This window comes from Vicia villosa, linkage group LG1 (genome assembly GCF_029867415.1).
Source record: "Vicia villosa cultivar HV-30 ecotype Madison, WI linkage group LG1, Vvil1.0, whole genome shotgun sequence".
NCBI classification, from domain to species: Eukaryota; Viridiplantae; Streptophyta; class Magnoliopsida; order Fabales; family Fabaceae; genus Vicia; species Vicia villosa.
The window spans coordinates 5,907,356-5,979,444 of record NC_081180.1 but is presented as its reverse complement, the minus strand read 5'-3'; the positions used below and the strand labels follow the sequence as shown (position 1 = coordinate 5,979,444).

The window sequence follows — 72,089 nt, the reverse complement described above, 5'->3', positions numbered from 1 at the left end:
TGCTCTGACTTTCTCAACATCCCTTTGAGAATACGTAGGCACAAGGTCGATCCTTGGCGAGCAAAAATAAAACAAAAAACATTCAAACCTCAGCACCCGTAGACCCCGAGCTACAGATGCTCTGATTCCCTCTAAGGGATATGTATGCAGAGGATCGCGATGATCTTTGCGAGCATAATCAAACAAACACCTTAGGTCCCACCTATTTCACAAGAACCTCCACCCTAACAAGAATGGAATAAATAAAGCAAAGAAACCTATAGAGTACTATAGATACGTTGGGTGCTAATACCTTCCCTTCGTATAACCAACCCTCTTACCCAAGATCTCTCCCCCACTTTTAAGGTTATTGCAACTTTTTTCCTTTTCCTCTTTTGGAAACAATAAAAAGTTTGGTCCGTACAAAAGAAAAATCATTTTTTGAGCACTCGAGCCCAAAGAAGGCATCAGGTGTCTCATCCCGAAAAAACAACGATTTTTCCCCGCGACATTCCCAACAACAAAACAATTGTAACTGCCATCTAACTGACTTTTTAAACCAAGGGGCAAAGAGATATAACAGAAAATCGGGGGAAAATATCAATAACAGAAAGTTGTAACAAACTTTGAGAGAAAAAGGAAACTCACTGAAGGAGATGTGATGTAACAAAACTTCCTCTGATTCTCCCTCCATCGATTATTCAAACCCTTCAATCTTCATCACCCCTATATAACCTCATTCACCATTCTTTATTCAGCTCTCAGCCATTCTTCATCATCAATCTATCTGCACTCCACCATAATCTTCATCTTCATCTTCAATTCACCACCATATCAGAAAAAAACTTCACTCCTCATCGCCTTCATCTCAGAACCTCCCTCTCAGAAATCTTCATCGCCTTCATCATATCCATCTTCTTGACCTTGCACTTTCATGCCAAATTCAACCATCATCATCGCCTCAGTCTTTCTTCAAATATAACAATCCAATATTCTTCATCAGGAATTCTGCAACGCAATCACCATCACTCCGCTGCGAAACGCAACAGCAACATCATCATCGCAAGTATCAGTACATGGCAACGGTAGCAAGAAGGAGAAGAAGAATGGAAGTAGAAGAAGTTACCTGAGGTTGAAGTTCTCCACTGCTCGATCCAACGATTCATCCGCACAACTTCGCCAATCGCAACTTCACGACCTTCGAGCATCGCTCAACCTATATCATCGCTATCGCAAGATCATTATTCCTTTGATTTCTGAGGCAACAAGATCGGAGGACCGATCGGAGTTCGTAATCGGAGTCTGAGAACAAAATCGAAGAAGAGAGAAAGCGACATTGTGAGAACGAGTGAGGGAGTTGTTTCGTCGTTTGTTATCACGGCGGAGATGAGAGAGGCGATCTCGATTCATCGTGCGGCCAGATGATAGTGGCACCACCGCGTTTTCGCCGGAGAGTTGAGTCTCGGCCGTCGTTCGCGAGTGAAAGAGGAAGAAGATCCATTTCAGAATCCCAATGGCCATAACACGTAACCCTAATCCCTCTTCTTATTTCATTCTTATTTTATTTTCATTTTTTAGTTTTAATTTAATTTATTTTATTTTTCTCAAATTGAAGAAAATCTGAAAATAATTGTCCATGGATAATCTTGTCTTGGGGCCTTGACCGAAATCCGTTCCTCACTCCATTTAGGCCCATTCGCTCAGTGTTTGGTTGCTGAATCTGAAACAAAAAACCTGTTGGGCTATTGATTGGGTCCAGCGCCAACAATTACTCATGCACCACCATTTTCAGACTTAAACCCCCCTGTTTCCATGTTTTGTAATTAGATTTAATTTTCCTTTTAGTATTTTCTTTCTAGTTTTTTTAGATAGTAAAAGACAATAAAATCAATAAAAATTTCCTTGTTAGATTGTTTAGATCACTTTTGGGTTTATTTTTAGTCTTAGAATTTTCTCATTAAAAAGCTCATAAAAACAGTAGATCCTTTAGGTTAATCTTGACATTTGAGTTCTTTTATAAAAAGTCCATAAAAATAGTAGTTTTAGAGTTTCATTTCGCATTAATGCTTGAATTGTTTTTGCTATTTCCATGATATTTTTGTATGATGCTTGTGTGATTTTATTGCTTGTATTTTAGGCCTTATTTTAGGCCTATTTCGTTAGTACCATTTTAGATTCCTTTTGTACATAAGTAGGAATTAGAACAACTTAGATTAGAATTTAGATATAGTTCCCTATTGCATTCTTTTCCTTTTCAACTTTTAAAATACTTAATAAATACTGATAAGGATCATACCGTTACTATATTTCATAGTAGGAAAGAAATGATTGGGGCGTAGGCCCCGATGTATGTTCTTTTCTACTTAGCGGAGAAGAAATGATTGAGGTGTGAAGCCTCGGTGTATTTCTTAACCGTTATTTAGAGAAACGATTGTGGCGTAGGCCTCGATGTGCATTCTCTAAATATTCATAAAAAACTTCTTTTTGTATCTCTTTTACTTAGCGGAAAAGAAATGATTGAGGTGTGAGGCCTCGATGTATTTCTTAACCGCTATTTAGAGAAACGATTGTGGCGCAGGCCTCGATGTGCATTCTCTAAATACTCAAAAAAAACAAAATCCTTTTGGTATGATCTAAGTCACAAACAAAATTCCCTTTAAAAGACACCAACCAAAAACACTCAAAGCACTAATAAATGGTCAGATTTAAAACAAAGTAAGGAAGTGATGCGAAGCCTTGTAGTGGGTCTTCGTCATCATGGAATTACCCTTAAAAGATACAAACCAATTCTCTCTCTTCCCTCTTTTCTTAAGGGCATTGTTATCTCCGCTCCATTGCATCCTAGGCTGTCCCCTTGTGCAAGAGCGCGAGCGTTAATGCCGCCCAACTAAAAAACACAAAAACAAACAGAAAATCGTGAGCCGAGCTACGGTAACTCTGATTCCTGAAAAGGATACGTAGGCAGCGGGGTAGGGCCCGTGCGAGTACAATTCTTTCTTTTCCCTACATTTTGCATTCATTTCTCATTTAGATTTTAGACATAGTTATACACCCTTTAGATAGAAACAAACATAGGTGGATACCATCGAGTACGATGGGCGTGAGGGGTGCTAACACCTTCCCCTTGCGTAACCGACTCCCGTACCTTGATTCTCTGGTCGCAAGACTTTGTTCTTACCCTTTGTTAGGTTTCCTGGTATTCCTTTCCCTTATGGGATAAATATATTGGTGGCGACTCTGTTCATTTTTCGCGAGCGTGCGACATATGGGTCCTAATGTTGTCACTAATCCTTTGCCAGATCAAAGTGGCTGAAGATAAGTCAAAGCCCAATTTTCCTAAAGCCAAGTGTTTCAGACAAGATAGCTCATCTTTGTTGCTGATTAGTCACTAGGCCTTGTTTCTATACTGTTTGTATTTCCTTTATTGTGCTGTTTACTTTTAGACTTTGTTTGTTTCTGAATGGTAATTGTAATGAAATGAACATTGCATATTTTGAATTCATTAACATCCACTATGTTTATGTTTATGCCTTATTTTACAAAAGTTTTTCTTCCATTTGCTTTCTCTATCAAACTTGTGTTTTATGCAAAGATTGGAGGGAGGATGATGACAACGAAATGCCTAAGTTGTTGAACTGTATGCTTTCAAATAAAAACTTTGCTGATGATGTACAGGCATTGTTTCAATTTCCAAACACTGGAGAAATAAGGAAGTTAATCCCTTGTCAACCCCTCTGAGCCTTCGAAGTAGGAGTTTCTTTCTGTACGAAAAAACCCACATTTTAACCTGGGGCAGGGTAGTTCTCAGTTAATTTGGTTGTGCATTCTATTTTAAGAGAATCATTCAGTACACCTTTCAACAAGTGCTTCAATCGCAAGCTTTGCTCCGCATACATCAAAGAACTGTTGGAGATGTCAATCAAAAGCCAATGATGGTTCATCAATCATTAAGCAAGGCAGTCACTATCTTTCAAAAAAAAAAAGTATCAAAAAATGTATACAAAGAAAAGCCTGCTAAGTCAAAACCAAAAACGACTTAGGCAAAAATAAAGGCATCCCGCTGACTGTAAGTTCAAAAATAAACAGTTCAGGCAAAATTTAGGGATATATAAAAAGAAAAGATGAAAAAAGAAAAGTCAATAAATTCCCCAAACAACAAAATGTTGTGATATCAAAAGGAAGAAGTGATCGTCATCTCAAAATTTCTCTTTGCTTGTGAACTATCATCATTATCAAAGGTGCGATTTCAGAAGTCTCTTGGAACCTGAATGCATAAGTTGAATTAACTGAGTTTTAGGACTGGAGATCATCACGAAGGGGGTGGGTACAATCAAATTTTGAGCCTTATATCCTTTGTTTCTGAAACCGTGAACCTGGCCACGTTACAACCTATGAAAGACCTAATTGAAGCAAGGTTTGTTTGAAAGCATACTACAACAAGGTTGCGTAAGCTGACTCCCATGAGATTTGCCAATCATTTGCTTTGATATCATGCCTTTGCTTTATCTTTCACTTTGAATGTCTTAACCTTTATGTTTTGACCAGTGATTCCATTTGCTTTACATCAATAACATCTTTCCAAAAATGATTTTGATTTCAAAAATATTCTTTGAGCATTGCATTAAAATTACCATTCTTGAATGAACATTTTATCTGCAAGTAAGCACTCACCTTTCAGGAAGTTCAAACAGTCGAGAAACTTGGTCAGTGATCCTATCAGGGGCACGTTATTTCAAGATCCTGTTGTTCATTCAAGATTTGTTGATCAGAATATCATTTCAATACTCGTACTGGGGCAAGCCATCCCAACATGTATTTCAAGAACTGAAGCCATGATCAGTTAACTTGCAACAATCACTCAATCAGGGGCAATCTTCTTCAGCAATCCCCAAGCAGTTTTATCAGCCCTTCTCAAAGGATCATCGTTTTGATACAGTTACCAGTGTAATAGAAGTGTGTTTAAGCATCTTCTTCGTAAGCAGAATGGGCAGAGTTCCCGTGTTGAGGAATTAGAGTTCCTATCGTGCCTCACAAAAGAGTCTCCCTCAGTTGTAACAAACAATTGCATTGCATTGATCATATATCATGCATAGAAAAATTCAACATCATGCATTGAAACAAATTTCATACTCATTTGCATTTTTCGAGGTTCTGTTGCTATCAACATCTTCACCTTGAGATCAAAGTCCAACTTACTTGGCACCTATCCAAAACAGATACTTGTTTGTCTTGTCCGTCTAGTGTTGTTCCTAGATGTATCTTTTCTTCTTTTAGTGTCATTCCTGAAAGATTTACACCATGCTTTATCTTGGTTCCCTTCAATCATGTTTTATCTTGATTGTCTCTAATCATGCTTTATCCTGATCACTTTCGACCGTGTTTTATCTTGGTTACCTTCAATCATGTTTTATCTTGATTGTCATTTGATGTTGCTTCGTCCATGCTTTATCTTGAACGTCTCTGATACATTCTTCCCAAAGTTCAAATCATGCTTTACCTTGATTGACCTTGGTGCTACCTAATCATGTTTTACCTTGATTGTTATTTGGTATTTTTCAATCATGTTTTACCTTGATTGTCATTTGATGTTATCCAATCATGTTTTACCTTGATTATCCCTTAATGACATCCAATCATGTTTTACCTTGATGGACCTGTGATGATTATCTAATCATGTTTTACCTTGATGGACCTGTGATGATTATCTAATCATGTTTTACCTTGATGGACCTGTGATGATTATCCAATCATGTTTTACCTTGATTGTCCGTTGATGATTATCCAATCATGTTTTACCTTGATTATCCTTTGACGATATCCAATCATGTTGTACCTTGGTTGTCATTTGATGTCGTCCAATCATGTTTTACCTTGATATTCATTTTGATGTAGCCACATTCATGTAGGCCTCAGATATTCTCTTCTCGAAGTTCAATCATGTTTTATCTTGAAAGCTTCTGTCGAGAGTTTCATTCTTTTGTGAAGTCCGATTCTATTCCTAGATGACGTGTACCTTTTCCCTCAGTGGAATCCTTTCTTATCTCCCCAGTGGTGTTATACTCCTCTCTATTCCATAATCATACTTGATGCATCCATTAGCATCGCATTATACCTTAGGTTCAAAAATTGTGTGTTTTATATTTAAGTCTCTTCAATTACGTCGAGCTGAGGATTTTAACCCTCACATCTCCGGATAGAAGAAACTTAAATAGGGGCATCTGTCATACCCCAATTTTTGACCCTAAGATCATACATCATTTGCATTCAAGAGCACCATTGTGAAGCTTTATCTTTGATACTGTGATTATCTCTGAGGGGAATTATCGAGCATTTATAGCCTTTTTATTTGTTTATACTAACCAAAAATCAAAAATATATGTTTTGTCTCTTTTGTTTATATTTTACAGGTGAAAGATCGGGCAAAAAATCAAAACAGTGCAAGAAAACAATATTTGAAAATTTGAAGGTGGAAATCGATTTACCCCTGTGGGAAATCGATTTCCTGTGCGCAAAATTCAAAAAAATATAAGGAGGGAAGCTTGACATCATTTTGGCACCTTTTTATTTGATCATTTTATCAATTTTCCACCTCATCAAAATTAACTCATTCATTAAACCCTCTTTAACCTCATTTTACCATTTTTACCATTTAATTGCCACTTTAATCACCAATTAAACACAAGTTAATCACCAAACACAAAAAGACCAATTTGCCACTACTCTTGCTCCAATCCTATAAATAGAGCCCTCTACTCTCTCATTTCTCAAGCTTTGATAGCCAAAAAAGTTCTTGCAAATTCATTTCTCAAGCTTGGAGAGCAAAAAAATTGCTTGCAAATTCATTTCTCACCATTTCCAAAACCCTCACCCAAAGTTCATTTTCATAAGATTAGTAAGGTTCACATTGAATCTTGCTAATTTTGAACTAAGCCTCCTACATTTCACTCTTTTCTTTGATTGTTCATCTCCATACTTGAAGGATCTACACTTTGTGCTTGTTCTTGAAGCTACTTCAACACTTTAATTCAAGAATTGGTAAATTCCTCAATTCTAAGATGTAGATCTTTGTTGCTTGTGTTCAATGCATCTTTGATGCTATATTGGTGCTATTTGATGGTGATTTGATGGAAAATTCATGCTCCTATGGATATGTGATCATAAGGTGTTTGTATGTTTGCTTAAGTCAAGTTTTATGCCTCCTAATGCTGATTTTTTGAATGCTGCGTGCAGGAAATCGATTTCCCTCTGTAGGAAATCGATTTCCACCTTATTTTTTTTCAAAATTTGAACTCTGCACTCAGGAAATCGATTTCCTACAGAGGTAAATCGATTTCCTGCTGGCAGAATGTGTTTTTTTGCCTTTTTTATGCTTGTTTTGGCTTCCTACTTCCTCCACTTCATTAATATCATTGGATCTAGGATGTTGATAGGTTTGAAATGACCTAATCCATAATATTAGATGAATGATATTAATGATAGTGTGAGTTGATTATCTTTTGTGAATTTTATTCTTCTTCCTCCATTTCATTAATATCATTGGATTTAGGATGTTGATAGGTTTGAAAGAACCAAATCCATAATATTAGATGAATGATATTAATGATAGTGTGAGTTGATTATCTTTATGCATTTTATCTTCTCCTTCTCCTTTTTTTCTTTTGATCGATGAAAGTCTTAATACTTTGAGAATTCTTATGGATTCTTAGTAAAGACTAGATCGTTACCTATTTTCTTTTCGTGCGGTATTGCTTTCGGAAGGCGATCTACATATCGTTCTTCTCGCATGCATTAGCACATAAAGTTTTGACCGGCCTCGTTGTAGGGTGATTTCTACATAAATCACTTGGCGATCTGCTTAACATAGCGCAATATTTCGTGTCCCGAATAAAAAAGATCAAATATGGAAGAGAATTGTATGCGGTTGATTTAAGAGTTGTGGAGGTTTTTATCGTGTAGTCGCTATGATTTTATCAAGCTTCTGATAAACCCCATTGAATTTAAATCCGAGTACATCATTCACTCACCATCGATCTCCTACTAACTTTGATAACATACTTGACAAGTTTCAAGATGGTTATCTTTAACACTTAACAACTAACTTTAATTTCCGCACCTTTACTATACCGCTCTTTATATTACCGCTCTTTATATTTCTCGCTTTATCGCTTTACTTTATCATTTCATCATATTTACCTTCCGTCATTTTCTCTTTGTCCACTTGGACATATGTTTATGTTTCCGTTATTTTTTCTTTTGTCCACTTGGACCATACTTTACTTTTCGCTAAAACACTAATAAATAACCAAAATCTAAAAAATACATAAGGTTCTCTTTGGACTATCGGTTACTATCCCTAGCACTTTGGAGATTCGGACTTATGGACCTAGTACCTCTGGACTTATTCTATTACTATCCTGTGATTATTCTGTCTGTCTGGCATTGTTCTGTTGTATGTTTATGTGTGCAGGTATTTCCTTGAAAGCCCTTGATGGTTAATTCCAAGGCATTGATATAAGGATTTTACCCGAAAACAGCCGTTACTCTGCCCAATTTTCGTCAGAATCTTAATGAAAAATGGTGCTAAGACAATAAGTTCATATGGATCCCCAAGTGTTAATGTGTTGGTATTGATAAATCCAAAGGATGGGAAAACTACATTGACTCTTAATGTCAAGTGTTGGCTTCTTATTTGGTTAGACCGTTCCTTTCCTTAGCTTTTATTTTATCTACTAGGTTAGCCTCTTCATCTTCTCCCATTCTTAAATTTTCAAAATCTTCTCCCTTTTTTCAAAATATTCTTATGTTTGCAATCTTTTCAAAACCTTTTCTCTTAAAATATCTTTTGCCCTTAGTGGCCTTTTTCTTCAAAAGTTTAGACACCGTTAATTGTCGAAACGAGTGGTTATACCCCACGATTTTGAAATTGATTGATAATAACGAGATCTTTTCCGCGTGAGAGAGCTAGTGGCATACTCGTTGATTTTATCCGAGTTGGCGCCCTTCTTTCATTTGCGATGCAAAGAACTTGTTTGTTCTCATGCTCAAGATCAATGGCTGAGTATTTCTCTCTAACGACAACAAAGTGTTTATTCGTTTTAAATTGTTTTTCCCTTAAAGCGGAACTACATTAGCTCTGACTTCTCCATTGCACCGAGGAGGTATGTAGGCCCAAAGCTTAACGCTTTGCCGAGCTTATTTTAAAAATAAAACAAACCCTTTTTAGCACACACACACAGATTTTCAAAAAGGTTCCTGTGGAGTACCACAGATATGAGGGGTGCTTAAAACCTTCCCCTCATATAATCAACACCCGTACCTGAGATCTCTTTCTTGTTTTAAAAACAAAACTTTGGTTTTTACGTTCTTTTCCCTTTTCCTTTGGAAAAAATAAAGCGCGGTGGCGATTTCAAACGGAATATTGATTCGAGTCAATCTAATGGCTTCGATATCAGATTTTCCCCGCTACAATGTGGATGATATTCTCATAGCAAGCAACAATGTTGAAGATGTGACGAGGGTGAAGGCTGAACTCAATAAGGAGTTCGATATGAAGGATCTGGGAGATGCTTCCAAGATTCTTTGAATTGACATTCGAAGAGATAGAAAGAAGTCAAAGTTATGCTTATCTCAAGAGGCATATCTACGGAAGATTCTCGAAAAGTTTGGTATGTCGAATTCGAAGCCAGTTGTGACTCCAACAAACCCTCAATTCAAGCTGAGTATTGATCAGTGTCCCAGTACTGATGTCGAAAGAGCCTATATGAATAGCATCCCATATGCTAATATAGTTGGTTCTTTGATTTATGAGCACGATTCAGATAGTGACTCCCCAAGGCACTCCATGTGAGAAGATATATCAAATGCATGCATTTTGAAATTGAAAGGACACCATAACAAAAGGTTGAACAAGTATTATATTGGTCTCTAAATAGTAGGAGTATTAAGTTTTCTTAGAATAATTATTTATTTTTGCTATAAGAATTTATTTTTCAAATTTTAAATATATTAGTTAATTCATTTGTCTCACAATAAATAATCTTTTTTGTAAAAGAAAATGTCTGAAATTATTTGTCAATTTTTATTAAAATAAAATAATATTAATAATAAAGAGTAAGAATTTCAACAAAGTACAACTATGTTAACGATTGACACAAGGAATATTAAAAACTACACAAGAAAACATGAGACAATAAACAAATAAATGAAAAACTAAATTGCCTAAAATGAACAAGTCACAAAAAAATAAACTCCAAAACAAGCACCGCCCTTTAGAGACTATAGAGGAACATGTTAGATTTCAAGCCAATAGAACCACCACCGTTTGATCAGAAATCATCAAGAAAAGAAGAAATGGTCACAACCGCTCTAAATCAGACAAACATCTCGATCCGCTATTGGTTAATTCAAAATATAGAGTTTTGAAGTCATTCTGTGAAAATGCAAGATGTGAGATATTGGATCGAACTCTAGTATGGCCGAAGGGTAGCTTCTTGGTTCGACAGGGTTAAGCATGAAGTCGAAGGCTGTTCGCATGCTTGTGTCGAAGATGCTAGGGTTGTTAGCATGTTAAATTAGGTTTTAGTGTTTAAACCCTAATTTGTTAAGTTAGCTTGTTTATTAAGTTGGCTTGTGTAATGGGCCTTGTGGAAAAAGCCCATTAGTTAGTATGTTAGGTTTTATTATAAATAGCATACTAGTCTCTCATCATTGCTAAGCTGCAAATCCTAATTTAGGGTGAGAGAGGTTATTTGTTATTCTTGTAAACTTGTAATCTTGTTTTAAGAGAAAGTAAAAGAATAGCAGTTATAACCAATATTTGTGTTCTCCTCTTCTTCCTTGTCCTTTATTCATCCCTTATTTTATACTTTGTTCGTGGCATTGAATTCACAACACAAGAGTTTCACATTGATCTTTCCAAGAGCCATTTTCAAGCCAAGAAAAATACTATTTTCCTCCATTTATTTTACGTTTGTCATAGTACTCTAAAATACACTCTCATTTCCGAACCTCGAAATGGTCTAGAGCAAAGTATGTCAGATCATTGAAAAAAACTCTCATAGAATTTGCCATACCTCTTAAAGAAAAGAAACTCTCAAAAAGAAGACTAAGATCCATATATGGGACTATATGCAACCCCAACCATCTCAAAGTCCTACACCAAACACTACTGACTAAATCACAAGTAACAAACAAGCGAGAAGTCGACTCAGGCAAATTCCCACAAAAAGGATAGGCGGTAAGAATATGTCGAGAATCAATTTTCTCTCGAATAAGTTCTCTCTCCAGAAGGAAATCTATCCAAGAGAAGTTAGAAAGAGAAAACAACCACCTTAGAAGGTGCCTAGTTGTCCCAAATATGAAAAAGAGACAAAATCCAATGGAGGAGGAAAGATTTGGAGCATCAGTAAAAGCCAAAAGATAGTAATAAGCGGAGGAAAGTGAGAAATTGTCACCCCTATAAAAACTTCCAAATCAACTTATCTTTGTCCAAAGAAAAAATATGACATTGATATGACTGAAAAGAGCTTGTCAACAATAGGTTCTTCGTGAACAAATAAAGGTCTCCTCCACCTAAAATTCCAAATGAGGCTCCCGTCAAACCACCAAGTTCTCCCATAACCACCCACCCCTTCCAAGATAATCGGTGATCCTGAACAACCTAGGGAACCTATCCTTGAGGAGGATACTACCAGCCCAAGGATCGGTCCAAAAAGATGTATGGAACCGTGAACCAACTCTCCTAGAACTACCACCTACAAACTGATCAAAAGGGTCTTCCTTTTTAGAACCAAATAGGGAAACTCCTTTCCACCAAGAAGAGGAATTTTGACAACCCGAGTCTCTGTCACCCCATAAAGTAGAGATGACAAAGCCTTCATATATGACAATAAGGATATCTCTTTAAGCACCCGAGATAAGCCTCCACCTCCACTTAGCCAAAAGATATAAATTAACCATGTGGAGATATTTAAACCCCAAGCCACATTTGCTCTTAAGTTTACAAACATCGTCTCAGCTAACCCAAGAGATTTTAGGGACTTCTCACCACCCACGAAAACCTCCTTTAGATATGAACTATTTTCCTTTAAACCTTTACATGCATTTTTCAAAAAGACAAGAAAAATATATGAATATCATTACATAGGATTGAGTAAAACCACCCGTCCCCAAGCTAACATACCAATGCAGTAATTATTAAATTTTATCCTTAATTTACTCTTAATTTTTGTTTATTTATTTAACTACTCCAATAACTATTATGGATAAGAATATTTTGATAAATGACACTCACTTTTTCATTTAAATCAATACTTCTAATCATTATCTTAGAATTTTGTAACACCCTAAAAGGATATGTGACTAATGGAGTAATTTTTTTGTCGACATCCTCTTAATTACTTCTAGTATCTTATAACTTTTTTAATATATAATAAATATTTAGGTTTAATATGTTTGTGGTCTCTTAAATATATAAAAAATATTTTTAGTTTCTCTATTTTATTTTATTTTAATATTGACTCTTTAAAATTTTATGTCCATATTAATTCCTCTAATTAACTTTCACTAACAAAAGTTGATGTGGAGCGCCAGCCGTCTATTTTTTTTTCAAAGTTAGAAGATGATTAGGATTAGGAGTAGGCCCGGTCTGTCGGGCATGGCCATTTTGCCCGCATTTTTTGTGTGGGATAGATAAGGTTTTAGACTCGCATCCTCTAATATGTCCGTTCACTCCGTCCCGTTTTTCTGTGGGTTTTTCCGAGTGCTGGCATTAACATTGAAATTTATAATTTTTAAGCTTAAAAGTTGCAATGTCTACGGGCACGCCCCACCCCACACTAAATTTTTTGCGAAGCAGGATAAGATTTTAGGCTCGTATCCTTAACAAAGTTTGTCCCACTCCGCCCTATTTTTTAATGACATTTGTGGGACGAGTCTAAACAGGACGAGCATACCTGTTTGCCACCCCTAAGTAGGATACGAGTTGGACTCCACCATATATTAAGTTTAATTTCATATGATAATTTCAAATAATACCTTCATGTAGATTAAGAAATCCCCAACACCCAATTCATTCACCTGCAATTACACGAGGAACCTAAACTGAAATCACCATTGACACACAACTTATTTTTCAATCAGGAATAGTCAAAAAAATTTGAACCAGTGTTTTAAAATTCTGATCGAACTGCCCGATCAGACCATTTAAATCAAGAATCGGAGGGGTGTTGATTGTAATTTTGACGCTCTAGAAGGTGTGAAATGTCCAAGTAAAACTTAAAGAAATATTTAGGCAAAATATCCTTTTTGGTTCCGTATATTAACATCGGGGTTCATTTTGGTCCTTTAACTTCAAAAAGTTCAATGTTGGTCCCTTAATTCTTCAATAGGTGTCATTTTAGTCCTTTTTACCATATTAGCGACGAAAAAACTCAAAAATTGGTCGCTAAATTAGTCGCTAATATAGCAAAAAGGATTAAAATGACACATTTTGATGAGTTAAGGGACCAATATGAAACTTTTTGAAGTTTATGGACCAAAATGAATCCTGAGGTGAACATACGGGACCAAAAAGGATATTTTGCCAAATATTTAAGATAAACAAGCTGACTTCAACGAAAAATTAGATTAGTTCGACTAAGACCTGGGGAAAAGGTGGTTATATTGGCGAATTTGTGTTATGCTAAGACCTATAAGGTTTTTGAAGTAACTCGAATGTGAGTTCGACGAAGATAATTTGAAAAAAGCTAATAACCATATTTTGGCCTTATCTGTTCCTCAAATAGGACACGTGGAGACCTATGAAAAATGAAGCGTATGCAAACGAGAACGTGTCATCCCTTGAAGAAGAGACTCTTTGCTACTGTTATTGTTGAAATTGAACCAGTGAGAACCAGTCAAAACCGGTGAACTGGCAGGTCAAATGCATGTTTTTTTTTTAACAAAACGACGCCGTTTTGATAATTGTTTTTAAAAAAATATAATCAAAATATAATTAGACTTTATTTCAAACTTATTTAAAACAACTTTCCCTTGTTTCCTTTTAAACATGGTTCAAAATTCATTTAGATTTGTATTTTGTATTACTTGGTTGTGTGTGATGATTATATTTAAAATGAAAATTTCTTCACCCACCTCCTAACCTTCTTGCCCACTCCTGGTGAATTTACCACACTACCCCTTGTTTCGGAAGTTCATTTCCGAAAAGGTATTCTTTTTGTTAAAAAAGGTGTTTTCGGAAATGTATATCCGAAAACGTGTTTTTTTTAATATAAAATATTGATTTCGGAGATGCATCTCCGAAATAAAGTTACTTTTCAGAAAATGTGGTGTTTTCGGAAGTTCATCTCCGAACGCACCCCCTTGAGGAATTCGGAAATGAACTTCCGAAATATTCCAAGACCAAATTGGTCTTGGAATGTTTCGGATATACACTTCCGAAATAATTAATAATTATTAAAAAAATTAAAATCAAGGTGAATCAATACAATTAATAGGTATAAAATCAAGGTGAATCAATAAAATGAAGGTGAATCAATAAAATCAAGGTGAATCAAAACATCTTAAACTATTTGAAAGTTAAAAATTATTTTAATAACTTATATAAATCAAAAACATTTTAATTCCATAAGTAAATTTTGAATTATATAGAATTAAATATAAAATTTATTCATTAAATAAAATTAAGACAAAATCTTTTTTTAATTTTTTTAAACTAAATAAAAAATTATCTCATTTTTAATTATGAATCAGAATAGAAATATATAAATATATAATAATAATTATTAATTTTGTAAGTGAAATATATAAATATATAATATATAAATATATAATAATTAATATATAAATATATAAATATATAATAATTATTATAAATTAAAACACTCATTTTTTAATTTTTATAATTATTATATAAATATATAAATATATTTATAATTAATATATAATAATTATTATATAAATATATAATAATTTTTATAAATATATAATAATTATTATAATTATTATATAAATATATAAATTAAAACACTCATTTTTTTAATTTTTTTTGTAAATACATAATGATTATTATAAATATATAAATATATAAATAAAAAATTATAACTCATTTTGTAAGTGAAATTATTTTAATTTTTTTAATTAAAATTATTTTAAATTTTAAAATATGAATCAGAATAGAAATATATAATAATTATTATTCATAACTAATAAATTATATCAAAATATATAATTATTATTATTTATTACTCATAAATTATATCAAATTTATAATATATAAATTAATTCATATCCTAAAATTAATTTTTGGAATTTTTAGATTTTTTTTGTTTTTTCAGAGATGCATCTCCGAATTAATCAAAATCCCAATTTTTGGGATTTTTTCGAAAATGCACTTCTGAAGTCTGAAAAATTTAGAAAAAAAAATATTTCAAAATGCATTTCCGAAGCAGGGGTAAAATGGGATTTTCGCTGGGGGTGACCCCCATAGGGAGGTGGGTAAAGAAAAAACCATTTACAATTTGAATTTAAAGAATGAACATGTGAAATTATGATATTTTGATATTTTCAAGTGTTGCGATATTATTTTAGAGATTGAGTCATTCGGTTCAAAAGATTTAATAAATATATAATTTTGTTATAGAGACCGATATATTCAACCGCGTTAATCAATTTAGTCATACGATTTAATCAGTCATCCAGTGAAGTCCAATGATTAATCAAAGACGAATCGTTGTTGTAGTGAAAGAGGTGATTGTCAATATTTTATTAGAATTTGTTTTTTTTTACTATAAGTATGTTTGAATATATATTAATTTTCTTATTGTTTCTCACTTGTTTATTCATAATAGATTTCTTACCGATTATAAAATTAAGCATAAAATACAAAGGAAGATCACCGTATTTTTATCAGTTTTCTGTGTTGATTTAACATTTCTAATAATAACGCCATAAACGAGTAGTATTACTTTAATATTAAAATTCTGGCACCATATAAAAATACATTCAACACAGTTGTTGATACGATTAAAAGAAAATATAAACAAAAATAAATATAAATACGTATATTTATAAACTGGCCGGTCATAAAATTATTATCAAAATTTTATTTTAACATAAGATGTAGAGTCGAATATGTGACATTCAACTTATTCACCTATAAAATAATCATAAGCACTTGAATAATATCACAATGAAAAATAAAATTACAATGAAAATAAGACGTATAAATATAGCGATTTTCGGTTTTGGTCCCTACAAAATTTTTCTTCAAATAATGGTCCTCGCAATATTTTCCGTCCCTATTTTTGGTCCCTCCCGTTAGATTCCACTAACGGGGACTTACGTGGCACGCTATGCGTGACACCACGTCAGTTAAAGTCAATACTGATAAAAAAGAGACATATTGCGGGGGTTTTAAACCCCCTTTAAATAACTTATAAAACAATAATTTTTCACAAGTAATTAATCAAACAATTGGTAGAGAAATATTTGTTACCCTCATTCTTCATTATAAGTATTGACAAATCATGCATGTTAAATAACCAATTTCCTAACTAAGATGATATTGCATTTATACTTAATTTTGTTGACAAATCGTGCATACTAATTAAGAAAACAAATGTATATTGAATATTAAACAACCAATTTCTTAACCAAGAAGATATTGTATTTATACTTAATCTTGTTGATTTCTTTTATACTATTTTTGAACATGACTATTGAAGGCTAAGAGTTATCTGCTATAATTCTTACATATTATTCTATTTCCTTTTTTAGGTATATCTTATGTATAATTTATAGAGCCAAATCTCCAAACAACACATATAAAAATCAGTAACAAGTTTAATTCATTCAGTGGTGATATAATATGCAAAATACATTTATTATATACTAATGTTTCACTCATGAAGTCATAATATTATTCTTGTCCTTTTGCCGTGAGGTAAAAAACGATCATATCTTTTTCGAGCAAACAGTTTTCTACTTTTATTTTCTTTCTTAATCTCTTTTATTGTGTGGAAGCATATGTGCTGGTATATATGTCTGTTAAAAGAAGTGTCAAGTTTTTTTAAAAAAAGTTTAACAAATATTTGAACACTTGTACGTAATAATAGAGGATGCTGTTTAAAAAAAGTTTAACAAATATTTGAACACTTGTACGTAATAATAGAGGATGCTGTTTAAAAAAAGTTTAACAAATATTTGAACACTTGTCCAAATGAAATATTTTAATTTTTTAAAATATATTTGTTGTCTTGGTAAACTCTAGAATTCATGTGCTTTGTGAGGTGCTATGAGAAATAATAAGGAAAATTGCAGCATCATATGCACGTCGCTCACTCTCCAATAGAAAATCACATTTCCACTTTTTGTCGTATATTCATTTTCCAATAGAAAATCACAAATATTATACACAGTATATGAAAATATTAAAACATTATATACAATTTAAACTTTTCAAAAAAAACTCTAATTAAGCAAATTAAAATATATAATCTTACATATATTTATGCTTACTCTTGTGTGTTCCTGTGTGTACATACATGAATATATTAGGATACAATGAATATATCTTCTTTACATTATAATGTATGGCTTCTTAATATTGCAATACAGTGCCACAATCATATTAATTAATAGACAAATATTACTGTTAAATCAAGGTTCAAATTCATGATACATTAACAGGCAATGATTCAAATAAAAATCAACGATTTATAATGAAAATTTTTCAATTCTTGCATAATTATTTTATATGTACAGGAACGGAATATTAAAATATATAGAGGGCATATTCATTCCAGTGCATTACGCCAATTGTAATTTATGCATGACATATATATTTTGATTATTGTTGAAATTTGAAAATGATAATATTGATAATCATGTTCTTATATCAACCATTAGTTATCTTTAAATTGGATTCACCTTTTGTCGTATACGTTCTACTGTATGAACACATCTCCACTTTCCCTCTTTTTTTACAAAAATGCATTTTATAATTGTGTTTAAACTATGATGATTTATGTTATTTCAATGAATTTTTATTTTCTTATATGTATTATATTTTCTTATATGTATTGCATTTTATAATGGTATTAATGTGTATAAAAATAGTGAAGCCAAAACAAACATGTAGAAATATTAAGAAATGTAAAAAGGTGTAGAACGGTCTGTTTCACCATGTTTAAATGTTTCTGCTAAATAGTTATATCATATTTTTTTTTTTAATAAGCAAGATTCATATACTAAACGAGTACTAGGGGTACTCGAACCCGCTTACAAAAAAACCGAGTCTAACTCGGAAAAAGGAAGATTTCCTACCAACTGAAACTTACCCAAGATTTCCCACCGGATTTTTGCAAAAATCATAAAAGTTACATTTGGTTAAGGAAATATTACCTACACTTAGCCACTTCCACAGCTTTAGCTTAATATACCAAACTAAATCAGTAAGAATAGGAGAAGCACCGTTAAAAACAATGTCGTTACGGTGCCTCCATATGCACCAAACTATTGTTAACCAGATCCCAGAGGCACTATTCTTACCAACTCCTTCTTTTCTACACTCCCTGACCCAAGACAACAAACCTTCTTGAACTGGACCCTCAAGAGTCACTGTTATGCCCAGCCATGAAGAAATTTCCCTCCAAATCTGTTTAGAAAAAGAGCAATACAAGAAAAGATGGCTAGCGTCCTCATCCCCTCCGCAGCATAATACACAGCAAGGTTCCACACTAACCCCTCTACGAATTAACGGAATCTTCAGCGGCAACCTGTCAATTAGGCATCTCCATCCGAAAGCTTTGATACGAAACGGGACCAACGCCTTCCAATTTACCGATAAGCTGTTCCTAACATTGTCCACCACTGTCGGGATCTCCTGCATACTGCATAAATTTATATAACCAGACTTGGTGGTATAACCACTATCTTCTCCCTTACCCCACTCCAAAGAATCTCTTACAGAGCTATTGGGGGTAATATTAGCGATTAAGTTACGTAAATCTGAAATATCCTGCATCAAAATCACATCAGAAGCATCTAAACCGAAACTCCCCCATTCCCACCTAGTTCCTGTCCACTTTCCCATTGAAAAGACCGTTCCATCTTTGGCTGAGCTGTTCAAAAACAGAACCGGAAATAAATCCGATAACCTCCCCACGTTCAGCCACACAACATTCCAAAACGGAATTAAAGTTCCTTCGCCCAAGCTGTAAACACAGTTGTCTAAAAGAATAGGAGAAGGAAAACTAGACTCTAATTCCATTAAATCATTCCACCATGCTGACCTGGTTTTGTGATCCCTCCGTGTCGTGGCCGAAAATAGATTGTTCCTCAGATCACCATATCTAGCCGTCAAAACTTTTGCCCAAAGCGCTTCTGAACCTTGAAGCATACGTCATTTCCATTTAAACAAAAGAGCAGTGTTGAACTCATTGAACTTCTTAAAACCCAAACCACCGTTTTCCTTCGACAAACAAAGCGTTTCCCATTTAACCCATGTAATCTTCCTCTTGACATCGCTGCAGCCCCATAAGAAATTGTTCTGAATTCTCTCAAATTCTTTGATCACTCTTCGCGGCGCTACAAAAAAGGACAGCTGGAATATGGCCAGACTAGATAGCACAGATTTGATCAACGTGATTCGGCCACCCAAAGATAACATTCTACCTTTCCACGATCCTAACCTGCTTCTCAATTTCTTCAAGGTTGGCTCCCACCAAGAAAGAACCCTATGGCTTCCTCCCAGACTAAAACCCAAGAACTCAAAAGTATTATCCTGAATCCTGCAACTCAAAAAATTAGCAGCAGCATGAATAAAGTGTTGATTCAATATATCATATAAAGCAAGCAAAAAATGACTTAAAAGAGTTAATTGTGTAAATCATTTTATCGTTAAAATTTATTTAAGTGAAAAATTATTATTTTTTAAGTTATTTAAAGGGGGTTTAAAACCCCCGCAATCAGACTCTTTTTAATTAGTATTGATTTTAATTGACGTGGCATGACACATGGCATGCCACGTAAGCTTCCGTTAGTGGAATCTAACGGGAGGGACGGAAAATATTGCGAGGACCATTATTTGAAGAAAATTTTTGTAAGGACTAAAACTGGAAGTTGACTTATTTATAGGGACTAAAAACATATTTAACCCATTAAAAAATTTGAGTTCAAATTTAATCTTAAGCAGAAACAATTTCATCGGAGAGACTAGTGTATGCACTTACACGTAGAGATATTTAATATATAAAATATTAAGTAGACAAATAGGGTGTATCCTAGTTTTGTATTTTACTGGGGAAAAATGTCCCTTATTCTTCCTTCTTGCTTTAATAATTCATTTGCTAGCTAGTCAAGTTGGCCATGTTATATAATTTTATATTTTAAACTTAATAGTTAATTTATATTCATATATTATTAATTAATTATTTTGTTTTTATTGAAACTCGCATTATTTTGCTACTGTATTTAGATTATCTTTATTTTTTAAAAGAAAATAGAAGTTCTATAATTTTACATGGTTATAATAATGAAATTTTTTATTTCTTTTAAGAAAAAGAGATTTAAAATATTTTTCATTTTAAAATAAATTGTGATACATGAGATATAAAATTACAACGAAGTCATAAACATATATCTTCAACCAATTTGGTCGACAAACATTTTCATAAATCTTAATTTAATTTCTTTTTAAAATACATTACCCTTTTTAATAATCTAAAATATAGTTATTTATTTACTATAATTTAGTAGCTTAGTTTTGTATTTTAGTTGTTTAAAAACACCTTTACTTTTTTTCATTTTCTTTCCTACTCTTTACTTTTTTTTTTTTTTAATTTGCTAGGCAATCGGTCACGTCTAATAGGTATGGGATTTATATTTTGAAAGTAAACCAATAATTTATATTCATAATTTATTAATTTTTATCTTTTTAATAGATTCAAAATATCTTAATACCGAATATGAGTTGTCTCTATTTCTCAAAAAGAAAAAACTATCCTATAATCAAAACTTTGGATATATTAAAGCCCACATTTCAAAAAGTAATGATATAATGGAGCATTTGTATTTGTAGAGGCGGGATGACATAGCTAGTATGGTTACTCTGTTTTTTAGATAAAAGGACAATATATATATAAAAAAATGATACACAAAAAGGTGGGGACTAGGCCAAAACCCACTCAAAAGTATCTAAACCTGTAAATAGGCAAACCAAACCTATTTTTTACATAGCCAATTCTAATATCAACAGGTAAGGAGTCAAAAAGAGTGAAGGAATTAGATGTGCGGCCTAAATTAGCAAAAAAATACGCACAGCTATTACCTTCTCTACAGATGTGAGAAATAATGAAGTTAGAATCTAACACGAACTTAATGCAGTTGAGCCATCTGTTTCTGAGCTGCCAAGAAACATGATCAAAGTTCTCCTGAGAGAAGGCCTTTACCACCACAGAAGAGTCGAACTCCATCCAAAGATTAGTCCAACCTCTATCTTTAGCCAATTCAATACCACACAAGACTCCACAAAATTCTGCCAAAAGAGAGGAATTCCAACTAAGTGGCTCAGTAAAAGCCAAACAAAAATCTCCCGAGCAATTTCGGAAAATGCCACCACAACCCGAGGACGGAGTATTATGAACAAAAGAACCATCCACATTGCATTTCATCCAATTAACAGGAGGAGGATTCCAAAAAATTTCCCTGAGTAAAGGAGCTTTAGGAGGATTAATTCTGATTTGAAACGCTTTTAGGATATCAAAATCAAACATATTATGCCTAAAGCAATAACCAGACTTCTCACAGCAAAATTTAACCTGAGCAACAATAGAGGCTTTAATGTTACTCAAGATAGGAGAAATGTTAGAGAACCGAGAAGCATTTCGGGCACTCTAAATGGTATTAAAGACCATGATACAGGCGACTTTTACCGTGAAAGCTTCTTAAGGAGAATTGGCTTTAAGGAAAATGTTCCAAAAATTGGAATAAGAAAATTGCACCTGCAAATTTAAGCAATTAGCCAGCCAAATCCAAAGATCAGAAGCCCGAGCACAGGAGAAGAAAAGATGTTCGGTGGTCTCCGCATGAACCAAACATAACAAACACCTTGAAGTAGCGAAGAAACCGCGCCGACATTGTGATCATCTGTGGGAATTTTATCATGAAGCACACGCCAAATAAGAAGCGATTTCGACGGAGGGATGTGAGAATTCCAAATGGCCGCCACCCACAGAGGAGGAGGAAGAACTTTCAATTTGTAGCAGTAAGCATCTTTAAGAGATAAAGAACCATTAATAGAATGCTTCCAACATAAAACATCCTCAAACTGCGCATCCGAAATAACCGCACCTGAAAGTCGCACTTCTACGAAGGGGAAATGGTCCAACCAAGCTGCAAGAACATTGCTGCCAAAATTTGAAAAAATATCTGCCACAGTAGCTTGTGTATTAACGCCCAAAGCAGAAAGAGAAGCAGCATCGTAATCGTTAATAAAAGGAGTACCTGACCACGAATCTAACCAGAACTTAATCCTTCTACCATTACCCGACGACCAAGAAGTGTTATCCAACACAGAATGGTATTCCTCTTTAATCCCTTTCCAAATAGAAGATTGTATGTGATGCCTCACAATACCGTAATCTCTACTACCCCGATTTCGGAGAATGCGAGCCCACGCTTCTGTGGAGGACATAAACTCCCAGCAGGATTTCAAATTATAAGCTTGATTAAGACAGACAAGCGATCTAAGATCTAAACCTCCATTAGATTTGGGCTGACAAACAAATTTCCACGCCACTGTTACAACTTTTTTCTTCGAAATGCTGCCACTCCAAATGAAATTACGAGACGCCTTTTCAATAATACGAAGCAGCTTGACAGGCCAAGAATAAACCTGCATTGAATGAGTAAGCATCGATTGAATAACCGATTAAACCAGAACAACTCTCCCTGCAATAGAAAGAAGAGATCCTTTCCACGCCGCAAATTTGGCCAAGATACGATCCGCAATAGGCTGTAAATGATGCTTTCTAACGCTGCCTTTAAAAGTAGGAGTGCCAAGATAATTAAAGGGCATATTACCAATGGTGAAACCAGTGAGACGGAGAAGAGCATTGATCCTAGAGGCACTTAAACCCCTCGCAAACAAAGACGATTTCACAGTACTGAAAACTTGGCCAGAGGCATTAGCATAGGTAGCAAAAAAAGAGAACAAAGCCTTAATGTTTCTGGAAGTACCTTTGCAAAAAACTAAAATGTCGTCCGCGTAAAGAGTGTGAGAAGGAAAGCTAACATTAACACTCTTCATAAGAGAAACTTTGCCCAAATTGACCAAATTGGATATACCACGGCTAATCACCTCTTCCGCCAGACAAAACCAAAGCGGAGATAAGGGGTCTCCTTGACGAACACCCCGGGCACAAGAGAAGTAACCAAACATATTACCATTGACACTAACTGTAATGTGTGCAGAAGAGAGAATAGCCTCAATCCAGTCCACGAAAGTTTTTGAGAAGCCGAAACTAGAGAGAACCTGAAGAAGAAATTTCCAATTTATAGTGTCGAAAGCTTTAATAACATCCACCTTAATTGCCACATTCCCACCGAAGCTTTTTTTATCCAGAATATTGAAAGCCTCCGATGCTAAACGGATACCATCATGAATAGATCTACCTTTGACAAAGCCCTTCTGTTCATTGGAGATGAGGATTGGCATGATAGACGCTAAACGATCAACAAGAATCTTTGAGATTATCTTGAATTTAAAATTCGCCATAGCTATTGGTCTGAATTTATCAAGGGAACTAGCACCATTAACCTTTGGAATGAGAACAAGAGTACTGACATTAAAAATTTTCATAATCCAGCCCTTGGTGTAGAATTGAAGAACCACATTGATCACGTCATCTTTAATCACCTCCCAGTAAGTTTGATAGAAAAAACCACCGAAACCATCCGAACCGGGAGAACTATTAGGACTAAGATTGAAAACTACAGCTTTAATTTCCTCGACAGAAGGACAAACAGTGAGCATATTGTTCATGTCCTCATTCACGAGCGAAGGAATAACCTCATTCATCAAAGGGAAGTCAGAACCTACAGCTGAAACACCAAACAAGTTAGAAAAATAATTTGTCACATGCTCTGCAATATCACAAGGATCATGCAGAACCGAATCTCCATCCTTCAAAACGGTGATAGCACTACGAGACATTTTTATCTTCGCCATACGATGAAAGAAGGCAGTATTTCTGTTCCGTCCATAGTCCAATGAATTCTAGCCTTATCTTTCCAGAAAATCTCCTCAACATCCAGTGCCTTTTCCAGAGAAATCATAGCTTTCTTCTCAAGAGCAATTAGATCATCCGAAACACCATTCAGCTGAATCTGATTATGCACTTTGCCCAACTCAGTAGAAGCCAATTTGACTTGAAGATGAATGTCCCCGAAAGTATCTTTGTTCCGAATCTTGAGCTTTCTTTTAAGAAGCTGAAGCTTTTTGTTCAAAATGAACATAAGGCAGCCCACAGGATTCAACTGCCAGCAATCTTTAATAAGAGACAAACAGGTATCATTAAAGGACCACATGCGATGAAATTTGAAATGGGAAGCAAACTTGAGATGACTGAAGTTAAACTCGAAAAGAAGCGGGAAGTGATCCGATCTAAGGTGGGGCAGGGTAGAGACAGACCAACTGACACAGAGGGAAAGCCAAAGCTGATTGCAAAGAACCCTATCTAATCTCCTATCAATATGATGCGTACCAAGACGACCATTGCACCAGGTGAAAAAAGAGCCAGGAGTAACCAAGTCAGCAAGCAAATTAGTATCAATCCAACACTTAAAATCCTCCATAGAACTCCGAGAAGGAGAAGAACTACCACGATGCTCATGGGAGCCAACTATAGCATTATAATCACCAATTAAGGACCATGGAAGAGGATGAGCCGAAATAAGAGAAGAAAGATTGGTCCAAAGCTCCCTTCAATTATACATGGAAGTAGAGGCATAAATCACTGTAGCACAAAAACAAACAGGCCCAACAGTAGCAGAGAAGGAAACCATTTGATCAGAAATCTCCGAGATACGAGGACAAATGGAATATTTACAAAAACACCAAATATTAGGCTTATGAAGACCCCTAGAATTGAAGGCAAAAGGTTTATAACCTAAACTATCAAAGAACCTTCTAGGAAAATTTTCAAAATCCATCCAAGGTTCAGATATAAAACATAAATCCGGATTATGCAGAATAAGATACGACTTGTGGACTAATCTAGTAGGGTTGTTAGCCAAACCCCTAGCATTCCAAAAGATTGACTTCATAAGGAAAGCTTGGAAGGACCAGCTTTTGCTCTGGTTGAAAATCTGATCTTACTAGCAAGCTTCCTTTTCTTTTTCTGAGATTTAGAGATGACTAATTGAAAGGTAGGATCAACCTGTTCTTGTTCATCATCTGTATTGCTATCTTCTATATGCAACTGAGAATCCCCTGCAGGCGAAGAATGACCCTGTAACGAATTCCAAGCTTTGTCCAGGAATAAATTATTGGCTGAGTCTCCTTTAGGAGAAAACTGTTGCTCCTCGACGGAATCCTCCACAAACGAACCATCAGAATTGCCCGAGAGAACAGCATCCGAAATATCAAGATTGCAGTCCTCAAACGGTTCCTCCGGAGAGGAATAGTCTTCTTCCACAGGGATAGGAAATAGAGATATAACTAGTCGAACACCCATGCGATCACGATTATATTTGTTTGAATGTTAATGATAATTATTATAATATAAAAAATAATTTAAAATATATTAATATAAATATTTTTGATATAAGTTGTATGTAATTTAAAAAATTAGTTGTTTTGATGTTTTATATTATACTTTAAGTATTTAAAATAAATTAACATAAAATAAATAAATAAATAGATCTATTTATAACAACAATTTAATAATTAAAATATAAAATAAATAGAGTTGTGAAATTAAAATTAAAAAAAAAACACAAATTTTATATATGTATATGGTATATATGGTAGAAGATCAATAAATTTATTTGTAAAGTTCAATACGATAAATTTAATTATGTCACTTTTTAATTTATTGAGTATTTGTATTTAGCATCACTTTTGAAGTTTCTTCAAAGATTTTATGATTGTTCAAAATTTATATTAAAAAAGAATCCCATAATTAGGAGCGTTCTCCTATTTCTTTAAATATTTTTATGAAAAAAAATAGAAAATAAAGATATGAATATCTTATTCTATCCAACTTTCTCAATAATATTTTAATTCAAAAAATAATTAAAACAAATTTAGAGTTTTTTTTTAAATATTTAAATGAGAAATAAAAGTCATAAAATAAGGGAGAAAAATTACCACTACATGAGCTAATGGTCTCTAATTTATTTTCTAACCTAGTCCTATCTTTTAACTTCTAAAAATCTTGTGATACTTCAAATCCACATCTTTAAAAAAAAGAGTATATAACTAAAAATTAGTACACAATAATAAAATTTAAACAAATGAAGAGAAAATAAAAAACATAAATTTAAATAAGGATATATTTCTTCTTACTTGAGGAAGATGTTTCTTCTAACCCGTGATCTCCTACATTCTAGCTTTTAAATTTTTTTTTTGTGATGCTTCAAATTCACATCTAAAGCTAAGAGGGAGATAAATATATTTGAAGTTAAAGATAAGAAAATAGAAATCATAGATTTAAAGATAAATATATTTCTTCTAACCTGATGGAGATGTTGATGGAGATGTTCCTGCAATCTCCTACCTTCCTACTTCTAAAAATCTTTTTTTGTGATGCTTTAAATCTCAAAATTAGTTTTGATTTAAAGAAGGGAGTAATCTCTTAAATTTTTAAATTGCCCATTAAGTGAGGGAGTGGTAGTGGTAGTAGGCAGTGGCTACCTCGTGTATACTATTTTTATTATTACAATTAGCAAGAAAAAAGATAAACTATTGTAAGAAAAAAGACAATTAAAAATGAATAGTTGGCATGTATAGCAATGTATAGCAGTTACAAACTAATTAGATGAATGATAATTGAAGAAGTGAGTGAATTTAAAATAACTAGCTAAATTACCCTGCGTTGCACGGGTTTTTTCAGACTATATAGTTTACGTTTTTTTAATTATATAAAAATGATAATTTTAATAAATTAAATTAAATTATTAAATAATTTTTTAAATATTGTAATGTACATGTATTTAATATTAAACTTTATAAAAAATATAATAAATTATTTAAAATTCGAGAGTGCATCTAAATATAGATTGTAAATTTTATAAATATTTTAAAGTTAATTAAGATAATTTTTGTTAACTATAAAATGTTCAATAAATTTAAATAATATATTATATTTAATTATAATATTGCACACATAAACACTTTAAGTATATTTTAGTTGTTGTAATTGTTTTTATATTTTATCTATTTATTATTATTTAAATTTTTAATAGTAACTCATTTGTGTTACAATTTTTTAGGAGACATTTAGTGTGCAGTGCATTACTTTTAACCTCCTATGATAAATATTAACGAAATAAATTACAATGTTTATTATTGATTAAATGATATGAAATAATATTATAAAATAATAAAATAACAAATAGAAGATAATTTTTAGGATTCCATATAAATAAAAGGCGGGAGTGATATATTTAATTTTTTTAAAGATTAAATTAATTTCTTTTAGTATAATAAACTTATTTGAACTTTTTTATTATCACTTCTCAAATGTTATATTGATCAATACAAATAAATTTAATTAATGTTACTATTAAATTTTGTTAATAATCATTAAACTTTATTAATACTCATTAACTTTTATAAATTTTATTACCATTTATATATTTCAGAAAGTGAATATTTCTACTCATTAAATTATGCGTTAAAATCCCAAAATTTTTACTTACATCATTATAAACATTTTTTAATGCAATTTAACATTTTTTTCTTATTTTAAAAAAGGTAAGAAAAAATATTTAAGAAATTTTATTTCACTATTATAAGCCTCGATTATTAGAAATTTACAAACTTAAAAATTATAAATTTATAAATATAGGTTGCAATAAAATTAATAATCAAAATCCTTCACTTTAATCGTAAGACGAAATCAAGAATTGAGCCTCATGATTAGAATATTTTATTACTGTGTCAAATTTTTTTATTATGTTATTCTATTTTTCTTACATATCCTTCTATAATATTGTTTCTATTCGTTATTTGATATGAACTCTTCATATTTTAAACTCTTAAATACTCTATCAAAATTGTATTTTTTTTATTAATAATGTTATTATTATTAAATTTTTATTTTTCAAATTATTATTAACTTTTAATTTTAATTATTATTAAAATATTTACGACCCACTCTCTTTACTCTAAGATCTTATTATCACAATTAATTATTAAAATACACACCAACTATACATTTTTATGCCAAATAATATATTTTGTAAATTAAAAGTTAAAAATATCATACATTACATGACTCTTACAATGATAATAGAAGTTACAAAGAACAATTTATTACTAAAATATGGACCAATTATACCTTTGTATGCAAAATAATAAATATTAATAAGACAATAAATTTTATTAAAAATTATAACTCACAATTTTATTAATTAAAATTTATTATTAATTAATATCATTTTAAGTGATTGATTTAATATTTAAGGAATAGAATTGAAAAATATTTAAAAATTAGTGTAATTAACAAGTATTATTACTAAGATTTTCTTATTAATCATATAATAAAACACCAAATAGCGTTACATATATACCTGTAACAAAGTAACCACATATTTTTAAAAATTGATATGTATGTATAAAATCAATGGAGAGAAAAAATAGTATACAAAAGATGGAATATGTTAGCAACCAAAAGAAATAATGAATGTGTTATTTGATGATTAAAAAATAATATATTCTCACTTACCCAATTTACACTCATGTCAATTAAAAACAATTATTTTGTGATGTGATTCAATTCATTTATGTTGATAAATATGTAATTCAAATATGAAAAGTTAAAAATAATTAAATTATAGTGTATTAAGCAATGTTTTAAAAACCAAACCGGAGACAGAACCGTTAAAACATGTGGGTCATGGTTCAATCGGTTCAACCGGTTCAACCGTGATTGAACCGTATATTAAATTTAAACTAAAAAAATTAATAAATATATTATATTATTAAATATCCTAATAAAATTGATTTATATCATAATTTGTAAAATAAAATTCTCAAATAAATAAGAAGAATGCAATGTAAGACCTAATAACAAATCATAAAATTAGTTAAGGATCAATATGTATATATTTGTCCTAATTGTTTAACTCAAAGCCATAAGTTATTCATCAGTATAATTTTTTACATCTCTTTACATACCAACATCGGTTATCCTGTGTCCACATACATTACATTATTTCTTCTCTTTCTATTACATTTACAATTGTCTTGTGTCCTTCAATTTTATTCTTTGTTTTCCATCTATACAATTTTAAATGTTTGCTATAATTATTTTTTTAGATTTAAACAAAGAAATAAAATGAAGTAAAACATAAAAAATTATCTTTGATTTTTTGAACCGTCTGGTTCATCAAAACCGATCCCGATTTTACTGTTATTTTGCGCTTGAAGCAATTTTATCCTAATTTTATAGACCTAACCATTTATTGGTCCAAACCGAACCGGATTAGACAACGGTTCAAGGTTGAACCGGTTCAACCGGCCGGGTCAATTCGGGTTTTAAAACATTGCACTTATATTTAAAATTAAAAAGGTAAAGAAAGACCAAAAAGGTAAATTTCCAGAATTACGATAATATTTCTACTTTGACATGAACAGTTGTTTTTTCTTCAATTGGGTTTTATATCAATGATAAACCCAACTACATATAACTAAAAAAAATGTAATATATTTTATATATAATAAAAAAACTATTAAATATAAGGCTAAATAGTAACATAACAAACAAATTCAAAAATGTAGCAAGAGATTTTTCTATAATCGCATTCTTTATATCATTTTAAGTGATTGATTTAATATTTAAGGAATATAATTGAAAAATATTTAAAAATTAGTGTAATTAACAAATATTATTACTAAGATTTTCTTATTAATCATATAATAAAACACCAAATAGCGTTACATATATACCTGTAACAAAGTAACCACATATTTTTAAAAATTGATATGTATGTATAAAATCAATGGAGAGAAAAAATAGTATACAAAAGATGGAATATGTTAGCAACCAAAAGAAATAATGAATGTGTTATTTGATGATTAAAAAATAATATATTCTCACTTACCCAATTTACACTCATGCCAATTAAAAACAATTATTTTGTGATGTGATTCAATTCTTTTTTTTTTGATAAATATGTAATTCAAATATGAAAAGTTAAAAATAATTAAATTATAGTGTATTAAGTCATTTATATTTAAAATTAAAAAGGTAAAGAAAGACCAAAAAGGTAAATTTCCAGAATTACGATAATATTTCTATTTTTTTTTTGACTAAAAAGATATTCATTAATTCAAATTAAAAATACATCGATCATTACAAATTCAAGATCGCTAAAAACTGAAAAAGGTGAATCTGCAAACAATCTCGCAGCACCTAGGTTAATAGCATGCAACGGCAACATGAAAGTGCCTACAAATATGACAAAATAAAAGTCACCGGAATATTCATACTTCTGGATCTGCAACATTGACGCCCAAGTCTTCCTCGGATCTGCAATGATTTGAAATGAATGTGTCAATTTGAACCAACAAACACCGTACTAAGACGGGAAAACCAACAAACACCGTACTAAGACGGGAAAACCAACTAACACCGTACAAGACGATGAAAACTTAAAAACACACAAAACAAGAAGCAAATTTGTATGGATAACCACTTATTTAAACAAAAAGAGAAAGAAAAACGGTGTTGAGGGGTGATTTTTAGCCAAAAATGGCCAAAAACCACCCCTAAGATGGAAGAATGAAAAGAGAAAAAAGTTGAGAAGAGTTTTGAATTAAAAAAAAAAATTATCAAATATGACGAAAAAATGTAATATCAATGATAAACCCAACTAGATGGAAGAACAGTTGTTTTTTCTTAAATTTGGTTTTATATCAATGATAAACCCAACTAAATATAACTAAAAAAATGTAATATATTTTATATATCATAAAAAAACTATTAAATATAAGGCTAAATAGTAACATAACAAACAAATTCAAAAATGTAGCAAGAGATTTTTCTGTAATCGCATTCTTGAGTAGTCACTTTTGTAGCACCATACCATTGAAGCATTGAAGAGTTATTTTCAACCTCATATTTTGTCTTAGTTTTTAATACCTTAAAACCTTCGATAACATAAATCATCTCTTCTTCCAAAACGTATTTTTGCATGAAAACTTTCTTGGTATCATTGCATGTATGTAATTGCTAAAAAAAAAAATTTAAAAAGCAAAAGAAAATATTAACAAAAAATAATTTAATAAAGGAATAGATGAAATGAGTGTACCTTTTCATCTATTAAGATCATATATGTGCTAATTAATACTTTTCTTCTAGTAATGTTCATATTATCCCACATCTGACTGATTCTAACTTTAATCATAGTATTTGACGTAGTATTAGTAAGATTGTTGAGAAATATATTACTGGAATACGTGGTGAGAATAAATAGGATAGTTGAGAAGCAAGAAAGATGGGACAAAATATATAGAATTGAAGAATAAAATGAGAAATACATTGAATATTTAAATGAATTTTGTAACCGAAGATATGGAATAAAAGGTCATCTTAAAATGAATAAGAGTAATTGAAGAATAAAATTGAAAATTAATTGAATGTGCAAATAAATTTTATAACCGATGGAATGAAAGGTCTAATGAATGGTAGGTGGTTATGGAATAGGAAAGATGAAATAGATTAATTGAAAAAAATTAAAAATGAGAGATTTAAATAGATTAATAATACAGTTCTATTTAATATTTTGTTGAGATATTTTATTAGAGATTAAAAAATAAATAAATTATTACACAAATAGCATATCAAAATAGTAATTTTATGATATTTGTTTTTAAATAATTTGTTTTTAGTTTTATTAGAGATTAAAAAATAAATGAAATTGTTATTTTAATTATTAATATTGTGTGACTTATTAAATAATATATTATTTATTCTTTATTATTTATATTATTGTTTATATTATTATTATAATATTTATATTATTATTATTGTTATTTTAGTTATTAATATTGTGTCAATTATTAAATAATATATTCTTTATTATTTTTATTTTTATTTTTATTTTTATTATTATTGTAATAATTATTATTATATTTATAATTAGTATTTATTTTTATATAGGTTCAAATTAGTAAAATTAAAATTAGGGTTTATGCTTAGATTGAAGAGTTTTTATTATTATTATTATTATTATTATTATTATTATTATTATTATCGTTATAATTAAATATTAATGTAGGGGTTTAATAAAAAAATATTATTTAAATAAGTAATTTATTTTGTATGAATAAAAATTTGATAAATTAGATGGACAAAAAAAGTGAATATAAAATTAGGGTTGCGCAACAATTATTAAGATGATACATCACCATATCTACTTATTATTATTATTATTATTATTATTATTATTATTATTATTATTATTATTATTATTATTATTATTATTATTATTAATAACATTAATAACTATGAGTTAAAAGGTAGTGCACTGACAGTGTAAATCTATTTTACACTGTCATCCAATAGGGAGTCATGAATGTGCCGTGTCATTAAAGTTTTTTTAAATAAAAGAATGTTTTAATTGGATGCATGGTGGTGATTGGCTGACAGTGTAAAAATATTTTACACTGTCAGTGCATGACCCTTTTTCTCAATAACTATTATTAATATTATTTTTGTTACGATTAGTATTATTTTAATTATTATTATATTATTAATATTAATAATAATTATTAATATTATTTTTGTTATGATTATTATTATTTTAATTATTATTATTATTGTTGTTATTATGATTATTATTATTTTAATTATTTATATTTTGTATTTTTGTTATGATTAGTATTATTTTAATTATTATTATTATATTATTAATATTAATAATAATTATTAATATTATTTTTGTTATAATTATTATTATTTTAATTATTATTATTATTATTATTATTATTATTATTTTTATGATTATTATTATAATTATTTATATTTTGTCAATTTAAAAACTAATAGATTTAAGATTGTGGCGATAAATATATATTACTTATTATTTATTTACATTATTATTAATATTATTTTTGTTATTAATATTATGATTATTATTATTAATAATGGTATTATTATTATTGTTATTATATTTATTCTTAATGTAGGGTTAAATTAGTAAAGTTAAAATAAGGGTGTGAGGTCAAATTAGTAAATTTAGAATTAGGGTTTGGGTTTAGAGTTGCTATCAGGTTGACATGTGGCTAGGGTTGCCATCATGACAACCTTGCATTTATATATAAGATTAATTAATTTTTATTTTTATTAATTTATAAAAAGATATTTGGCGGGAAGTTTTGGTGGAAAGAAGTTATAGGATTATAATGTAGTATTAAAACAATTAATTAATTATTATTAATTTTTTATTTTTATTAATTTATGAAAAACATTTGGAAGGAAGTTTTGTTGGGAAGAAGTTATAGGATTATAATTTAGTATGATTAGATAAATTCTTTAAAGTAAAATTGAGAGAGATTGAGTAAGATCTTTTTACTTTTGATATATTGTGTTTCTTACATTTGGAGAAACTTGAGCTTCATTTTATGTATGTTAGGTTCATCAAGTTAATTGCACAATTTAACTTGAAGTTAGTTACACATCATAATTACCCTTATGAACACACTAACTATATAACCATCTTTCTAACGATGATAAATCTATCTTTGTTAATCTATTCTCTAATACTCTCTCAAGCTCATGGTGGTTTGAAATAAGTAATTTTGAGTTTGTCCCTAAAGTTAATAAACATATCAGCAATTTGTGCATGAACTAGTACATGTTGAATTTGCAGTTTGTTTGTTGCAACCCTTTCCCAGACAAAATGAATATAGAGTTCAATGAGACAATATCAGTGCACTATGGTTGTCACAAAGTAACATAGGTACCATGTAACTAGGGGTGGAAATAGGCTGGCACTAGTGCAAAATGAATAATATAATTTTAAAATTTACACCCAATATACTAAAAACGGGTGTAAATAAGAAATACGGTGGCACTTTTGTAAATAAAGTGTAAATTTATGATTGATCATGTGAAAATATACACCCGATTTTTTAAAAACGGGTGTAAATTAAAAATATTATTATATTTAAATTTCAATTACTCCCGTTAAATTAAAAATCGGGTGTAAATTTAAATTGACTTAAAAAAATATTTATTTTTATAACTCAAAATATTATTCTTAATAACTAGTTAAGTGAATATTGTGAATATTATGAATAATTCCAATACAAGATTGATTTGAGAACGTTTAGTTTGGCGCTTTCTACGCCCAAAGCAATGCCACTCTTGATCTTTGAATCATTCTTCACTCTCTCTCTAAAACCTAACTGTTCAAAATCCACTCACTCATTCCAACAATGAAAATCGAATGTGTGTAAACGCGGTTTCTGTTAGATCCAGATTCATGGGGATTTGCTTCAGCATTGTAGAAAAACACGTTTCCCATTCCGATTCTAAACCTAAACCCTAGCTTCGCCGTCGCCGTCGCCGTCGCCATCTCTCCTCCCATCTCCGGCCATCGGACCTCCATTAAAGAAACAAACTCTGTTTTCATGATCTCGTCAATCGGTCTTTCATCTGAATCATAGGGTGAGTGCCTTACTTTCATAAAATTCTGAAAATTGAAAAGAATCAATTTTGTTGAAACCATTACTTGTTCATCGATTGTTATTATTAAATTTGATTTTTCTATGTTTTGGTATGGGGACAGATTGGAGTTAAAATTGGCATCAATTCAGTTTATACATTAGCAGTTTGGTTAAGCTACTCATCTTGTAACAGTTCGGTGTTAGTGTTATCGAACCGGTGAACTGGTTCAAAGAACCACTTTGGTTAGGTTAGGGATGAAATGAACCAGAACTGGATTGGATTTGTTGAACTGTAAACCAATGTGGTAGTAGTGAGTTAAATCGATATAGGATAATATTTGATATAATTGTTGTATATGCAGAACATCAGCCTCTAGAACAAGATAAAATTTTCCCCTGAACCATTGTTCTCGGCATCATTGTTTTCCTAATAAATCAGCTTAAGATGACTTCTCCAGACACTCTTGTATTCATGGAACTTGCAATACAGCAGGTAACATTCTTAAGACCACTTTGTATTCGCCAATCATTTCCGCATGATGCATCTAGTTGGGTTGTGTTTTCATGAGTAATAAACTCAATTGATACGTTTCATAACTTAACAATATAATGTAGTGGATTATGGGGTTTCTTTAACTACTGATTTTCTTAACTATTAAATTTAAAATAATGGAAGGTGCTTATTGTGAGTGGAGAAATTGCATGGCATATTTTTGCTAAGTATTGGTTTTGCTTTCCATTTATGAACCATGTAGTCTAGGTTCTATTGTGTGTTTTCATGCCTTTTATTTGATAGAATTGAATTTCATTTATTTCATGACCATGTTACAGGAAAAGTTAGCTATGGATGCCCTTGAAGTACCTGTTGGGTAAGCTGCCTTTGCAATTTCAAAATGCTTGAATGCCACTAGAAGTATAACTTGTCATTGATTGATGTTGTTAAGATTAGAAAGTGTTAGGATAGTGTAATGACCACTAATCAACGTTGATCCCTGATGCTAGATGTTTGCATCTGGTCATGGAAATGCATTCTATATGGTAACTCAGTTTGCAATTAGATAGTTGATATCAGAAATTATTTTATCACTTAGGGATGTAGTAGTACTTTTCGTGGAAAGCGTGACACTTGTTAAACGTGTTATGTTTCATATTTGTTCTGTTTGTAAATTGAGTATTTCATTTTCCTTCATTGATACCTGTTATGTTTCATATTTGTTTTGATTGTAAATTGTGTATTTCATTTTCCTTTTGACACTGGTATTGGATGCTAATTAATTGATTAATGAGATTAGTTTAATTACACGTCTGTAGTCTAGGTTCTAGTGTGTGTTCTCATGCCTTTTATTTTATAGAATTGAATTCCATTTATTTCATGTGACAGGCAAAGTTAGCTATGGATGCCCTTGAAGTACCTGTCGGGTAAGCTACCTTTGCAATTTCAAAATGCTTGAATGCCACCGGAATTAGAACTTGTAATTGATTGCTGTTGTTAATATTAGAAAGTGTTAGATAGTGTAATGGCCAGTATAAACATTGATGCTTGATGCTAGATGTTTGCATCAAGTCATGTAAATGCATTCTATATAGCTTTAATATCTGTTGACAGCTGTGTAATTGTTGAGGATGGCATGGTTATAGCCTCAGGAAGGAATCGAACTACCGAGACACGAAATGTAATCTGATCAGGGTCACTTTTCTGTTTTTATATATGGTCATCTTCATATTTGGAAGCACCTCCTTTAATAATCAATATGCTTTCTAGAACCATGAATTACTTTTGAATTTTATACATTTCTACCTTGGAAGCTAGCTCTTATAAAATTTGGATTTTGGAAGTTTAGTGTTTTAAGATATAGAGACATTAATATTACTGAATAGTTTATTGTTATTATTACTAAATCAATATATTACAGGCTACAAGACATGCCGAAATGGAAGCTATAGACCTGCTTCTAGAACAGTGGCAGAAAAACAGACTTTCGATGACTGAAGTTGCTAAAAATTTCTCAAACTGCAGTCTTTATGTTACTTGTGAACCGTGCAGAATGTGTGCATCTGCTTTATCAAATTTATAATTTATACATTATATTTGTTCTTCTTGTGCATGAAGCTAGTGAGTAGTATATATGCAGAGGCTTACATGTATTCATTAGTCATGCAAAAATGATATACCATTCTGACAAGTATCAAACCCACCTCAACCAAAGATATGTTTCAAAAGAATTATCTTTCAATAAAATAATTTTTAATTAAAGAAAAATTCTTTTTGAATTCTATTCTTTTAATTGTTTTGCATTCACTTTAAATCATTCTATTTAACTTTCTCTTTTTCTATTCTAGTAAAGGAAGGGGGTGATGGAGGGATTAAGTGGATGTGCAGAAATGAAGAGGATGAAGATGAAAGTGATGGTAGCAATAGACGATAGTGATGGAAGCTTGTATGCTCTTAAATGGGCACTTGAAAATCTCTTCAATGTTATGACTATTATGGAAGATAATGCAACGAGTTCTGAAAATGAGGGAATGGTTTTTCTTGCTCATGTGGAACCTAATTTTCAAAACTACGTGCATGCTATTGGACCAGGAGGTGCCGGTTCGTATCCTCCTTTACTAATATTTTATTATTAAGAGTATACAAAAAAGATAAATTTCATGTTTGATTGTCTCTATTTAATGCAATTTTTTGTTCATTTTTCAACAGCTTTTTATCCAGCATCTGCAGTTGTGGATTCAGTGAAGAAAGCCCAACAAGAAAAATCTGTAACTATTCTTTCGAGAGCTTTGCAAATGTGCAAGGATAAGCTGGTAAATTTATATTCCTTTACTCGTATAAATAACTCAGGGTGGCAAATCAGGTCTGGTCCAGTCTGCGTGCTTGTTTGGCCGAACAGATCAAAATTTAGACTCGTAACCTTAACTACTAAATAATGGAATTGTAGGTAAAAGCAGAAAGTGTAATTCTAAATGGAGACGCAAGGGAAATGATTTGTCAAGCTGCAGAACAAATGCAAGTTGATCTCTTAATTATGGGTAGTCGTGGACTTGGCACACTCAAAAGGTTACACTGTTTTTGTACTACAATTTTTTTAGTATTTTCTGTCTATTTTTAGTAATAAATTGTTGATGTTGAAATTGAAGTAATTAATTTTGGTTTCAGAGCATTTCTTGGAAGTGTAAGCGACTATTGTGCACATCATGCAAAAGCACCTATTCTCATTGTGAAACCACAAGAGGAGCAACATAAAAACCACTCTTAGTTTTATGTTTAAGAATGTCTTTTAATGGATAACAGGATTTGTATCTTTTAATATCCTTTTCTTGAATAAGACTAGGTTGGTCATTTTTCAGCATTTTCTTGTTGTCATTCTTGTAAGTATCTTTGTGTTTTGACTTTTGGCAGGTCCAAGCATTTAAGAAAGTTCAAAGTAAGACTCAAAACTAACAAATCCCACTTTGTTTCATTTTGTTCTCTGCAGCAAACACTACCATAGTATTCTGTACCTTGTGAGCATTGATGGATTGCCTTGTTTCTTTCCAAGCTGATCAAACATCCACTTAGCCACATATTATTTTTAGGATACTTAGGTGATTTTCGTAATCTATACGTGTAAACGGTAATCATTAAATAAACAAACTATATCAAAGATAAGATAAAATTAGTTAGATTGGTATAAAAATAACTACTGTTTTGATGCTTTCTTGTTTCTACTGTTTTGATGACTTCATGCTTCTTTTTTGTTTATGTTCTGTTTACTAAAATTATCAATTTCCCCAAAATTGTACAATAGTGAAAGGGAGGGACGAAGGAGACATCTTTTCTGCGATGCCAGGCAGTGTCTCAGTAAAGTTAGAAATTCTTTAACATCTAACTTTTCTTTTTATTTTTTATCACCATATCCTTCATCTTCCAATCTTCTACTCGGCCGCCGTCGTTCTACCGTCGGAGACGCCACCTTCGCTCTTCCCGGCGGCCACCTCGAAAGAATGTGCGGCGAGAGAAGTGAAAGAGGAAACAGGGTTAGAATTAGGTCAAAATGTAATAGAGTATTTGACGGTTACGAATAATGTGTTTTTGGAGCAGCCGAAGAAATGTCATTACGTTACTGTTTTCATGAGAGTAGTGTTGGATGTAGAAGAGGAGCATGTGGTGAAGAATATGGAACCTGATAAGTGTTATGGATGGGATTGGTATGAATTGGAGAATTTGCCTAATCCGTTGTTTTGGCCGTTGGAAAAGATGCTCAAAGGAGGGTTTGATCCTTTTGCTATTTGATTTTATGTGTGTTAGGAATTTATGTAGCATATAATTGGTGCTTAGAATAAAAGTGATTAAGTGTGACAATATGCTCTAGTGTTTAGTATGATATGCGACGAGCACCAAATATACCTTTAATTTGAAATGTTAGGGCTATGTGATTTAGAAGAGAGATGAAGTCATTTTGTAGGATGTAGTCGAGTCTTGATGGACCGGTTTGTGGCTATGCTTTGATGTGTTTGTAATCTATTGAGTTTATTTGACTATTGAATATATAGCAACGATTAGTCGGTTATATTTTTGTTGTAGTAGCTTGTTATTTTGATGAAATGAGAATCAGTATGTATCTAGTATTAAAAACATCCTCAAGTTAACTATCAATGGACTAAATTGACTGAAGAAAGATACATATGAGAATCAAATTAACTATCAAAAGTCATATTTGAGGACCAAATCATTTTTTACTCGAATACTAAATGGTAATTGTTTAGCACTGGTATCAACTGTCTAGTTCTTAAGACTTGAGACTTCTCATGTTATGGCTTTGTCTCAGAGTTTGTTACAACCTTTAAGATATTAAACTCTTGCAGATATGTGTTGGAACTCAACATATTAGAAATCTGGGTTGTGCTTGTTTGAAAGGAATTTCATTTTGATTTTTCAGCTAGTTTTTTAGAATGTAGATATTTTGCCGTTATTATTCTAAATTGTTACTGTGTGTGTCAGCTGAGTATATAGTGGCATGTGATACTTTTTACTGTGGCATTTTTTTGCAGGAAAGGCAGTGCGATCAATCCATTCTGTTAAGCAACCAATGTCAAGTAATACAGTTTTAAGTTTGCATGAATTTGAAGCAATTACTTATCATGATCACTCAACAGAAATTTGGTTATCAAATATGTGTGTTTTCAGTGTTAAGTAAAGATATTTAGGGGATTAAATTTTGCACCTGATCTGTGATGGTTATGGCAGAATGTGTCTCATGATGCAGGTAGTTAATTAGCTAGCTTTCACAATCACAAGCAAGCCTCGGAAAAGTCTGGAAAAGTCTCCAACCTGTGAAGATCATGTTTCTTTTTCACTTCAAGGTAAGTCATGTTTTTTACTCATTTTACTCCCTCATGTTTCATATTGCATAATTCATAGGATCACTGAGCTTATTTTATTCCCTCATGTTATATACTCATCAACAGAATGTACCTCCCTTTCGATTACCTTAACATCCTAATAGTAGTATTGTACTCATTATATTAGCTTACATATAATATAAATGAAAAGTGTTGAATTTCTTTTATATATGTAATTGATTGATGTCACAACAATACAAGAATAGATGAAACAACGCTAAGTTGGTTGTGAGTTATCTTAAGGTGGGGTATTTTTTTTCTATTAAAAGTTGAATATGGATAGTATGTGATGTCAAGAGATTCTTTCTTTATTCTTGTTTTTCAAATATAGTGGAACCTTGATTGGCATGCTTTAAATATGTGTTTCAAGAATGGTTAAGTAATCAGTATGAGTCAAGAGTCAGCATCAACTCTGCATAGAAAGTTGCCACTTGCTTGTCTGCATTTTTCTAAGTGACACAATCAATTCCTGAATTTGTAAGTAAAGTAACATACTGGTATAGATATGTTTGACTTTTTGGGAGTAAATTTTATTGAAAGTCAAGAGAAGTGGAAATTTTACATTCTATATTTGAAGGGAGCAGTGCATTAAGCAATACTTTGTTGAGGTTGAGAGGGAGGAATGAAAGTTTGATACTCTCTGTGATCTTTATGATAGGCTTGTGGCCTTGATGTACAGAATTTTGCTTTTGTTAGTGAATCAATAGTGATCAATGAAAAGTAATGTCATGTGAATTTTGCTTTTGTTAATAGTAAAATGTAACTATCAGAATGGAATAGAACGCGAAGTGAAATTTATTCTATTATTTGAATATTTTACGAAGGAAGTGTTGTTAATTTATTTTATTCTATTGGATACATACATTCTAATTTCAATATTACAATACTCAGATTGAAGATCTTCTAATGAATTTTGGTGATCTTATATGAAAGGGCGTGCACTATGCTGGTTGGAGTGTGTTTGTCAAATTTACTATCTTGGTATGTCTTCACTTGGTATGTCTTCATTACTAGTTTATGGATCATATAAATTCTATTTGTGATACTTATATTATCCATGTGATATATCAGGGTATGATTTCACTCTGGGATGTTGACTCTGGTCTGGTACAACTTCGCAAGTGCTTTTCCATGAAAGATGTGTATGGCATGAAATAAATAAATGATTTTTTTTGGTGGATATGCAATATAAAAGTCTCTTAGAACCTGAATGTTTATCATCATTGACACTTTTGACGCTTTCCGAACTGCCCAACAAGTGGTATCAGATCATGGTTAGACTCGTCAAAACCGCGGTATGGTTACCATCGATAAATGTGGCTCTTTCTTGTAATAACACTTTCTTGTGTCTTGCTTTTTGCATACAGAAAACAATTGCTTCTCTAGGGCGTGGTATTTTGGATGAATTCAATGCTACACGCGGAAAGCGGTTGGATTCAATTGGACTAGAGAACACCGAAGCTAACCGTCAAGCATGGCGTAAAATTATATATGAAGAAAGTGTTATGACTTTGTTAAAATATAATTTTTATGTGTATGATTTTATAATACTTGAAATATTATGATTGTACATGATTTTGTATACTTTTTGGTTAATATTAAAAATATTTTGACTTAGTTAAAATATGATTTTTATGTGTATGATTTTATAGTATTTGCAATATTATAATTGAAAATGAAATATAACTAAACGGTGTATATGAAGTAGGGTGTAAATAGGTATAATTGTTCATTCATAAATGGCGTATTTACACCCGATTTTTATTAAAATAGGGTGTAATTAAAAACATATCTACACCCGATTTTTATTAAAATAGGGTGTAATTAAAAACATAATTAAGCCCAATTACACCCGATTTTTATTAAAATAGAGTGTAATTAAAACGTAATTAAATCCAATTACACCCGATTTTTATTAAAACAGGGTATAATTAAAACGTAATTAAGCCAATTTACACCCGATTTTTATTAAAACAGGGTGTAATTAAAACGTAATTACGCCCAATTACACCCGATTTTTATTAAAACAGGGTGTAATTAAAAACGTAATTACGCCCAATTACACCCGATTTTTATTAAAACATGGTGTAATTAAAAACGTAACTATGCCCAATTACACCCGATTTTTGTTAAAAATAACAGGTGTAAATTCGTTAGACATTTCTCACCCTGTGGATATACACCCGATTTTTATTAAAAATAATGGGTGTAAATTTAATAAAAAACGGGTGTAAATTAACATTTTTGTACTAGTGTGGGCCGAGCTAGGCTTTGCCAAGCCTAAGCCTGGCCTGTCAAAAAAACAGAAGCCTAAGCCTGGCCTGCGGCCTGTTGTAGGCTTATTTTTAAGGCCTGAGCCTGGCCTTTTCGAAGGCCTGGTTAGCCTGTTAGCCTATATAAAAGCCTATTTATTTTAGACATATGTATATATGCAATTAAAATAATGTTTAAATAGACTAACTAACTAAAATACCAAGAGACTAAAAATTTATTTGCATTGACTTATTTTAACTTATCTGTTAGCATAAATTTTAGAAGACTATTTGTTTAAGAGAACTTATGAAAACAATGTTCATCAGATGTTTTCATCTTATTTTCACAAGTTCTTCAAGATAACCAAATTTTATTTATGTATTTTATTCAAAGTATAAAACATAACATAATGATAATAAAAAAAGTATTCATATTTATTTAATAGGCCGGCCTGATAGGCTTAAAAGGCTTCTTTTAGGGCCTGAGGCCTAGCCTTTTTAACTAAATAGGCTTCTAAAAAAGCCTAGGCCTTTTCTATTTAAAAATAATGTGTGGCCTGGCCTGAGCCTATATAGGCTAGCCTGTAGGCCCCTGTTATTAGCCTGGCCTATTTCCACCCCTACATGTAACAAACGTGAACTTCAGAGAAGAGTGATTCCAGCCTTAGCAACTCTGAAGTCATGTGTGCCAAAGTCATATACCTTGCTTATGTGCTCAACCTTGCAACAAGTGACTATTTCATCGAGCTCTATGCTACTAGATTAGATTCAAAATAAACACAAGTCCCTAAGGTTGGACGTCTATCATTGGAGTCACTTGTCCAATTCAAGACACTATATGCTCTTAGTGAGAACTAGTGTTGGGGATTGGCTGGTGCTAGTATCAAACCATGAGTCATCGTGCCACTTAGATGTCTAAGTATTTATTTGACCATACTTTAGTATGATTCTAGTTGATTTGACATGTATTGGCATGCTTTGTTAACACAAAATGTTATGTTTTATGGTATAAGGGTAGCATATTGCAAAGCTCCCACTGTGGACCTATAAAGAGAAGGATCTGCTAGTTTGTAATCTCCACGTTTTCTTAGCTTGCAAGGCTAAACACAGGTGAGCTCACTCCATTTGCTTCAGCCATGCTGACTTTAGTTAGAAGATCATTAATGTATTTAGTTTGAGTCAACAACATGGAACCATTGGTCTGATAATATACTTCAATGCCTAAAAAGTATTGAGAAATGCCAAGTTTTTTTTAGTGCAAACTTATCATGAAGTTTGTTGATGAGAGCATAAATTAGTATGGAGGATGACCATATGAGAAGTATGCCATCAACATACACTAATTCATATAGTCTAACATTCAGATGGTTGTAAATAAAAGAGAGAGTGATCGCATTTGGTTGAAATGAAACCAAATTGAATTAAGGTTTGGTAAAGCTTTTTATACCAGCCACTTGGAGCCTATATTTTTTCTCAAACATATGAGTTGTACTTGTACTTGTTGACACTTCCATATGAGTTTTCTTTGATCTTAAACACCCAATTGCAGCATATGGTCTTCTTATGTTGTGGTATTAGAGCTTGATTGACAGTTTTTATGCAATGTATTTACAGAACCGGCAAAAGCAAGGGTTGTTAATGTTGTTTGAGATGTTTGAACTCCATGTTGAATTCTTTAGATCCGCCATTGAAGTTTCACTGAAACTAGATGCAGAACACGATTTGTAGAATGTGTAGCTTCTTTGAAGCTTGAAATCTTCAACAAAGACGATGAAGATGATGATGATACTTAATGTGCAACTTCTTTAAAGCTTAAATCTTCAATCGAACATGAAGAAGATGATGATACAGCAAAAATTGCTCCCTCTTAAATATATGATACCATATTAGAACGATTACTCATGCAAATGAGAGAGAGATCTTCTTACTTTTAATATATTGTGCTCATTACATATGTATAAAAACTTGAGCTTTACTTTTATACATACTAGGTTCATCAAATTAGCTACACAATCTATAGTTACACAATCTAACTTCCATAACCAACACACTCACTATTTAACCACCCTTTCAATATATAATAAAGCTATCTTCTTAATCTATTCTCCAATATTATAAAATTGTTCAAAGATTTTAAAATTTTAATTTAAAATAAATATAATTTTAAAATGCTCAATCAATACATGCAACTTTTTTTATATTTAAGGAGAGAATATTTAATAGACTTAATTTAAAAAAAATAATAATATAGAAATATATCTGTGAATACTGAATACGATAGAGAGGAGAGAGCCACTGATGGTACTGTATTTTGTTGTTTTGCGACAGACTAGTGACATATTGCCACGAGCTGTTCCGTTCCGTGACTGTCACAAATTTAAAAACTTACGTAGTAATTAGTTTCCAACAGACAGCAATGTACCCCACAAACAGGCTCCACAACCGTAAATGTCATGTTCCACTCCACACTCCTCCTACAATAATAAACATTGTTGTATGTTGTATTATTCTATCCATTCTACTAGTATTATATATCAATCAATCACACATGATCAAATGCTCTTTGTCTTCTTCTTCTTCTATTGCCAACAACGCCACACCATTCATTCATTATTTCATTCATGCTTCCAAGGATTTGTTGCCGCTGCCTCTTTCTCCTGCGGTTTCGCTTTCCTTTCCTTGTGAATATTTTTCTTTTTTTTCAATTATCAATTAACAATTCATTATTTTGTTATTTTTAATTAATATTATTTTTATTAAGAATTATTTTATCAACCGATCAAAGTTCCAACAACCAACAAAACCTTACTAAAAAATATTTATAATACTTTTATAATATTTAATAGAACAACAATTTTAAAATTAATGTTAACAGTTATATTTAATATTAAGTCATCAAATATCATTTATCATTTAGATAAATAATACCATTTATTTTCTGTTTGGTAAGAGAATTTTTTAGCTTATAGCTTATGTCTTATAGCTTATAAGCTCATATGACAATAAAAGACCTGTTTGGTAACTGTTTTTTTTATCATGAGCTTATAGCTTATTTTACTGACTTATAGTTTATTTTTTAGACGCTATTTTAAATAGCGTTTTACCTTATACTCCCTCTGTCCCAAAATAAGTGTCACATTTACTTTTTAGGTTCATTGAATATTTAATGTATCTAGTCTGTATAGAGACCAGATACATTAAATATTCAATGAATCTAAAAAGTCAATGTGACACTTATTTTGGGACAGAGGGAGTAGCTTATAGCTTATCATTTTTTCTTCTATTTAGTTTATAGGTTATTTTAATTTAACAACTAATTAAACCGTTAATTTTACCAAACACTTCATTTAGCTTATCAACTATAAGGATGTGTTTGGTTGAGGGAAGAAGTTGTAAAGAGAGAAATAGGTGAGAAAGAGTGTGATAAGAAAGAAGTATGAGAGAAATAGAGTAGATTTGATATGTTGTTTGGTAGAAGAGAAAGAAGTGAGAAATAGAAGAGAAAGAGATGTGTTTAATTTATAAAATGACAAAAACACCCTTCATATAATTTTATGTTATTTAAATATTATTTTTTATTTTAATTGAATTAATATAATTCTAAATAATTATATAAAATAAACTATTTGAATATATATATATATATATATATATATATATATATATATATATATATATATATATATATATATATATATATATATATATATATGATATTGTTAAATAATAATTTTAATATAAATAAATTTAATATTTAAAGTTATGATACAAATCATTTAATTTAACTTATATTTTAATATTCATAAAATAGTACATTGCATTAGTTATTATTATAATAAAAAATTTGCAATTAAATAAATATAAACATGTGCTAGCTATATAAATGAAAAAAAACTAACGTGATGGCTGATCATGAAGAATTTTTATTTTTCTGTACTAATTGAAAGGATATAAATGGAAAATCCAATATATATTCTCCTTTCTTCACAGTTTGGAGAGAACTAGAGAAACGGTGGGACCCACAGGATTTTGTTCTCTCTGCACAAACTATGTGATACTCCAAACAAAAGAAGTGTTCCATCTCTTCCCTACTTCTCTCTCCCCTATTTCTCTCGCTTCAATTTCTCTTATTCCAAACGAACCCTAAGTCATCAGCCATCAACTATAAGCTATCAGCTATCAGTCATTAGCCATCAGTTATAAACTATAAGCTATCAGCTAACTTATCAGCCGACGTTGTTTTTACCAAACAGAGTCTGACTTAAAATAAACAAAGAAGCTATTGTATGACATTCGTTATTTTTATTTCTATGTATAACGTATACATATATTCCATTGATTTTAAATAAAGATGACATTCGTTATTGTTATTTTTATTTCTATGTATAACGTAGATGTATATTCCATTGATTTTAAATAAAGATGAAGGGACCATGACCATCGTGTAGGTTCGTCTTAAAAAGATATCTTATTGTAATTGATTTTATTTTATTTTACAATAGTTACTAACTATAGTTACTATAGTAAGTATGGATTAAGTAACTATAGTAACTATAATCCATTGTAAGATCGGATATCAAGATTTTTAAAAAAACTATAGTAACTATGGATTAAGTAACACTCTTTCCTCCTTCTCATCAACACCGTGCACATGTATCTGACCCACATTCTGGTTCTGATTACCTTCCAGATCAGTGACGCCGTCTGTGGGAATTCTTGTTATCCTCGTCTTTTTCTCTACTTCACACAAAGACCAAAGCAACATGTAACAATCACACCATGGCCAATCTTGACGTTGATCACGATGTTCATAACTCTGCTATCTCTTCCGAGCGCAAGTCCAACCTCGACTTCACCAACCCTTTCCTAGAGGACGCAGTCCCTTGGAAAAAGGATGGAGCCACCGCCTCTCCATCCTCCAAAGATATCCGCGATCTTGGCAACCAGAAAGCCAGTCCAGTAGGTTCAATAAACCCTAAGAAAATGTGCCAGAGTCTGCCAAGATCCCTTTACCAGCCAATGTCGACCCTGTCCTCGCAATTCTGGTTGAGGCCCTAAATAAGACTAATTCTCTGATCCTACAGCAAAACGAAAGGATCGGGGCGTTAGAGGAGACGCGTTATCAAAGATCTCCCTTACGGAGACACCAAAGACGTTCTCCAAGCTTATCTCCTCGCCTCAAAGAACGCCGTTCCAAAATCCTAGCGACCAAGAAGCACGATCAGAACTCTCCTCGTCAGAATCAAATATCCCCAGCACCCAAGAAAAGTAGGGAAAACCCCGGGCAGAGACCAGGCGAACGCCTCCTAAAGATCTAGCAAGAAGCCCGTCTCCTCGACGAGATCACAGATATCGGGGATCCCCCGCTCGTTCATACAGTTCCAGCGATGACAACGAACCACAAGGCCCGTTGTCCCTCAACATTCTAGCTACCTGACTTCCTAAGAGCCTGGAGAAACCTCCCCCTCTAGGCACATATGATGGTATGACCGACCCGAACGAGCATATTGAAAACATCAACGCGTTGCTCGACTACCGAGGCATCAATGGTGCTATCAAATGCAGGCTCTTCTGCACCACACTGAGAAAGGGAGCCATGACATGGTATAGAAGTCTCCCCGACGGGTCCATTATTTCTTTGAGGCAATTGAGGAAGACCTTCTCTATACATTTCCCAACTTTCCGACGTCACCCCAAGTCAGAAGCGTCACTAGAAGCAATCATGCAGGGGAAAGATGAATCCCTCCGGGCATTCATTGAAAGATTTAACAAAGAAGTCGTTCAGGTCTCCACGACGGACGACATGAAGAAGTACCTTCTCGAACGCGGCACACTCCCGCGCTGCGACTTTGCCAAGGCGGTAGGCATCGAGACTCCTGCTTCTCTAGACGTCATCCTCCTCAAAGCACATGCATATATCCAATACGAGGAGAAGGAGGCGGTCAATACTGCTCGCGATTCAAGGCATCAAGAGAGGGCTAAATCAGCAAGATCCGAAGACCCCTCGACATCTCGTCGAGGAGACAAGAAGAAAGAGGACAAAACCTGTGATCCTCGGGACTACAATGGGCCCTCCGATCGGTTCCACGACTATATCCCCTCGTCGCCTCCCAAAAGAATATTCTTTCTGAATGTGCCAACGCCGAGTTCAAATAGGCTAGAGTTCATTTTCTTTGACAAACACCCGCCAAGCCCAACGCTGACAAGTTTAAGTATTGTCGATTCCACAAGAGCCACAAGCATAATACAGAGACCTGCATCCACCTGAAGGATGCCATAAAAATTCTGATCAAGGACGACCACCTAAAATAATATACTAAGAAGAGGGACGATGCTCCTTCGGAAGCACATGAGGCTAAGAATGTCGAGGAGAAACTCCCATCCGAAGGCGGATCCATGCCCGTGGCCCTGAGTATCACCCGTCTCGAGAACTTGTACGTCCCCGACGAGGCTGCATTCCCCACCTACCTGGCGACGCACAGCCCGTGGGAGAACTTCCTCTCCGCTATGGTCATCTCAGACGACGGGGAAGCAAGATGACGGTGGGGTCCGTGAAGAAGAAGTTCTAGGAACTGATCACTGTAACGTCAGCCAAAAATTCTACCCTTAACACTATCCGAGGAAATTCTGCTCCACTAGCCTTCTACAAGGAAGAACTCCCAGGCAGGTCCCCGAACGCAAGCATCCCCTTACTCGTACGGGCCCAAATGGCTAAGTTCGACGTCAGACAAATCCTAGTTGAACAAGGAAGCTCGGTCGACATCATGTATTCCCAACTCTTCTCGACACTACAGCTCGACGAGACCCACCTGACGCCCTACGTAGGCTCCGAACTACAGGGATTTAACGATGCCGTGACCAAGCCCTAGGGCTACGTAGAGCTCATTCATCACCTTCAGATCAACTGAAATGGCCAGGTCTATCAAGGTTCAATTCTTGGTGATAGACTGCCCGTCTCTATACTAGTGCATCCTCGAAAGGCTCACTCTTATCGAGCTGATAGTCGTGCCATATACGGTGCATCTGAAGATGAAGTACTACACCTCGAAGGGTCTCGTCGCCACCCTACACGGGGATATCGAGGTCGCAAGGAGGTGCTTCGGAGCAGCGTCAAAAGTAATAAACTTCATCAGCCCGCCAAGCAAAGGAAATCCAGTTCTCCCCAACAACTTAGAGGGGCCAAAACCAGTGCCACGCGTTGACTATATCGACCTCGACAATCGGTTCCATAAAGATAACCCGAGGGAGCATAAAGAAGATAAAGCTCCGTCGACCGCAACAAGCAGCGACCAAGACCACATTGATCCCCTGCGTCCTATTCCCGACGGGGACTTCGAGATCATCCTCGGGGACAATCCTAGCAGGGGAGTGAAGATCGGAGCAGAAATCCCCGAACTAGCAAGGAAGCAGCTGAAAGCTTGCCTCAGAGAGAATGCGACATCTTCGCATGGTGCGCCACAGACATGCCCGGACTGGATCCTGAAATTGCTTGCCATCGCCTGACTGTAGACCCGACCATCAAGGTTGTAGTTCAGCGTAGACGCTAGCAGTCCCCCGAAAAGATGGAGGCTGCTGAGCAGGCTATTAGGGACTTGTTAGATGCTAATTTCATATCAAAATCCAAGTACACCACTTGGCTATCCAACATTGTACTTGTCAAAAAAATCTAATGGAAAATGGTGCATGTGCATCGACTACACCGATCTTAACCGGGCTTGCCTGAAAGACGCTTATCCCCTGCCTAGCATAAATAAACTTGTTGACAATTCTGCAGGTTTCAAACTTCTATCCCTCATGGACGCATACTCTGGCTACAACCAGATCCCTATGGAAAAAAGGGACAAAAAAAAACACGACCTTCATGACCGAGTTGGGCAACTATTACTACAACATAATATCATTCGGTCTAAAGAATGTCAGAGCAACGTATCAAAGAATGATGAACAAGATCTTCCGAGGAGAGATCAAAGACATGCTCGAAGTATAAATAAACGACATGATCGTGAAATCCTAAGAGAAATCCGATCACATTGCCCATCTAAAGAAGGTCTTCGACAAAACTCCAAAATATAAAATGCAATTCAATCCAAAAAAATGCACGTTCGAAAATCTTCCCTTCCCTAAAGTTATATCTAAAAAGACTCTCTCTGCTCAACTTACCACTCTTCCATTTACTCCAAATTAGATAGACTCTTCATATTTTATAATATATATCTATAATATATGATTTATTGTTTTTTGAAAACAGTTTATGTTGGTATTAATTAAATTATATCAAATTTTTAAAAACTAGTTTTTTAAAAATAAATCTTTATCTCACAATTTATTTTAATTATTAATATAATTTATTTTAATTATTAATATAATTTATTTTAATCATTAATATGAATTTTTACTCTTAATTTTAATTGCTGCTTTTTATTCATACATAAAGTTTCATAATTACTAAAAAATTACACACACTCGACTACAAAATTTGAATTTTTTTTGTGTAAGCAAGAAATATATTAAAGGGAGAATTAAGGGTTCTCCAATCTTGATACACAACAAACCGCACAAACCGACAAAAAACAATATTACAACCAATTACAATTATGACATAAAAGACAAAGGGTCTTTATAAAAATCGTAAAAACAATAATTGGATTGAGTAATATTGCCATATGAAGACCACCTCTAAACCAAAAACTTAATGCTCCAAGCCATATTATTTATATTCCACACTTCATTCCTAAAATAAAATTCATTCCTTGTCAACCATATTATCTAAGTCGTGACTAACCAAAACATAGAGATGTAGAGTTTACATTGTAATATGACTTTTGTCCATTTTTTAATATTCATTCTGGAATTTTAATTAGTATATTTTTTATCAATTTATTTTCTATTATAATAAGAGTTTAAAAATAGTACACTGTCAGTGTAAAATAATTTTACACATACAATTAATCAAAATGCTTTAATTTGTCATGTAATTATAATTTTTTAAAATTAAATATAAGATTTATTCTGATGCATGTCTCTCATTGATTAACATTGTAAAAATACTTTACACTATCAATGTATTTCCTTTTTTCCCCTTATAATAAGAACAAAATTGATTGAAAATAATAAAGCATTTAGAAACAGTTTTTTTTTTTATTTTAAATTTTGTTATGTGGTTGACTTGTCTATTTTAATTATTATTATTACAACAGTGCTATGTGTATATCATCTTTAACATCTAATATATATATATATATATATATATATATATATATATATATATATATATATATATATATATATATATATATATATATATATATATATATATATATATATATATACCCTGTTTACTTTACTTATATAATAAATTAATTTTTTTTTAAAAACTTTTTTTAAAAATTCATTTTACAATACAATGTCATTAATCAATTCTACAATTGTATTAACCACAAAAGATCTACATAATTAATCATTAATTTCTTTATAATTCATTAACCATTTTCACTACTTTAAATATTTGTATTAAATGTAATGAAAATTAAAATAATTGACTTTTCTAAGAAATAAAATGTATGTTTTTCTTGAAAACACTTGTATTCAATGTATTGCAAGTTTAAATAATTGATTTATTTAAAGAATATTTTTTATATTTGAAATCCTTAATCAGTGCTCTTAGGAGACTCGTTAACATGTCCCAATTATAAATATATTAACCAAATTTTATATTTTATTAACCAAATTAATATTTTTCTTATTATTGATAGATATAATTTTATGTTTTCTAGTGATTGTTTAAAATTTAAATAGAGATTAAATGTATCGATATTTCAAAAAATTGATGTATTTTTTTAATAGAAAGATTTTGAAGTATTAATAATCTAAATCTTCACTTTTATTTTTATTATCACGTAAATATTTTATTATATTTATTATTACGTTTGTTTTTGGAAAAATGATTACTTTTTAGTTTTTCTATTTTGACTCAATTATTGCTTCAGAGTTAAGAATAATAATAAATAAATAAATAAATAATTAATCAAAAAGGAAGAAAATAAAAAACCAATGTATCTGTCTCATTCAGTTTGATTCCACCGTTTATTTACCACAATGGAATAACGCATCCAACGGTTGAATCTTCCTGTAGTAAAAGACAACTCCATGACGAAGACCGCAAGAATGGACCATACACGTGTCAATCCTCACCTAACCTGTATTGAGAACCGTCGGATTCAATCAATTAAAATCGAAAACGAAAGCACAGTCTGGTATTATTATAAAACCGAACCTTTGGCCAGTAAGCTTGAATTGTCAAAACCTAACACACTCTTCATCATTCCAGTTTCTCACCCAATATATCATTCTCATTCTTTTCTGTTTTCTTGTTCATCATAGTTTTTTTTTTTCTTCTTCTCTGTAGAAGAAGGAATGCAGAGAGATGAGAGGCCAATGTTATTGTTTCTCTCCGTCTGAAGTTATCGTTCTTTCAAAATGCATCATCGGCGGTAGACATTGCCACCGCAAACACGTCGAAGACGGTTGATCTTTTTCCCCTAAAGTACCCCTCCCTCCTTCATCTTTATCTTTCTTCTTTTAGTCTGTAAATATTAGCCAATAAGCCATTTAGCCGAGCCATGTGTGATAAGGAAAAAGAGAGTTCTCACTCGGCTCTGCTCCACGGAAAATACGAGCTGGGTCGAGTTCTCGGCCACGGAACATTCGCGAAGGTTTACCACGCGCGAAACCTGAGCACAGGAAAAAACGTAGCCATGAAAGTAGTTGGAAAAGAAAAAGTGATAAAAGTTGGAATGATGGAACAAATCAAACGAGAAATCTCAGTGATGAAGATGGTGAAACACTCGAACATAGTTCAAATCCATGAAGTCATGGCTTCGAAGTCCAAGATCTACATCGCCATGGAACTCGTTCGTGGCGGTGAGCTTTTCAACAAGATCGTCAAAGGTCGGCTTAAAGAAGACGTTGCCAGAGTCTATTTTCAGCAGTTGATTTCCGCCGTTGATTTCTGTCATAGTCGCGGTGTTTACCACCGTGATCTCAAACCGGAGAATCTCCTCCTCGATGAAGAAGGTAATCTCAAGGTATCTGATTTTGGTCTCAGTACTTTCTCCGAGCATTTGAAACAAGATGGATTGCTTCATACTACTTGTGGTACTCCGGCGTATGTTTCGCCGGAGGTTATCGCGAAGAAAGGATACGACGGTGCTAAGGCGGATATTTGGTCTTGTGGCGTCATTCTGTATGTTCTTCTCGCTGGATTTTTACCGTTTCAGGATGATAATTTGGTGGCTATGTATAAGAAAATTTACCGAAGCGATTTCAAGTGTCCACCTTGGTTTTCTCTTGATGCGAGGAGGCTTATCACGAAGCTTCTAGATCCGAATCCGAATAGTAGAATTACTATATCACAGATAATGGATTCTTGTTGGTTTAAGAAACCGGTTCCGAAGAGTGTGGCGAGGAGGAAGAAAGAGAAGGAAGAGGAAGAAGAAGAGAAGGGATTCGGTTTTCTGGAGACGGAGAAATCGTCCATGACTCCGACGACAATGAATGCTTTTCATATAATATCATTATCGGAGGGGTTTGATTTGTCGCCGTTGTTTGAGGAGAAGAAGAGAGAAGAGAGGGAGGAGATGAGATTTGCAACGGCGGGGACGGCGAGTGGAGTGATATCGAAATTGGAAGAAGTGGCGAAGGCTGTGAAGTTTGATGTGAAAAGCAGTGATACAAAGGTGAGGCTGCAGGGGCAGGAGAGAGGGAGGAAAGGGAAGTTGGCGATTGCGGCGGATATTTACGCGGTGACGCCGTCATTTTTGGTGGTGGAAGTTAAGAAAGATAAGGGGGATACGTTGGAGTATAATCAGTTCTGTAGTAAACAGCTTCGTCCTGCGCTTAAGGATATTTTCTGGACTTCTACTGATCCTCCAGCTGCTTGAATTTTCATCAGTCTTGTGTTCTCTGTCTTGTTTGTTAATTCAGTTGTGTAATTGTTGTTTAGGATGAGTTTCATGTGTTTTAGACATGAGATTTGTGTTGTTTTCATTCTAAGTTTTTAGGTTGTTTCTCAAAAATGGTTGGTGAATGTTATTTGTCACTTGCCATAGAATTGAATTTGAGAAAAAACAAGCTAGGATTCTTGTTGATGAATCAGTGTATGTGTCTTTGTGTTTGATCCATTGTCTTGTTACACCATTTGTGTGTGATAATTTATGTGTAATTGGACTATTGAAATTCCTCTTCTCCAATTAGTTTTGTTTATTTTAACGTTTTACTTCTCCTTTGATTGTTTTTTTAACTCGAAATCCAATCCAAAAATTGACTAATCCCGGGACAATCTCACCGTCCATTTGAATATTGATTAATCTGCAACAATCTCACCGTCCATTTGAATATTGATTAATCTGCGACAATCTCACCGTCCATTAGTAGGGTCCAATCAGTTGAATTGAGGGGAATCAGTTACTTGGTTTACATCTAAATACCAGATTCCCAACCCGTGAAGGATTGTCACAACTTGCGAAATATCACATCAGTTTAGAGAGACTGCATTGAGGAGCACATGAATGGGACCAAGCTTAGTTTGAACATGTGCATGTCATAATTTCTTCACATATTATTCAATAATACATTTTTCCTTTAAGTTTTGTGTGGTCTTAATGTTCTTGACCAAAAACAAAAAACTAAATCTTTACTTTAATAGTGACATGGAAATTGTGTTTTATGTTGAAACTCCTATCTATGTTTTTCATTTTTGAAGATAATTTATAATTATTGAACATGTGGAGGTGACTGCATTATTAGGTAGGTTAACTTTAACACCTTTAATACTTTGTATTTTTGTGCTTTATATCCATGCAGGTGAAGGATGATAAATAAGCGCAGACATGGTCCCAATAATAAAGTGATTCTCTATTTTGATTCCAGTAACCAAATCCGATTGAAATACAACTACAGGTGAAAGTTAAAGTTTGGATTGTTAAAAACTTGTAGTACACAACTTTTGGTGAAATGTCCATAAAATTATTAGTGGGTATATCTACTTGCAATATCAACCATAGTTTTTAAATCATTGGATAAGTGATAGTACTATTTAGGTAACACACCTATTGTGCATGTTGTGATGCATTATTACCTGACTAAAAACAAAAGGATACAAAAAATACATTATCATTAAAAATAAACAAACATTGTTTTGGTTTATGTTTGTACAAAATATGTATTGTCAGGATCGTGTTTCAACTCAAGATGAGGTGCATAATCTTTGGAACAAGATAATGCATGAGATAATATAAACTTATTATAAGAGTTTGTTCCATTCATAACTTAATTATCCCGCCAGGCTGTTTTCTAAAGGCTGTATCTGTATGCCATCAAACTTGATACATGTGCTATCATACCATCATGTAATGAATTTGAATTAGGTGCAGTAATTGCATCGTCAGACAGTAACTCACCCTAACTGTCCGATTTAGAATTGAGGTCCGAGATTGATTTTACTGATGCGTAATCCAAACCGTCTGATTTCAATTTAATGGCTGTGATTCAAAACAGCGTGCTGTATTTACAGCAGGTAACCCGCTGCGTCTGTAATGGCCATAACATGCGTCTTCAATTTCCCAGTCTCTTTTCGCGGCATGTATGAAAATGCAAACCTGAGAATTTGAATTCAAATTCAAGTTGAATTACCAAAGTAGTAATAGTTTCAAGAAGCTGATAGATAACATTATGATCATTAAGCAATAACAATAGTACTAGTAGTTCTACTCAAAATATTCTAAACAGCCAACACTCATTCAAAACTCAAGAAAGTAAAACATCATAGTCAGCTATAATAAATTTCAAAACAAGATGGTGGTCATATGATTTTGTCTAGTTGTTCATGGTTCGGTGCAAAGAAACTCTTCCTGTCTACAACCCAAGTCCAAGACCATAAGGATTTAAACAGCGTAATAATAAGAGAAGCCCAGCACTTCCAAAAGCATAGGAAAAGCCTAAAACACAGGCGGAAAAAAGCCCTCAGAAAACAAAACACCCAACAAACAAGACTAGCTAACTAGATGCTCCACAAACAATTTCACTAGGCAAAGTGTGGGTTCTCCTACTCACTTAAAGAATGCGCAGAAAAATCTTAGGGACTTAATGTGAACCACCGATTACCCTGAATCGAACCTTATTAGAGAAAATAAAATAATTTTACAACTTTCATATTGATCAAATCACTAAATGTCAAATCAAAGCTATGTGATGTTTAAGGTGGCGGTCACTTGTGAAACAACTAATAACCAAGAATAAAGAGTACAAGTCAGGTGGTAAAACAAACTCTTGGCCTAGCTAACTAACCACCGAGTAGCAAACTTCTGATGTGAAGTTGCAGATTAGAAACTAGTGGCTTGAAGTTTTTGATTCCAACAGCTAAACACACTTCAAATCTTGAGTAACCTGAATAACCCTCAGTTTAAAAAGGTTATTATAAGTTGACACTCTATCTAAAAAGAGTTAGCAAGAGAAAGAGAAAGCAATAACCTTAGGTGACACTTAACTCTTCCAAACAAGGGAAAAAGACCTCAGATGATCACTTGAAAGGGGGAGAGGGAAGGGTGGCCCCACCCACATACTCATCAAACTAAAAAGTTTGTCAACAAGTCATTACATATCATTTTCTCCACACCGAAGAAGAAACAACTTCAGAAGAAACATCTAAATGAGAAATTTGATTTCACCAATAAGAGTATGAATGGAATGGTTTGGTGCAGCTGCTTGCCAGTGAAAGGATGATATCGCCATCATACCTAGCTACAAGAACCTTACGCAAAAAAAGAGTCAGCACTATAAATTACCCTCCGTCTCCACTTACCTACCAGAGCCAAGCTAACATACATCAAGTCTTTCACCCTAAACCCCCAACTTTATTCGCCTTATAGACATTAGACAACTTGACCCCCCAAAACTTATTACTTCCTTTTACCCCTCCCAAAAGGAACTACCTATAAAAGTTGGTGATTTGTTTCCACACGAATCATAAAAGAGAGATAAAAGATAAGAATCCTACTTAGATAGAGTTCAAAAGGACAATTCTACCATCCAAAATGATATACTTATTTCTTCAGGACTCAAATCTCTTACAAAAAGAAACAAGGAAAGGTTCTCAGCTTTCCAATTTGCAGCTAGTCGCTTCCTCTACAAGGCCAAGATATCTAAAGGGAATTGAACCTACTTTAAAATTAAGAAAACACTCTCCCATCCTCATGAACGATCTACATCATTCACTTCCATAATGCTACTTTTAGAAAAATTAAGATCTATCCCAAATGCTAGCCCAAAACAGCACAAAGTAGTCGTCATTTTCTAAAGCTTATCAACTATAGGTTCAACAAAAAGAGAAGTGACATCCGCAAACAATAGATGAAAAATAAACACACCAAAGTCCCCCCTCCCCTCACAGAGAGCCTTAAAACAACTCACAAGGGACTCATTTGTCGGGAACATGTCTCCCAATCCTTCTGCCATGAGACAGAAAGGAAGAAAGCTAGATGATCACCCAGCTTGAGACCTTTGTGAGTATTAATCTCTTTCGGCAGAAACCCTTTCACCAGAATAGAGAGGTTACCGAAAAACACGTAAGCACAAATCCAGGAAAATAACTTGTTGTCAAAACCAAACCTGCTAAGCATGTAATCTAAGAAACCTTAACTCACCGAGTCATAAGCATTTTTAAAATTCACCGTGAAGACCAGACATTCTCAATTAGATTTCTTATTCACATCAATCATATCATTCACCACCATAAACCCATCAACCAATTCCCCCTAACAAAAGTCAATTGATTAAGCAAGATTAGGCGATCCCATAATCTCAGCTAGCCTATACGCCAAAACTTGGCAACCGGTTTGTAGAAACCACCAATAAAGAGATAACCTAGCATTAGCATACAGGTGAAACGTCAACCAAAAGCCTTCCCTAAAAAGATACCAAAAGTATTTGATGAAGGAGAAATTGAACCTGCTAGGACTCTAACTCCTGTTTCCATAACACATACAAACTACTTCATCTGACTCCACCTAAAAGAAATGAGACAATAAGGCCGACCTCTGGTCCCATGCAAGAGCCGGAAAAGTCACTCCATCTAACCCCAGTATGTCACTAGGAGATTCAGAGAACTGACTAGAGAATTAGCTAATGACCTCCGAACGCACTTCTGGAACCTCTTCATCCCAGTGATTGCCAACCTTCAACACCACAATTTGATTCTGCTTACCCATTCTTTCAACCAACAGGCTCGGTCTTGGGATAGCCATTGATTCTTTACACTTTATGAAACCCCACCTATCCACAAAGACTTTGCTTCTGGCAGGGACATTGTCAAGAGAGAACCAATGTTTCCCCTTCCAAGTCCAACCTCTTAATATCCTCTGAAACAACATATATCTTAGCATCCAAATCACCAGACACCTCGCCATTCCACTGCATAAGATCTTTCTTAATAAATTCCAGCTTCTGCTTAAAAATAAAACTTATCCACCCTAAGAACACAACCTCATTCTTAGCTTTTAACAACCGCGTACAAAATTCTTTGCGGTTGAGCCAAATAGTCATTAAACCTAAAAGGATTTGGGTCCCACAAAGAGTACTTAACCACAAGAGAACCAATTAGAGGTGTCCTGGGAAGAGCCCGTTAGTAAGGAAACCCCCAAAAATCCAACCAACCTTCATACACCAGGATGAAGTCTAAACAACACATAGCTCTCCCATTAGTTTGGAACCAAGTGAAAGTTTGTCCCTAAAGAAGGAGATTTTTGATATCCATCGGGGTGAATCCACCAAAACACAACTTCTTTCATCAAGAGAGAGGACACATTATTAAAATCACCCATGACACGCCACAAGTCACCCTTGAAAAAGGCACTACCTATTACCATATCGTCCCATCGAATCTTTTCTCTACAATACTAAAGTTCAAATAGACATCAACCACATAACAACAATTACATGCCGCCCCTAACCCTCACACACCCCAGTGAAATCCACTCCAGCAAAAGGAAAATTGATGTACACTTAGAAGTACACCAAATAGAATGCATACTTCCATTATTTTCCATTATGAGGACAAAACTTCAGTCACAAAAGAAGTTACCACATAAATATGGAAAATACTATTTGTTACGAAGGAACAAATAGAAGAATGGCAAGAATTACCCTAAACCCACCCCATGTTTCCGTATAATGGCACGTTTATATTTCTTTCTAACTAAACATTTTGCCTTCGTGTGTTTCGTTTCGTACCCAGTAGAATAGCTCCATAAATATACAGAATGTATCATCCACGATGATTTGTCCGTTCATTATTAACATTATTCTCTTCATGTAGATATTTCAGAAAAATATATGGAGATGAGTTCTCCAAATGGACGGATAGGTTAATGCTCTCAAGGTCCTTGATTTCCTGAGAGATAGGTTTAGGCCCCCTACCATTAGAATGAAATTCTACAGACACTAGCTCACAACGGTCTCTAGAGAAATAGGACTATTGAAACCATCCAAGTTAACTAACGATTTTCCAACGAAGTCTCCAAGATTCCTCGAATTACTTGTAAGCAAAATAATGTGAACCACTAGACAAGAAGAGGAGTGAGATTGAAGAAAAAACCCAAGGAGCATCCTTTCGAATGTCGCTACTCTGGAAAATCAATCAACAACCCTGGATAATGAAATAGAGATAGGGGTCACGGGAGCAAGACCTCCGTTGAGTAGGTTGGATCAAAATACACCCCCATAGAGGTAGAACTCATCAATTCTGGGAAGACACAGAAATTCAAGTTACCACATGCAAGTACCAGACACGGGTCCACGACACGAAAAGACCCAAATACGCCAGCAGACAAGGTTTGTCCCAGTCACAGGCACCTTTGTGCTTATGACACTTGGCACTGGATTGGACAAGAAGTGGAACTACTAAAGACACATTTTTCATGGACAATAACTTAATTGGACAAGAGAGATGTTGACTTGATGCTCTAATTAGCCTCAACATTTTGGATCGAGACCATGCACCTCCTATTGCTATCTGCTAGTTTTTAGCAACCAAACTTTTCTTTTAGGATGTCAGCGGGGATTGTCAATTGATTGGCCGATCATAAAGCTGGACTAAACCAGACCAACACCCTCCAACGCTCTGTTAGGACCAACTGACCCCCGAGATAGAGTGGTTATTCTCTGAGCCAAATAAAATGTTACTCAACGAGTCTATCTAGTCCTCATCCACTCACTCAGACTGCCTAAACAAGCCAGAAGAAGACGCCGGCAAAAAACCATTAATGGAATCAAGTTCTAGTGTCATAGGAACCAAAATTGCTTCGCTTGTAGATTCTCCAATCAATTTAACATCACACTCGGCACCTTCCACTGAAACTAACACCAATGAATCGATTTTAACATTTACATCTACTAAAACACTTAATCTACTAAAGTCAAACCTTGTTTTTGCAAGAATAGCTTCATCCACCACCACAAAACCACCAAAGAGAAAACTAAGTTTTAGTAGGTTCCTTCCACCCATATATGTAAAGGGACACCAAAGCAACACAGGCAAACCGACCTAGTCTTAGGAAGGGTTGAGGGTGAACAAGGTTGAGAAAGTATTGAGACCATCGACCTTTGAACTCTAATGCATCTAGACACCACTCATGGGGACAACAAAAGCTTCACAAGGATCTAAGAGAAATCCTATGCAAGAGGATGCAAAATCTGATAGCCTCTCCTTCTAGGCCCGCGACTCCAACCTCTTAGCTCAATCGTGACCATCCTTCTGTTAAAGAGAGTAATTTAGAAAGTGTGTTTGCACCACTTCACTTAGACTGAATTAGAGGATATAGACCAATCAACAAAGTTTACTAATTAAAATCATGACTATGATAGTGAAATTATGCTTTTCATATGATACCCTTGGTAGATCATAATTTCCATCTAATGTTATGTAACCTATGTATGCACACACATAATTAGGAGCGCGCGCGCACATAAAATACTTCCTCCGGTCTTAATTATAAGACTTTTTTATCTCATTTATAAGAAAAGTTAAAATTTAAAGGTGTAATTGTTTAGGTTATTTTCCTACCCTCATTTCATATGTTTGTCTTGTTAATATCAGTGAGTGCATTTTATGTCACCATCACGGGCCTTTACAGGGTGTCTTCAGGAGGCTTTTTGCGATAAATATCGGTGCAAGGGAATGATCTTGGAGGTTGGCTATGAAAGGTTTTTGACTGAAGGAGGAGTTTCTTTGTCAGTGAGCAAGCACTAAGGGATGAGTTTCTTTGGCTGCTGGAATCCATTACTATTTTTCCCCTGAAGGGAACATAGTGATGAGCCGGTTAGAATGGACGTATGTTTTTGCCAGTTCATCTTGCAGTCATTTTTTACTGCAAAATTCCGTGATCCGTTGAGTTTTCCTATGGATGAGGTGCTGGTGATTAGGAATCAAATGACTATAAGTTGAACTCACAGAAAACATATGTCCATTCTAACCCGCCTAACAATTGATGCATATTTGCTGTCAGTTCAACTTATAGTAATTTTTCAGCAAAATCTACTCCTCCGCTGTAATTTCCTAAGGACGAGGTGATCAGGAATCAATTGAAAAGTTATGCACAATATAAGCTAATAGATTTTTCTTAGCAATTGTTGTTGAATAGGCTTCCTAGTTTCTACTCGACTTAATCTATTTTGGAGGAGGGTTACTGGTGATGTCAAAGCCTTGTTATGTTAACTACTCGGGCTAAGGATAGATATTGTTTGTACTATGAATGATGTGTTGCTCCTTCAAATGTATTTTATGGAAGTAGTTTCTTTTTCTTATATGGGGTTGCCTGCTTTTGCTTAGTAGCCTTTATAATCATCTTGTTATTGTAAATATATTTTGCTTTTAAGGCGATTCTATTATTATGGGATTGTATTTACTATAGACTTGTAATTCCTTTATGAAAGTAATGAGAAATATTTAAATGTAAGTTGGTATTCGAGCATTCTGGTTCAACCCTATTTTTTCTTGTTCTCAGTTTTGTTTTTTTAGGGTTTTTGCCACTGTGAATGCTGGCTGACTCAATTTCACTACCTTTCCGTCTCCAGAGTCCCAGAGAGAGACACGTGGTCCTTCGATCGATTCAGACATAACCGATCTGTTAGTAGCCTGAATCGCATGGCCGTGTCATCCTCCACGCGCCACCATAGACGAAACCCTATGCACACCACCGTACACACCTCTGTTTCTGACCGCAGTCATTCCGGTGTGGTGTGTTTGCCAGAACTTTTTTTAGGGTTCCTTTCCTATTGTTTTGTAGTGTTTGAATTTATTTTGTCAATTTGATTTTCTGTATAAAGGGGTATCAGCTAGCATGCGGACACAAGGTGGAGAGACAAACGATATCTCCATTATAATAGATTTGCATCAGGGTTTAACCCTAAGCCTCCGACCTTTTTACCTTAATTTTGGGATGTACTTACGGAACACATCCAAGAGCTAGCATCGAGATGCATGCTTTTTGCAGTTGATATATTCCTACTTGGAGAGTCAAAAGAGAATTTAAATGAGAGGTTAGAGATTTGGAGAAGAGCTTTAGAAACACATGATTTTCACCTAAGTAGAAGTAAGACGGAGTATATGAAATGGAAGTTCAACAAAAAAAGAAGTGTTTCTAACCTAGAGGTGAAAATTGGAGACCATATCATCCCTCAAGTCACACGGTTTAAATACCTTGGGTCTGTAATACAAAATGATGAAGAAATAGAAGGAGATGCAAACCATCGAATTTAAGCAAGGGGACTGAAATGGAGCAGGGGCTTCAGGGGTTCTATGAGAAGCAAAGGTGTTGCTCAAGTTGAAGGAAAAATTTTATTGGATTGCGGTAAGACCTAAGATGTTGTACGGGACAGAAAGTTGGGTGCTCAAGAATCAACACGAGAATAAAGTGTAGCAGAGATGATGATGTTGTGTTGGATGTGTGGTAAGACTAGAAAGGATAGAATTAGAAATGCAAATATTAGAGAGTGTTGGGGTAGCACCTATAGTAGAGAAGGTGGTGGAAAATAGACTTAGGTGGTTTGGACATGTAGAGAAAAGACTTTTAGATTCTGTGGTAAGGAGAGTAAATCAGATGGAGAGTAGTCAAACAACTAGAGGAAGAAGAAGACCTAAAAATACTATAAGAGAAGTTATTAGGAAAGATCTCAAGTATAACAATTTGGATAAAATCAAGGATTTGAATAGAACATTATGGCGAAAGTCGATCCATGTAACCGACCCCACTAAGTGGGACAAGGCTTGGTTGTTATTGTATGGAAAAGGAGAATGTTGATGAAAATAAGTTTGAGAAGAAGAGTTTGATTTCTTCGCCTCCCAAAACACCTCACAAAATAAGTTTTGGGAGGAGATTATGATTTCTCCATCTATTTGACCATGGATTTTAGATTTTGGTGCATCTGATCACTTAGCTGGTAATCCATCTCTCTTGAAGTGGGTCTAAGGCACATGCAACTGGTGTTGGTCAGGCTTCGCCTCTTCCATCTCTCTTTAATAAATAATCTTTTGGGTAATAAATGTCCCTAATATATTTTGTTTCCACATGATTCCCTTTATGTTGTTCCCCTTGTGTGTTTGATTCCACCTGTTTTATACATGATCTTAATTTAAGACGTAAAAAGTTGTCTGCTCAGACGGTCGAATGTGTTTTTCTTGGATATTCTCGGGTTCAAAAGGGATATCAATGTTATTGTCCAAGAGCACATTGTTTCTCTGTGTCAGCAGATGTTACATTTTCTGGGGATACTATGTTCTTCGTGTCATCAGTTAATTCATATTTAATATTGCATCCTGTATTACCAATTCCTCTTGACGCTCTTGCAGATGTTCCACTATGTTCTCGATGTTCGTCATTATGTATTATCTCATCTAAGATGGAGTAAAACAATGATTGTTGGGATGAAGTCTTTGGAATCCAATAGTACATGGACTCTTGTTCTTCATCCTACTAGAAAATCTATAGTGGGTTATCAATGGGTTTTCTATCTGTTAAGAAATGTGGTTGGGCCTAACTTAACCCTACAAAACCGACTTGTAGGGTGAGGATTGCCCCCACATAAAAGTACATGTTTAGGTTATATATTGTCCGATGTGGGACTCTTAACACACCCCCTCACGCCCAGGACTAGACAACTGGAGCGTGAAAATAAATGGTGGGTGGCCCGATAGCGGAAACCATAATAGATGGCCAACCGGATCTTAAACCAGACTCTGATACCATGTTAAGAAATGTGGTTGGGCCTAACTCAACCCTACAAAACCGACTTGTAAGGTGAGGATTGTCCTCACTTATAAGTACATGTTTAAGCCATATATTGTTCGATGTGGGACTCTTAACACTATCGATGAGTTTTCACTGTCAAAGTTGGGTTTAAGGGGCATGTTGATCGATTGAAGGCTCGATTGGTGGCAAAAATATATACTTAGGTTTATGATTTGGATTATGGTGATAATTTTTCTCCAATTGCTAAAATGGAATCAGTTCGTTTGTTCTTGTTTATGGCTACCATCCATCGTTGGCCTTTCTACCAACTTGATATCAAGAATGTCTTTCCACATAATGATTTAGAATAGGAGATTTATATGGAGCAACCAGTTGCCTTTGTTGCTGAATGAGAGTCTGGTCTTGTCAGGAGATTGCAAAAGTCGTTGTATAGATTAAAACAGTCACCTCGTGTTTGGTTTGGAAACTTTAACAAAGTTATTTAACAATTTGGTATGATTCGTTGTGAAGTAGATCACTTGATTTTCTTTAAATGCCCGCCTTTGAATGAGATGATTGACCTTGTGGTGTATGTAGATGATATTGTCATTACAGGTGATGATGAAAAAGGTATTGAACAACTAAATTAGCAACACTTGATTACACATTTTATGACCAAAGATCTTGATCGGCTGCAGTTTCTTGGAATTGAAGTTGCACAATATAAAAAAGGTATTGCCATTTCTCAAAGGAAATATGCTTTTAATATTTTGGAGGAAACAATGATGCTTGATTGTAAACCTGTGGATAGACCTATGGATCCAAATGAGAAGCTTATACCCAATCACGGGGAACCCTATCTAGATCCAGGCCAATATAGAAGAATGGTTGGAAAGTTAAATTATCTTAATATGACTAGGCCACACATTGCATTTCCAATCAGTGTCATTAGTCGGTTTCTCAATTCACCTAGTGATAGTCATTGGAATGCACTTGTTAGGATCCTAAGATTCATTAAGGCTATGTTTGGATACAATAAAAAGAACAGAGTGGAGCGGATGAAACATAGCGGAATGGAATAAATATGCTATTCCATTGTTTGGATAATTCATGATGGAATAAATCAATTTTGTCATTCCGCCCAAATCGGAGGGTACAAAAAATGATGGAAAGTGATGAAATGGAATGGAATGCATTCCATCGGATACCGCTCCATTCCATCTGTTTTAAATCAATTCAAACGATGAAAATAACCTTATTCCATTTCATTCCACTTCATTCCATCAATCCAAACATACCCTTAGGATCCCCAAGCAAAAAGGACATATTTATATGGACATAGTCCACACTAATATTCTTGGATATTTAGATGCAAATTGGACAGGAGGTGATAGAAGATCCACTTTAGACTATTGGCAAGAAACAAACAGTTGTTGCAAGGTCAAACACTGAAGGTGAGTATCGTGCTATGACTAATGCAATATGTGAACTTGTATGGTTAAGGAATCTGCTTCAAGAGTTGAAGTTTTGTGAGATATGTCCTATGGAACTTGCTTGTGACAATCAATCTACTTTACACCTCTCGTCAAATCCAATCTTTTACGAGAGGACTAAACATATAGAGGTTGATTGTCATTTCATTAGAGAGAAAATTCTCTCAGACATCATCAAGAATTATTTTATCAGATATAATGGTCAACTTGTACAAATGCTAACTAAGTCCTTACGCAGCCCTAGGGTAGCTTACATATATAACAAATTGGATACATCTGACATATATGCTTCATCTTGAGGGGAGTGTTATTTTAAATATATTTTGTATTTTTAAATATATTCTGAGTAGTGACCCCATAACATGAAATTACTTGCATCAAATTTGGACATATGTACAAAAGTTGTACATTCAAAGTTGAATGCAGTCAAAGAAAACCTAAGTGAAAAACACGTGTGAGACAATGAAAAGGAAAAGAGGAGCAATAGTTTCAACTTTCAATGGAGTTCATTATCAAATTTGTACCTTCAACACAGTGGAGGTACCTGATAATGAATAGTTATTGTAATTCTGCCGAGTTAATAATTTTTTTGTCCAACTTTGTACTTATAAGTTGATACATTGTCCTCTAACATGATAAGTTTGTGTAATTTTCAATTCTATCAATAAATTGTGATGATGATGATAAGTGTTGGGATTATCTTCATCAGAGGGAGGTACCTGATATGAACACTCATTACACTGGCCAACTTGCATTTAATTTCTTCACCTCTCAACTCCACTAACCTATGTACTAATGTTTAATAGTTAATTAGTATTTTTGAAGCTAACCTAAAAAGAGATTAATCAAACTTTAACTTTGATTAATGAGTAACTTAATCATTTTTTTAGTAGTTTTATCTTTTGGTCTACCTTCAAATGAATAAAGGATCTGCATTAAGTTTACACTATATCATCATTAGTTTGAATACTGATACAATGAGGGAACAGAACTCCTTAGTAGGTTACAAACATGAATAAACACCAAAAAGAAAGTAAGAACTTGGAAAACACTTCATCTATTAAATCCTAAGTAAACATATTTTCTGTTTCCCCTAGCCTGCTTCATATCTAGGTTACAGAATTTTCAGTTACATGCATGATAGATAACATATATCAATAAATCATCAGTCATTTCAAAATTCAAATTTAACTAATCTTTATGTTCTATTGATACTAGTTAAGCTTATAAAGGTTGTTGTATCATGGAGAAGTGGTTTCTGGCTAAGTCAAAGGTTGGTAGTTTTATATAATTCAATTGGCATATGGGTTGGAGTATACCTAGCACTTTCTATCTATAAAATTTGTTGTTCAAACAATAATAATTCAAAAGTAGTGATAGAAACTACTTAGCAACTATTTCAGGCAAAAAGTAGTGACCAAGGTATAATTGAATTTCAAGTTTGCATGAATGACTATTTTTTACATATTGTTGGGGAGGGGAGTCTAGGAAGCCCAGTTTCAAATTGTAGACTGCATCACATGCAGCCGCAATATTGCGGTTTCACGCCACAATTGCAATGTGATTGTGAATCACATAAAAAACCATATTACAACACTGCAATGGCCACAATGTAGTGGGCGCAACGCCCACGTCAGGCCACGACAAACTATATAGTGCTTACACAAATAACATATATATCTTCCTTTTTCTTTTTATCATAGATCTATAGGGTATTTTTATAAGAGATGTTTTAAAGTGATAGGCATTTTTTTGAAATGTAAAGTGATAAATAGCTGATATTGAGATAGATGGACAACAGTTTAGAGAGAAAATAAGAGATATGTGAGTTATAAGCTAAGTAATAAATTATAATATTTTATGCAAATAAAAACTAAAATCATGTCACAACGATTGTCAACCACAATACGCATTGCAACACCTGCAGTGCCCACGATAACATTAGTTGCATATCTGAGCGCAACTAAAAACCATGATCGGGAGTAACGCCGGCTAAAAAGACTGAGAGCACCAAGAGATCTCACAACAACACATCGCCATCCAAAAAAGTACAAGAGTCATTAATCTTATATATATTCTTTATTTAGGTCATTCTTCTAATGGAAGGTGTATCGGTGCTCGTCACCAACACATATGATTACGTTCAATTAATTCACTTTTTAAATTTTTATCGGTGTCGAAGTGTCCGTGATAGTATCGTGACTGGTTCCGTGTCACTGCATCAAAGTAATCCATTAAGGGGTTTATCAACCATACCCATCTCCCTATGTTTCACCTCCCTCTCTCCATTGATTAAACTAGAACTCACTCCATAGATGGGAAAAAAGGTTACCTGAACAGCTATATATAGTGCCTGAATTCATGTATTCTTTTTGCAGTTCTGGAAACAGTAACCAACTTCTGAGCCAAAGATTATCCTCACAGCTTTCTGTTAACACATATAAATTATGAACCCAAATAGCAATAAAGGGATGAAAAATAATGCAATTTGTGATGTGAAAATTAAGTAACAAAATCTCTGAGAAAACAATGGATTGAAAAAACTAGTAACTTACCTATACAATTAAGGAAGGTAGGTGCTTCATTGAATTCATCTATATCCACTCAAGACCTAGCTAGCTACTACAAAGGGAAAAAAGCAAAACAAAACATTACCATATTTAGCTACAATACAGAAGACATATTCATAATTTGACAATGACCCTTCAAAAAAAAATCCCATTTTCTTATGGATTTTACCCTACAGATTATATACATATGAAGCACAAATTATTAGGGTTAAGCACAAATTATGGATCAGATTGAGGGAAAGCATGATTTCATGTAAGAAAAACAAAAGGATTTGGTGAAATTTGATCCATAAATTAACAGAATTTTCTGTTAGAGAATGAATAGTAAAATTGCGTACCTTTGAGGAGCTCCATTTGGGATAAGGATTCAACATAATGAATGATATTCAAATAAAAAGTACCATAAAAAGCCACGCTTTGATTACATCGCCTTAATAAAAATATTAATATTATAATATAGTACTATAGTATAGTATTAGAAAATTAATAATTAATTAACATTAAATTAAAGATTTCAGCTACAAAACTTACACTAGGTCTTCCTTAGAAGAAAGTAAATCTAATATCTTCCTTACCTTCAAGTGAACACCATTTCCTCATCCTAAAATTTATAACAAAAAATAAGTTACACAAATAAGTGCTAAAAAATAAATAATTGTTAATTTAAACATGCAACATATCAAAATAGCTCTAGAATCTTTAAGTAAAATTTAATTCTATCAACTTAGAGTTTGTCTATAATTCTAATATAATTCTACTATGATGTTATTTTGACACATTAGTACCAAAATAATCTCTCAAAAAATCTAATAATATACATGATAAATATTAAGCAAATGTATAACTAATAAGTCACAAATATATATGAAATCATAGTTCAATTGATAAAAATCGATATTGTTAAGTTGAAACTTACAAATAATGTTCAAACCCTAATACTTACTAGTATATGAGTTCTAATAAGGCATAAATAGATAAGGGAGTTGATTCACCATTCAAGATAACTAGAGTGAACCTCAAGGGAGAGTAATAGAGTCATATACCTAAAAATACGACTATGACGATGATGGAAAGTGAAGAGAGACACGTTGAAGAGATGAGAAGATGACAGAAAGAGAAGTGAGCACACACCAAGAATTGTATGTCATCATACAATCACTACCGGTATGTGCTCACTCTCTTCTGTCATTTACTTTACTCTCTAGCTACTATGTCTCTCTTTGAATCAATATTCAATATGGCATCAACCCTACCACTCTCCACTGATGCAACTGTAAGATCTGATCTGCAATCTCATTTCCTCCTATTTTGGCCACACACTGCACTTCTGTCCTACACTGCACATATTCAATATGCATCACTTCTAAATACTATCTATCTTCTTTGATCTATTTGATATGAATTAGGGCTCTTAGCTTTCTTGTTCTCTCTCTCTCTCCCCATATCTATCCTTTTCAACCAACATTGCTAGCTCATTATTCATACCAACCAATTCCTTCAATTAGAAGGACAGAAAAAAAGAAAACTCTACTCTCCTCCATTCTCCCAACCTATAAATCACCAGAGAGACACCAAACACAATACTGACACATTGATACTAATACGCAACGCCTTCTATCAGAAAATTCGGTGTTATACAGTTCTTTGGAGTGAAATAAATAAGGAAGAAGGACAGATATATAGAATCTATAGATAGATACCGACAAGGTGAAGGTGAAAGGGAAGGTGATAAGGTGGAGGTGGTGATTCATGTGCTCTTTAATATATTTTTTCCATTAATGAATAAAAATTAAAGAGTACTGCTTTTCAACGACTTTGTGAGGTTATTACTATTTCAGAAGAAAGACACGGCAAACAGTACAACAAATATGATATGATATAACGACCGTGCAATTCAATTTCATATTCCAATAATGTTTTCAAATAATTTTATAAATGAAGAAATGACAATGAAGAAATGGAATAAAAACAGTACATGTCGACTACCTATTGGCTTAGAACTATCTTAAGCTACGTGTCAACATTCTGTTGGTCTATAAAATTTTTGTAATTCTTTACAATCTTACCATAGAAATATTAAACTTCTGAATTATGGTACTTTTTATTATTATTAACATTCTGAATTACAGTACTGATGCTATGTACCATTACTACTACCATAATATTATACTGCTTCCTTGTGATTAACCATATGTTGATTGCCTATTTGATATTTTAGTTACCTTGTAGTCTCAACTCTCAAGACTACTGGTTTTGTTTTTTCTGCATTTTGACAGGTTTTGAGAGATTTTATTTTACATTTGGTACCATTGTCCATTGTGTTTGAATTTTGTTTTTGGTTGATACTTTTGTAATGTTTGTTTTGTTTACATGATTTGATATTGAGCTTAAAGAACAGGTTATATTTACATGTACAATAATTATAGTAGTTTGGTTTCATAAAACGCATAAAAAAATCGGTAACGTATTTATCCGCGGATAAAATTCATCACGAACATGAACATGAGTTCGATAGCTTGTTGATTTTTCATAGGTAAAATTAACAAGTATTTAATTATCGATTAGTTCACGAATATAAATATGGATTTGATAATTTTCGTACCCGTTAGTTCAAGAATACGGATGAAGATTTGAAATATCCGTCAGTTCACGAGTACGCGGATACATATTTGATGATATCCTTACTCGTTAGTTCACGAATACATATACGAATTTATCATTTAACTCAAGTAGACATAGTTGTTCAGCTGTCTCACACACCTGTAAAACTATTATTATTATTGTTATTATTATTATTATTATTATTATTATTATTATTATTATTATTATTATCTTAAAAATATAATAATAATAATAATTATTTATTTTTTATTGAATATGAAATTATTATTATTATTATTATTATTATTAATTATTATTATTATTTTGTTAAATGTGAAATTATAATTTTTATTAATATTATTATGTTGAAATTTAGTATAATTATGTGATGTAGGGGGACTGCATATGTGCGTATCAATGGAAACGCCGTAGGTCGAAACGGTTCGACAGAATTTGTGCAAGTTTGGCGTCCGATGTTAGAATTACTCGTATTATATCTTTTCGGAAAGGGAATCAGCCCAAGAGTGTAACACTCTGCTTTGCAACTATATATAGATTTTTAAAGCCATTTAAGTTTATTTCAGGCCAGAAATCAGTAATTTACTATTTTGTTTTCTTTAAGATTTGATTCTATT

The 72,089-nt window shown here is 33.2% G+C and overlaps 5 protein-coding genes, 1 long non-coding RNA gene and 1 pseudogene across 7 annotated transcripts; 4 read left to right on the top strand and 3 right to left on the bottom strand.

The window, feature by feature from the left end:
• Positions 1 to 18,313: 18,313 nt before the first annotated feature.
• LOC131601494 (uncharacterized) lies at positions 18,314 to 19,249 on the bottom strand. Its single transcript, XM_058873624.1, has one exon. The coding sequence runs from the start codon at positions 19,247 to 19,249 to the stop codon at positions 18,314 to 18,316; it is 936 nt and encodes a 311-aa protein (XP_058729607.1).
• A 132-nt stretch (positions 19,250 to 19,381) lies between these two features.
• Positions 19,382 to 24,193, bottom strand: LOC131600410 (uncharacterized). Its single transcript, XM_058872744.1, has 5 exons — positions 22,916 to 24,193; positions 22,071 to 22,873; positions 21,912 to 21,980; positions 21,202 to 21,759; positions 19,382 to 19,769 (listed from the first exon to the last, which is right to left on the bottom strand). The coding sequence occupies exons 1-5, from the start codon at positions 24,191 to 24,193 to the stop codon at positions 19,382 to 19,384; spliced, it is 3,096 nt and encodes a 1,031-aa protein (XP_058728727.1).
• Positions 24,194 to 34,642: 10,449 nt separating this feature from the next.
• On the top strand, positions 34,643 to 36,954 carry LOC131600207 (tRNA-specific adenosine deaminase TAD2-like). The gene is made up of 5 exons (XM_058872404.1): positions 34,643 to 34,880; positions 35,242 to 35,372; positions 36,261 to 36,298; positions 36,486 to 36,552; positions 36,793 to 36,954. The coding sequence occupies exons 2-5, from the start codon at positions 35,325 to 35,327 to the stop codon at positions 36,952 to 36,954; spliced, it is 315 nt and encodes a 104-aa protein (XP_058728387.1). The 5' UTR covers positions 34,643 to 34,880; positions 35,242 to 35,324.
• A 265-nt stretch (positions 36,955 to 37,219) lies between these two features.
• On the top strand, positions 37,220 to 38,223 carry LOC131600190 (uncharacterized). Of its 2 annotated transcripts, none has more exons than XM_058872396.1 (4): positions 37,220 to 37,466; positions 37,581 to 37,684; positions 37,819 to 37,937; positions 38,037 to 38,223. In XM_058872396.1, the coding sequence occupies exons 1-4, from the start codon at positions 37,235 to 37,237 to the stop codon at positions 38,134 to 38,136; spliced, it is 555 nt and encodes a 184-aa protein (XP_058728379.1). In that variant the 5' UTR covers positions 37,220 to 37,234; the 3' UTR covers positions 38,137 to 38,223. The 2 variants fall into 2 exon arrangements, with proteins under 2 accessions (XP_058728379.1, XP_058728372.1); XM_058872389.1 differs by having other exon boundaries at positions 37,220 to 37,472.
• A 397-nt stretch (positions 38,224 to 38,620) lies between these two features.
• LOC131599352 (nudix hydrolase 1-like) lies at positions 38,621 to 39,429 on the top strand (annotated as a pseudogene).
• Positions 39,430 to 52,794: 13,365 nt separating this feature from the next.
• LOC131627336 (CBL-interacting serine/threonine-protein kinase 6) lies at positions 52,795 to 54,761 on the top strand. The gene has a single exon (XM_058898184.1). The coding sequence runs from the start codon at positions 53,133 to 53,135 to the stop codon at positions 54,450 to 54,452; it is 1,320 nt and encodes a 439-aa protein (XP_058754167.1). The 5' UTR covers positions 52,795 to 53,132; the 3' UTR covers positions 54,453 to 54,761.
• A 1,455-nt stretch (positions 54,762 to 56,216) lies between these two features.
• Positions 56,217 to 70,749, bottom strand: LOC131627347 (uncharacterized). The gene is made up of 2 exons (XR_009291435.1): positions 68,839 to 70,749; positions 56,217 to 68,711 (listed from the first exon to the last, which is right to left on the bottom strand). It is a non-coding gene; the product is annotated as an uncharacterized LOC131627347 (long non-coding RNA).
• Between the last annotated feature and the right edge of the window lie 1,340 nt (positions 70,750 to 72,089).

Excerpts from the sequence above, each read along its gene's own strand:
- LOC131601494 (XM_058873624.1), bottom strand. The coding sequence starts at position 19,249 with ATGGAATTAGAGTCTAGTTTTCCTTCTCCTATTCTTTTAGACAACTGT.
- LOC131600410 (XM_058872744.1), bottom strand. The coding sequence starts at position 24,193 with ATGTCTCGTAGTGCTATCACCGTTTTGAAGGATGGAGATTCGGTTCTG. Across the intron at positions 22,874-22,915 it reads TTGCAGGGAGAGTTGTTCTG|GTTTATTCTTGGCCTGTCAA; the intron begins GTTTAATCGGTT and ends CATTCAATGCAG. Across the intron at positions 21,981-22,070 it reads CAAGGTGTTTGTTATGTTTG|GTGCAATTTTCTTATTCCAA; the intron begins GTTCATGCGGAG and ends TTAAATTTGCAG.
- LOC131600207 (XM_058872404.1), top strand. The coding sequence starts at position 35,325 with ATGACTTCTCCAGACACTCTTGTATTCATGGAACTTGCAATACAGCAG. Across the intron at positions 35,373-36,260 it reads TGGAACTTGCAATACAGCAG|GCAAAGTTAGCTATGGATGC; the intron begins GTAACATTCTTA and ends TTCATGTGACAG. Across the intron at positions 36,553-36,792 it reads GAACTACCGAGACACGAAAT|GCTACAAGACATGCCGAAAT; the intron begins GTAATCTGATCA and ends AATATATTACAG.
- LOC131600190 (XM_058872389.1), top strand. The coding sequence starts at position 37,235 with ATGGAGGGATTAAGTGGATGTGCAGAAATGAAGAGGATGAAGATGAAA. Across the intron at positions 37,473-37,580 it reads TATTGGACCAGGAGGTGCCG|CTTTTTATCCAGCATCTGCA; the intron begins GTTCGTATCCTC and ends ATTTTTCAACAG. Across the intron at positions 37,938-38,036 it reads GGACTTGGCACACTCAAAAG|AGCATTTCTTGGAAGTGTAA; the intron begins GTTACACTGTTT and ends TTTTGGTTTCAG.
- LOC131627336 (XM_058898184.1), top strand. The coding sequence starts at position 53,133 with ATGTGTGATAAGGAAAAAGAGAGTTCTCACTCGGCTCTGCTCCACGGA.